The 67,133-nt window shown below is 56.4% G+C and overlaps 4 protein-coding genes across 8 annotated transcripts; 3 read left to right on the top strand and 1 right to left on the bottom strand.

Moving 5' to 3' along the window:
• Positions 1 to 8,965: 8,965 nt before the first annotated feature.
• Il12rb1 (interleukin 12 receptor subunit beta 1) lies at positions 8,966 to 20,789 on the bottom strand. The gene is given in 24 exon segments (XM_042055026.1): positions 8,966 to 9,442; positions 9,444 to 9,586; positions 10,216 to 10,238; positions 10,241 to 10,296; positions 10,624 to 10,720; positions 11,160 to 11,294; positions 11,818 to 11,836; positions 11,838 to 11,974; positions 12,745 to 12,879; positions 13,445 to 13,582; positions 13,585 to 13,611; positions 14,544 to 14,601; positions 14,603 to 14,692; positions 14,694 to 14,783; positions 15,303 to 15,370; positions 15,838 to 15,931; positions 15,933 to 15,956; positions 15,958 to 15,981; positions 16,177 to 16,239; positions 16,241 to 16,258; positions 16,918 to 17,054; positions 18,508 to 18,707; positions 18,977 to 19,453; positions 20,594 to 20,789. Coding segments are annotated over 23 exon segments (2,244 nt in total). The 5' UTR covers positions 19,243 to 19,453; positions 20,594 to 20,789; the 3' UTR covers positions 8,966 to 9,240.
• A 10,519-nt stretch (positions 20,790 to 31,308) lies between these two features.
• On the top strand, positions 31,309 to 49,526 carry Mast3 (microtubule associated serine/threonine kinase 3). 4 transcript variants are annotated; one of them, XM_038325645.2, is made up of 27 exons: positions 31,309 to 31,936; positions 32,034 to 32,123; positions 39,274 to 39,362; positions 39,439 to 39,508; positions 40,051 to 40,129; positions 40,323 to 40,480; positions 40,552 to 40,627; positions 40,912 to 41,121; positions 41,263 to 41,364; positions 41,446 to 41,578; positions 41,836 to 41,894; positions 42,612 to 42,697; positions 42,771 to 42,979; positions 43,235 to 43,373; positions 44,044 to 44,176; positions 44,285 to 44,450; positions 44,908 to 45,009; positions 45,163 to 45,285; positions 45,576 to 45,685; positions 45,862 to 45,998; positions 46,315 to 46,541; positions 46,719 to 46,937; positions 47,084 to 47,310; positions 47,537 to 47,659; positions 47,799 to 47,935; positions 48,013 to 48,194; positions 48,653 to 49,526. In XM_038325645.2, the coding sequence occupies exons 1-27, from the start codon at positions 31,890 to 31,892 to the stop codon at positions 49,174 to 49,176; spliced, it is 3,957 nt and encodes a 1,318-aa protein (XP_038181573.1). In that variant the 5' UTR covers positions 31,309 to 31,889; the 3' UTR covers positions 49,177 to 49,526. The 4 variants fall into 4 exon arrangements, with proteins under 4 accessions (XP_038181573.1, XP_038181574.1, XP_038181576.1 ...); XM_038325646.1 differs by having other exon boundaries at positions 31,310 to 31,936; positions 39,442 to 39,508; XM_038325648.1 differs by lacking the exons at positions 31,309 to 31,936; positions 32,034 to 32,123 and adding an exon at positions 36,994 to 37,210 and having other exon boundaries at positions 39,442 to 39,508.
• A 2,683-nt stretch (positions 49,527 to 52,209) lies between these two features.
• Pik3r2 (phosphoinositide-3-kinase regulatory subunit 2) lies at positions 52,210 to 60,215 on the top strand. 2 transcript variants are annotated; one of them, XM_038326502.2, is made up of 15 exons: positions 52,210 to 52,290; positions 53,579 to 54,261; positions 56,327 to 56,419; positions 56,540 to 56,590; positions 56,678 to 56,809; positions 56,905 to 57,103; positions 57,330 to 57,415; positions 57,499 to 57,607; positions 57,683 to 57,781; positions 57,858 to 58,164; positions 58,407 to 58,549; positions 58,675 to 58,851; positions 59,033 to 59,104; positions 59,212 to 59,382; positions 59,541 to 60,215. In XM_038326502.2, exons 2-15 carry the CDS (start codon positions 53,940 to 53,942, stop codon positions 59,743 to 59,745), a joined length of 2,166 nt encoding a protein of 721 aa, XP_038182430.1. In that variant the 5' UTR covers positions 52,210 to 52,290; positions 53,579 to 53,939; the 3' UTR covers positions 59,746 to 60,215. The 2 variants fall into 2 exon arrangements, with proteins under 2 accessions (XP_038182430.1, XP_041910894.1); XM_042054960.1 differs by lacking the exon at positions 52,210 to 52,290 and having other exon boundaries at positions 52,468 to 54,261.
• A 1,841-nt stretch (positions 60,216 to 62,056) lies between these two features.
• Positions 62,057 to 66,218, top strand: Ifi30 (IFI30 lysosomal thiol reductase). Its single transcript, XM_038326503.2, has 7 exons — positions 62,057 to 62,222; positions 63,450 to 63,632; positions 63,730 to 63,804; positions 63,892 to 63,984; positions 64,613 to 64,765; positions 65,629 to 65,682; positions 65,951 to 66,218. The coding sequence occupies exons 1-7, from the start codon at positions 62,100 to 62,102 to the stop codon at positions 66,014 to 66,016; spliced, it is 747 nt and encodes a 248-aa protein (XP_038182431.1). The 5' UTR covers positions 62,057 to 62,099; the 3' UTR covers positions 66,017 to 66,218.
• Positions 66,219 to 67,133: the final 915 nt, after the last annotated feature.

Raw genomic sequence — 67,133 nt, 5'->3', positions numbered from 1 at the left:
GGTGGGCAAGAGAGGACCCCAAGCTCTGCACACAACGCCCTGTGGGGTCCGCCCCCTCCCAGTTAGCCAGCCCCTCCCTCTTCCAGGCTCCCCTTGATCACAGTCAGGCAGAGCCATGGATTGGCTTTTGGCGACCCCACCGGGCCAATTAGACTGGGGGCTCAGCAGCGGTAATCAGGGCATCGAAGCCCATTTGCCGCAGTGACTAAGATGATAGGGCAGAATCTCAGGGACACCTGGATGGGGACAGAGTCCCCACCATACAGAGCCAAGGTGGAGCATGGGAGGAGCTATTCCGGAGGATCCTAGAAAGAGAAGACACTGGAGTTGGGGTTTGTGTGGATGAAGAGGAGTTTGCCGGGAAAGACTGTTCCAAGCACAGGCCTGCCTGTGTGGTCACCTGGCAGACATCAGTCAAAGATGCTGGAGACAGTCACGGTGGTGAGAGGGGCTGAAGGAAGGCGGTCCTCGGAGGCCCCAGGGATGGAGCTGCAGGCCCTGAAAAGCTGGTGTTTCCTCAGCTGTGAACCTTTGGCCCAGGGTGACAGGAGTCAGTTCTGGAACACTGTCCTCCCCAGAACAAGCAGGTGGACCGCTGGGCACTGTGACAGTGGCCGGGGCTGGCCCGGGGGGGGGGGGGGGAAGGGGTAGGCAGGTTCAGGACTGCCTCAGGAATGCCAGAGTCCCCTCCCAAGCACAAGCTGCTCCCTGCAGGGGCCGCGCAGGGCACAACGCTGTCCTAGGCCTGTGCATCTCCCTGTGGCCCTGCTGGTTTCTGGTGAGACAGCAGACCCCAGATCCAGGTTGGTCACATCCAGGGCATTCCTCTTTTTTTCTTTTCTTTTCTTATTTTTTATTTTATTTTTTAAAAATTATTTATTTATGCATTTATTTTTGATTTTTGAGACAAGGTTTCTCCTAGTGTAGCCCTGGCTGTCCTGGAACCCACTCTGTAGACCAGGCTGGCTTCAAACTCACAGAGATCCGCCTGCCTCTGCCTCCCGAGTGATGGGATTAAAGGCACATGCCGCCATTGCCTGGCAGGATGCCTCATTCTTGCTGGCAACTCTTCAAAACCCCACCTATACACTTGACTATGCTGGGATTGTCTTCCTCCCTGCCTTTCCTCATCCCCACCTCTGTCCAGCCTGACTCTGAGCCCCAGTCTCAGGGTGTTCGTGTCTTGTATAGATTGTATGGTTCTGTTCCTCCATCCCGCCAGCCAGCACAACAGAGAAAGGACGGATAACAGGACCACATTTTTCGAAGGTGCCCACCTGGCTGGGTATGGTACACACTCACAGGCCGGCTACACTGGCCGGCTACACAGGCTTCCACGTAATTCTCTACTTTTGTTTACTTGTTGAGGCAGTGAATTTGCCTAGGGCTCGAGGTCATTCTCCTGCCTCAGCCCATGGACAGCTGGGTGCTGGGGCCAATGTGGGAACTTGCTGGTCTGCCTGAGAGACATTAAAAGTGTCCGAATTCAGAGCTCCTGCCATCACCATGGCAGGAGCCTTGCCTGACAGGAGCCCTATCCCACCTTGGGGACAATGTTTACCAAGTATCAAGTGACAGTGGCAGGGGAGATCGTGATGAAGACTGGGCCACAGGAGTCCAGCAGAGTGACGGTGCCAGCAGATGCCAGTGCTGGTGGTGCTCTGCCATCTGGCTGTGCCACCAAGGGCAGTTCCTGGGCCTCTCTGGGCCTTGGCTTTCTCACTGAAATGTAAAACTCCACAAAATGCAGGTTTCCAGCCAGCTCCATTTCAGATGAACTTGAGACTTTCTTTTTATTCCTTTTTTTCCTACTTGAGACAGAGTTTCACTGTGTAACTGAGGCTGACCTGGAACTCCCAGTCCTCCTGCCTTGTTGGATGAAGGTCTGAGCTTGCAGAGAATGGGCCCTGGGGTGACCTGGCTGGGGCATTGCGGGCTCTGCAATCCCAGGACATGTGCATGCTCCGAGTGCTTCCCATCAAGGGGCAGGAAGGGGCAGGTGAAATGGCTCAGCAGCCAAGCCTGATGACCTGAGTTCGATCCCCCATGATGGAAGGAGGGAACTGGATCCCACAAGCTCTCCTCTGACCTGCACAGGAACACCAAGGCATGTACAGTCCCCACCCCACACAACAAATAAATATCTTAGATAATAAAATAATTTTAGGGACATTCAAAAGCAGTCTAAACACACACGCACCACCTAGTCAAGTCCTGCCAAAGGGACACCCTGGGCATGGACGGGCGTGGACCCTCACAGAGGCCACAGCCTCCCCCAGCAGGGAGCACACGCAAAGGCCCTGGGGTTGCAGAGGCCGTGATCCCTTGGGGGCTGTGTCCCAGTCTCAGTGGTACTCAGGGGCAGAGACCCGGATCCATCCACTGAGCCAAAAGTGAATAAAGAAGGAAAACCTCATGGTTTGGAAACTCAGGCTGGAAGTCACAGTTGCAGGCCGCTTCTTCCCCATAGCAACCGGTTCCTGTGGGGCGGGGCCCTCTATAGAGTTCCCTGGCAACCAGACTCTTCTGGAAACTATGGAGGGTGAGTGCCCAGAAGTGCCTCTATTTCCTTACCAGTACTTCTCTGGCCTATGTTGGGGTAGGTGAGGAGGTTGGGGAGCAACACACTTGCTCTCTCTTTTGTTTGTTTAGGGTTTTGTTACTTTTTTGTTTTGAGACAGTGTCTCATGTAGACCAGGCTGGTCTCGAACTCACAGAGATCTGCCTGCCTCTGCCTCCCGAGTGCTGGGATTAAAGGTGTGCGCCACCACCGCCCAGTTTAAACACTTCTTAATATTTCAAATAGTCAAGTTCCTTCTTCCTCTTCTCTCTCTCTCTCTCTCTCTCTCTCTCTCTCTCTCTCTCTCTCTCTCTCTCTCTCTCTCGAGCACCCAGAAGACCCCAGGGCTCCTCACAGCCTGCAATGACGCCTTCTGGAGCACAGCTATGCCGCACAGGCTCTGGCCTACTTGTGGTAGGGAGCAGGCCTACCGTGTCCGCTGTGCGAAGCTCGCCTGCAGCCTGCACAGGCCTCCAGGCCACATAGTGCCCATGCTGACCCCACTGTGATCCTGGTGTCTCTGTGACAGACTTGGGATTTCCCTGGGTCCTCAAGGTCACACTGAACCTTTTGGAGTCACGGAACATTCCAGACATGTCTAGCTGCCAGAAACACACTCTGATCCAGCAACCAGGCCCCCAAACCAAAGCAACCAGGCCACAGCCCTGACCCACGCCCCAGTTATCCTCCCATCCCCACAGGCCGGGGCCACATATCTAGTCTGAGATGCAACCCTGCCGAACCTATCACCATATCCCTCGCTCTGCACCCCAGGACTGGGACCTGGTCTCAGTTAGTGGAACACCCGTCATCACAGCACTGGGGAGGTAGAGACAGGAAGATCGAGAGTTCAAGGTCATCTTCAGCTACACTGAGAGTTCCAGACAAGCCTGGGTTACATGAGACAGACAGAACTGGGGAACTGATGTAGGGTTTGAAGGTCCGCTGTGGGAGAGCCAAGTTCATATCCTAACACTGGTGTCAAGCTGGAGAAGATGGATGCTCACCCCTCTCCAGCTGGGTGTTCATCCTGGCTGAATTGCTAGATCCTGCTTCAAAAAACCAGGGGTGGATGTTTGAGAGACACAGTGTAGACCGCCGCCCTCCACAGAAGCTGTGCCCAGTCAGCACCTGGCATGGGCCTCAGTTTCCCCATGTGACACCCTGCCACAGGCCCCCAAGATATGCATGATCCGGGCATGGCTCTGCTCATCCCACTGTCTCTGCTCCCTTTCCTAGCTGGCAGCTCTGATCACCGTGTCACCCCCAGTCCCTGGGTCCCTCCCAGGCGGCCATAGTGAAGGATGCTGGACTTCCCCAGAAGAAACAGACTGGATCTCTTCAGAGCACCCCCACAGCCTGGCCTGGGTTTGCTCTGCTCCAAGACTGTTCTAGAACATTGTCAGTCCCGGAAGCTGACCTGGGGTGACTGTACTGGGACAGGGGCTATCCTGCTGTCCTGATGGCGCTCAGCGTTCCCATATCTCAACAAGAGAGACCACAGACAAGGACTCTCTGGTGCCTCAGGTCAGGGTAAAATAGACTCAGGCAGCAAGAAAACACGTTATTTCCAGCTTCAGGCTTATCTGTCACAGGCTGAAGAATAGCAGCTGTGCTTGGGTCTGAGCACCTGGGGGGCTGAGGTAGGAGGATTGCCGGGAGTTAGAAGTCAACCTGAGTTACCTAGTGAGACTCTGTTGAAGTAGTGTATGATAATAATATCATTATTTAATCCCATTAATAAATTATTACTTAATCCCAGTACACTCCCTCCAACAGGGAGCAGAGGATGGCACAGGGCCTAGAGCTTCTGTTCTGGGGGACAGACTGAGGTGCAAGACTGGCCCTACTGGACCCTGGGAGCAATTCCACAGCCAGTGATTGGTGGTTACATCAGAGATTACCACAGGGAGAGGTGCACTGGCCGACCTGCACAGCTCAGGGGTTCTGCCTAAGGTGGAGAAGTTCTATCCTGGCAGGGAGGGGCACCAGCACCAGTGTGACTTCGGCCAGGTGTGAAGGCACAGGACTCCATAGAGACCGGAGGATGGTGAATTTGAGACCAGCCCGGGCTATTAGAGAGAGACTGTCTCAAAAAAGCTGAAGAAAAGGTAAGATTAATGGCGTACAGATTTGAATGAGGATAGCAAGAGGCAGTGTAGTGAGAAAAGTCCAGCTATGCAAGCGTCGGGACCTGAGTTCAAACACCCAGTGTACCCTCATAAGCTGCTGCAAGCCGGCTGACGACGACACACAGAAGAATCCGAATTCCAGGCCAGCCTGTTTCTACATAGGAGTTCCAGGACAGCCAGGGCTACACAGAGAAACCAGTCTCGAAAAACACAACAACAAATCAATAAAAACTGGCTGTAACCTCAGCACAGACACAGGAGGGTCAGTACCGGGAAAGACGTTGTCCCAAGGACCAAGACAGGGCTGGTGAGGTGGCTAAGAAGGTAAGGTGCTGCTGCCAGTCCTGACCACGAGAGTTCCAATCCCAACCCCACACAGTGGAAGGGAGAGAACTGGTGCCTGAAAGTCGCCCTCTGACCTCTGCCCCTCAAGTAGATTATAGTAAAAATGCATGAAACCCCGGGCGGTGGCAGCACTCGGGAGGCAGAGGATCTCTGAGTTTGAGGACAGTTTGGTCTACATAGTGAGTTTCAGAACAGGCTCTAAAACTATGAGAAACCCTTTCTCTAAAAAACAAACAAGCAGGGGCGGTGGTGGCACACGCCTTTAATCCCAGCACTTGGGAGGCAAGAGGCAGGCAGATCTCTGTGAGTTCAAGGCCAGCCTGGTTCTACAAGAGCTAGTCCCAGGACAGATTCCAAAGCTACAGAGAAACCCTGTCTCGAAAACAAACAGCACAAAAAGGAGAAGGAGAACGAGGAAGAGGAGGAGTAAGGAAGGAAGGGGAAGGAAGGGAAGGAAGGAAGGAAAGTAAGGAAGGAAGAAGGAAGGTTGGGGGCCACAGAGGAATACACCAGACGCTGACCTGGCCACCTTTTTCCCCACCTCCAGCTTCCACAGGCTCCAGTGCAAGCACGCACATGGTAACATACATAATTTTAAAAAATAACAGGACTTTTTTGTTTCATCACAGGTTGCCTTGAAGAACGTGGAAATGAAGAAGCAAAGTAACACCTATACTGTGGCTGAGGGTATTCTGGTTTATAAGTCTGTGTGCCCACTTGGTGCAATGCACAAAGAGGCAGAAGAGAGGGTGCTGCAACCCCGGATCTGGAGTCACAGATGATTGGGAGCCACAGGTGGGGTGCTGGGAGCTGATCTGATCCCCTGCAGCCATGGCTGCTCTAACCACTGGTGCCCCAGGAATGAAATCTGCGTGTGCGCGCATACACACACACACACACACACACTGAGGGATCCAGGGTTAGATTTTGTCATCTGGGAAAAGGGAACTCAGCTGAGGATTCACCACCACCAGACTGGCCAGCAGGGGCTTCTGCTGAGGCAGGAGTTTGGGTCTAGAGTTTGGGTCCAGCCTGGGCTATACATAGTGGGATTCAGGTCAGCCTGGGCTATATGGGACAATATTGTGCAGGCAGTTCCCAGCTGAGCACCCGGAATGAGGGCTCATGCTTGGTCCCAGACTCCTCCCTCCCTGTCGCAGTGCCATGGCCCTCTTTCCTCCAGTACACTGTGGCAGAGCCAACCTCCCTTGGCCGCCCCAGGCCGTGTGATCTGGTGTGTCATCTGCAAACCGATACCAGCCTGCAGCCACTTGTGAAACCAGCTGCCATGGTTTCTGCCAATGAGAGTCCCCAGGCAGGCTGCGCAGGGGAGTGGCAGATGGGTGGATTAGCAGGAATGGCTCTGCTCTGTGCCTCAGTTTCCTCACCTGTTAAGTCTCCAAAGTGGTCATAATTCACAGAAGTTCCCCCATCCTTAGGGAGGCAGGAATCAAATACTCTGGGCTCTCAAGACCCTGGCAGGGCACGCTACTGCTGAGGAGGGGGACCTGCCCTGTGGCCACGCCTATGGTCTCCCCAACACAGGCACAAACTCCTACCCCAGGGCTTTTGCATGGAGATGTCCTCATTCACCTCCACTCATCCTGCCTGGCCTCAAAGCCTCCTCCTCCGGGAATTCCTCTTCCCCTCCTGACCCTTACAGCCCCCATCCTCTGATTCAGCTGTAGGACATGGAAGCCCCAACTTCAGTCTGTCCTTCAGGAGTGCACTACTTAAACCCTGAAGATGCCACTGCAGACAGATTTCAGACTCCCTACATTGGAGGCATGTAAGTGAGAAAGTTACTGGAATTAACTCCGGAGGGGGCCAGGAGACACATGGATGTCCCAGGTACTCAGGCAGGGGTTGGTCACAGGAAGCGCTGTCAGGCACAGCTGGAGAAGGCACCAGAGGTCTGCCTGAGACCTCCTTCTGAGATGTTTGTTGATTGACTGTATAACCTGCTCCCCATGGCCCAGCTGGAAAGCACCTCTGGGGAGGGAAGCCACTCCAGCTTTCTCAGGAAGGGTCCAGGGCTGGGTCAGGCCAGGGTGGGGACGGCAGCCAGAGCAGATTGCAGCCAGCCAGTCGGGCTGAGCAGTGGCCTCCATGGAAACCCTCCTCCCCCATGCCCTGTTTTCAATTTCATTGCCTGGGCCACCAGGCATAGTGCTGGGGACAGTGGCTCCCAGAGGCTGAAGTTTCCCTGACGCCCTGCCATGGCTGCTGTGGGGGCAGAAAGAGACTCCCGCAGTGGCTCAGAGACCAAGAAAGTCATGTAGAGTCAGTTCGGCATCTGAGTCCCTGCCTAGAATCCCCCAGTGAGGGGCCGGGTGCGTGGCTCTGGGTCAGAGGGTGAAACAAGATCCTGGCTTCCATCTACAGCAAGGCAAGAAAGGTGAAGTGAAGAGGAACAGAGGGAAAGCAGTCTGCTCCCATCACCTCAGGGCTGCGCAGCCAGACGATGCTTGGGGCTGTGCAGGGAAACATGGGGAAAGATACCTTGGCATTTGGTATTACTCAGAAGTGCTGTTTGCACACCAAGTGAATGTGCACTAAATGTCAACGAATTGTGCACTTTAAATGAGCAAGTGTGTGGGGTGTAAACGCAGTGGTGACATAAACAGCTATAGAGCCACACCGGCTGCCTGGCACAGTGGGGGACCCTGGGGCTGCTCTGTGGTCTGGTCACTGCCCGAGGGACATGTTCCCCAGAGCCTGTGACAATCCACCCATCCCAGCCAGAGGGCAGAGGCGGAGGCTCCTGGACACAGACAGCAGGGAGGCGCCTGGGGAGGAACTGAGGCAGCTCATGTCCCTGCTTTTGACAGGCTCCACACCTGCCATGGACAGACGGAAACCGCCAAGAGCGCTGAAGGAGGGCGCACACCAGTCACCCGGCACTCTGGAGGCTGAGGACGGTGACCTGCCTGGGCCCCTGGCCACAGACCTTTAGCCAGTCTCCCCACACCGTTGAGGGCCTCCTCAGGTCCTGTGCACGCCTGCTCCGCTCCGGTGCCACTCACGGCCCCAGCATGGCCTCCTCTGGGACCCCTCACCCTGCACCCTCTCAGCCCCCATCATGGTTCCAGTTTGTTGATGGCTGCATCTGTGTTTGCCTGCACCATCCTGTGAGACATCTCATGCCACACAGACTGTGGCCTGGTTCACACCCAGCGTTCTGATACGTTTAGGACTGGTGAGGGTTGATCCCAAGGCAACCTGCGTCAAAGTCTCTCTCCCTGAGCCACGCCCCCAGCCACCTCTCTGCGGGGAAGGGGACTCCTAGGCTGTCACTCTCTCCTGGCTTGTTGTCCTTCCTGTTAGTGGTAGGACACAGTGTATCTTCTATCAAATGGGGAGCTAGATGGAAAGTTTGGTCACCATGCGGGCCGGGTGCAGGTGACTGACTCCCCCCCCCAGGTCTGGTCTGACTGCTCCTGCCCCCCAGGCTGACTCCATTTGTGTAGGAAAAGTCTCCCAAGCGCAGCCGTGTCCTCTGACCAGCTCAGCCTCCGGGTGCCTGGAGGAACCCGACACACCCCAGCACTGGAGAGGCTGGAGTCCAGATGATTGGGAGCTTGGGCTAGCCTGAGCTACAGGAACCACGGTGCGGCTGGACCCCGGCTAGAGCTGGCCCTGCGGGGGCGGTTACTCCTGTAAAAGGCCAGGTTTCCGGGTTCTCAACTCCCTGCAGACGCCGCGGCTGCTCCCTGGCGGGTCACGTGCTCAGTTAAGACGCGTGTTTTTATCTCGCGGCTGCGCCAGACAGGAGCGGACCCGGGGTGCACCCGGGGGGTGCGCGGCTCCTGATCTGGACATCGAGGCCTCACACCGCCTCGTCCCTCCCACCCAGGTCCAACTCACTGTCCCTCCACTCGGGGTCTCATGTATCTCAGGCTGCCCCGGAGTGCACAGGATGGCCAGCTTCAGCTGTCAGTCACTGGGAAGGCCCATTTATTAAGTGCTCAGTACTTCACGGGAAACTGAGTCTGAATGTGTAGCTTCCTCCGCAGAGTCTAGGCCCTGCGGCCCACTGCTCTTACAGTGCTGTGCCCGCAGTCACCTCGCTTATGATGCTCTAATATCCAGACTCCTGTCTAGTGCTCGTGGGGTTAGGCCAGCCCAGGACGCAGGACCAGGTCCTCTCAATCTGAAGGACCCGAAGCAGAGACCAGTGATAGGGCCCCAGCCTTGCCCCCATCAGTCCCCTTGACCCACAGGTCGGCCGGAGTGTCCTGGCTCATCAGTCCTCTGAGTCCACCAAAGATCGCCAAATGTGGCGGCTCCCTGGGTCACACCCCCCAGGAGCAGCGGGAGTCTCTCGTGGGCCAGGCCGCCGTGGGGACAGTGCTGGTCCAGGCCCCTGGCCTCCGGGCGTCCGGGCATCTGTCTCTCCCGTCCTCCAACGACTGCGCGGTGTGCAGGGCGGGCGCAGGGGCAGCCTGCTACCCCGTCCCGTCCCCCGCGTCCGGGGCCACCTCCACCACCACGTCTCTCGCGGGCACAGCACCTCCGGGAAGTCCTCAGGGCTGCGCCACTGCCAAGCCTTAAAGGAAGGACAGAGCCAGGGCTGTGGGCGGAGCCATGACTGAGTGAGGGGTCAGAACAGCGTGAGGGTGTGTGGGCGGGACCAGTGCCTCTGCGGAGCTACATAGTCGGGTGCAGCTAGGACTGGAGTGGAGCCCAACAGTCGGGAGAGCCATGCACTGGGTGTCGGCACCCTGTTCTCAGGAGTCCCCCTCTTCCTCAGCACCACGAGACCATGCATCTCTTGGACTGGCCAGAGCACTCTAGACACGCGCTCCACTAAGCCTGTGACATCAGGTGTGACCAATCAGATCTGACCATGAGACTTGGGCGGCAGCTAACGGGGAGTCCAGAGACCCCTGAACCAGTCAGGGGTGAGGCCCTCAGGAGGCTAGCTATTCCCAGGGAGCAGGATCCCGTGTTCCTGGATCCAGCCATGCCTGAAGCACACAGCCTGGCGTTTGCTTTTCAGTTCCCCCGTCCGTCGAAGCCACTTAGTTCTGCTTCTATGATATGACTTCTAGAAGACTCCGCTGCCTGTCTGGCTTTCCAGCCCGCCCTGGGGTGGTTTGGGTGAGCTGTGCTGGACCACATTCACTGTCCACAGTACACACCAAACAACATTCGAAGCTGAAAAGGAACATTTACCTGCTTGCCCTGGCTTTCAGGAACTCCACAGCCGTGCTGGCACAGGTGTGGGGCATCGGTGGGCACAGTGCCAGGCCACCCCTGGGAACAAAGGGGTGGCAGATCAGAGGGGCCTCTGAGTCTTCCTTTTTCCCCCCGTTATGCTGTAAAGGGTGTGGTGTGACCGAGTCCCCGTTTGTCTATAAGACCAGGACACACACTCGGGAGGCAGAGGCAGGCGGATCTCTGTGAGTTCGAGGCCAGCCTGGTCTACAAGAGCTAGTTCCAGGACAGGCTCTAGAAACTACAGGGAAACCCTGTCTCGAAAAACCAAAAAAAAAAAAAAAAAAAAAAAGACCAGGACACATACACACTTTGGACTCAACACTGCCCTAATGTTTGGGTCGGGAGGAGGAAGGTGAGACTTACCTGTTCAAGCCAACGTATCCGAGGCCGCCGAGAAGGAGGACGCCAACAAAGCTCCCCAGGGACGCGAAAATGATGGATAAACGGGAAATCTGCACCTCTATGGGAGGGAGGGACAACTTGAGCTGAGGGAGGTGAGCCCTTCCTTCTTTCCCAACCCGAAGGACAGGAGCTGCCTGACTAGGGAAGACACATTTTGACCCAGGTGCAGCAACCCAAGAAGTCAAGAGGGCAGAGGGCAGTTACCCTGTCGCTGTGATCAGAGGCAGGTAAGGAGAGCTTTTCTGAAGGAGGGGGAACTTTAACAGCTTGGTTTTGAAGGATGAATAGGAGTTTGACAAGTGTGTGACGAGGGGGTGGGGATCAAATATTGCAGGCAGGTGAGGTAGGCCGAAGAAGAGGAATTCCCACTAGTCCTTTTTGTGGAGGCCCATGGAAAGCTGCAGGGGGAATCTTGGCCACCGCCGGGCTGTGGAGGTCATTACAGGAAGAGCACCAAAGTGCATCCTGGGTAAGCAGCTGGCTGCGGTCCCACTCACCGAAGCTGAAGTGCTGGGGGCGGCTCCAGGCGCCTCGGAGCCGCGCAGTGTCGGCTCGCACCTGGACTTTGTACACCACGCCACTGCGCAGTCCCTGGAGTGTCACTTTGGTCTTTGTGGGTGGAACGAGCCATTCTGCTGGAGGGAGGCAACGTGGGTTAGAGCTCCTTTCATGATACTCGGTGCAGCCCTGCATCCTCTGCAGCCATCAGGCACGGCCGTGGGTGCACGGACACAAATGCGGGCAACACACGTGCACATAAAATCATCAGCCGATAACCAAAGATTTTAAGAGGTAGCAGAAACAGTCAAGGGTTCCACCTTAGTTCCTGAGGAAGCTGAGACAGGATTGCTGTAAATTTGAGGCTAGCCTGGACTACAGAGTGAGGCTCAAAAAAATCAAAAGGCAAGGCAGGCTGGGTGAATCCCTCTGTGAAGGCAGCCTGAAGAGAGTTCGACCTCAGGGCCAACCTGCAAGCTCTCTTCTGGCCCACGCGTGCTCCGGACACGTTATCATACACAGTAAACGAACCCGTAAACACGTAGTTAAAACGTGTAAAAAAATAAAAGCGGTGGTTTAAGTGAGAATTGGCCCTAACAGGCTCACAAGTTTAAGGGAGAACTAAGGGTTGTGACCTGCCGACGTGCCCCACCGCACCTGACGCCCACTCGCCGTCCCTCAGCCTCGCAGCGCACGATGTATCGCGTCAGGATCCCCGGACAGGCGCTCAGCCGCGACGGCGCCCACTCCACGAACACCGAGTCCCCGCTGTGGTTCCTCACCGACAAGTGGCGCGGGGTCCCTGCTGCCGAGGCTGTGCAAAACCTTTTAGCAGTGGGACTGCCCAAGGGAAGGCCCCCGCCCACCGCGGTGACCGCTGCCAGGCTCCGCCCACTGCCATGGCGCCGCCACCTTCCTAACAACCCCATTGGGTTATACATATAGCCTTGGCCACACCCACGGACGTGACTCCAACCATAATATTAGCATTTTGCCTGCTCACATTCTGGGCAACGCCCATAATCCTGTTCCTGCTCATAGCCCAGATTCTGCCCACAGCCTGGCCCCGCCCACAGCCCTGATTCCACCCACAACCCTGGCCCCGCCCACACACCTGATTTGGCCCATAGCCTGGCCCCGCCCACAGACCTGAGTCTGCCCACAGCCTGGCTCCGCCCACAGCCCTGATTCTGCCCACAGACCTGGCCCCGCCCACAGTCCTGAGTCCACCCACAACCTGGCCCCGCCCACAGCCCTTGGACCCGCCCACAGACGTGAGTCTGCTCACAGCCTGGCCCCGCCTACAGCCCTGATTCCACCCACAGTCTGGCTCCGCCCACAGCCCTGATTCGGCCCATAGCCTGGCTCCGCCCACAGCCCTGATTCTGCTCATAGCCTGGCTCCGCCTACAGAGCTGATTCTTCCCACAGCCTGGCTCTGCCCACAGGCCTGAGTCGGCCCACAGCTTGGCTCCGCCCATAGACGTGATTCTGCATACAGCACTTGACCTGCACTTGACCTGTCCACAGGTCACCTGACACTCCAAGGTCACAAGGACACAAAGCACAGGTCATAGCTACTTACCGTTACCCGCAAAGAAGTAACTGGACAGGATCGTGGACCACAACACTGGGTTCTTTGGATTCTTGGAGCCGAAGACAGTGAGGCGGTAACATCGCCCCTGGCCCAGGGCAGGCTCTGAGCTCCAGCTGTGGGTCACTGGAAGGACCAGCAGAACGAGGCCACTGAATACGCTGTGCTTTTAACCCTCGGTCTTTGTGCTGGCTGTGCTGTCTTCTGGGACTCAGATCCCTTATGCCTTTCTCCTGGATCTTTCATCTCACTACTCCAGTCTCTACACCCGTGGACAGGAGCTCAGCTCTGCAGCCTCAGCTGGGCCTCTCTGAGAGCCCCGAAAGTGTGCCCCCTCCTGCTAGGGCTCCAGCCAACTCAGACAAACTGCCAGGACCATCTGGCTTCTTCTCCAGACCTCTTTAACATCGCAACAAGCAACTGTGAATTGCCACTTTCCCTGGCAGAATGTTTAAATCACCACCCCCCACCATATGTGAGACTCATTATGCCCAGGGCGTGACCTGCCCAGGGAGGAGTCTGGGAACCCAGCCAAGGTTGGGGATGCCAGGCCTCAGGGTTCTGGCCCGTGCCACTCAGAGTAAGTGAGGTACCTCTCTGGGCTTCAGACGCCCTGTCTGCACAGACCCCGCAGGTTGGAGCTAGCCATGTGTTATCACGGAGGATATTTATCTGAGAGTGACATACCCACCCTGGCGGGGTCCCCCGTCTTCTGGTGGTGCAATCAGGGTACAGTGGGTGTGGTTCCCGTCCCGGCCCCGTTCCTGCCGCTCCACGCAGTAGGTGGTGTCTGGAGCCTGGGCGACCCAGTACATGGATGTTATGTTTCTTCCACGCTGATATTCAGGTTTCTCATCTCTGGAAGGAACCCCAAGTGGTCACCAGCATGTCAGTGACAATCACAGACCCACACTCAGCCTCCACCTCTGAGGAGATCAACTGGCACCTATTGAGGGTCACTGTATATCAGGCTGATAGTTTGTTTGGTTGGTTTTCGAGGCAGGTTTCTCTGTGTAGCCCAGCTGTCCAGTTTCTCTGTAGACCAGGGTGACCCTCACACTCACAGAGATCCACCTGCCTCTGCCTCCTGAGTGCTGGAGTGACAGTTACAGCCAGTGTGCCCAACTGGTCTCCCGTTTAGTAGATAAAAATATTTTAGGGGCTGGCAAGATGGCAAAGTAGGTAAAGGCGATTGCTGCAAGGTCTGGCAGACTGAGTTAGATCCCTGGAACCCATGGAAGGTTGTCCTCTGCACTCCACACACACACCCTAGCATGTGTGCACACATGAGACAGTGAAATTTCTCATGAGAGGTAATTCAGTAAGATATACACACAGCGGGCATGCAGCACAATCTGTCATCCCAGCCCTGCAGAGGCTGCGGGAGGAACCTGAGCTCCAGGCCAGCCTCAAAAAGCTCGCGGTAACACCGTCCATTCTCCCACTGATGAGACGGCAGCTGGCAGCTGGTCTAAGGCAGAGCTTGTCAATTAGAATTTTAAAAACTTGTCTGTCATGTATGTGCACTTCCACAGAGACCAGAGGAGTACGTCAGATCCCTGAGGCTGGAGCTGGAGGCTCTGTCGCCCCTTTGAGCAGTTTAAAGGCCTACATTAGACATACATCTCAAAGACCGAATGACCAAATTTTAATGTGCCTTCACTTGGACAGCATCTTAATCTCATTCTTTTGTGTGTGAAAAATGCACCTGGGCCCACACATCCTTGGTGCGCAGGATGGAACCCACACACCCTCCCTCGTGTTCCCCCCGCCCCTGGGGCCCTGAGCACCTGCAAGGTCTTGGGCAGGAATGTGCCACTTCTGGTTGGAGCTGCGGCCGAAGCGAGTCTTGGTTGACCACGGCCAGCTCGTAGGCAGCCCCAGAAAGGCTCAGCGTCTTGCCCAGGGACACAGTCTTTGAGGGCTGATGCTGGCAACACACAGGACAACATGTTCACATCCACCAAGTACGTCACGTGAGCACCGCGCTTGACACTCAGGCAGCCCTCAGGGACAGCAGGCTGTGGCGACTGCAGAACAGGAGATGGGCATGAGGACCCAGGACAAAAAACAAAAAAAAAACCGCTCTCCCCCCTGCTCACACACACCCAAGCTGGCTGAGGATGACCTCCTGGTGCAGAACAGGAGATGGGCATGAGGACCCAGGACAACCGCTCTCCCCCTGCTCACACACACCCAAGCTGGCTGAGGAGACCTCCTGGTGCAGAACAGGAGATGGGCATGAGGACCCAGGACACTGCTCTCCCCTGCTCACACACACAAGCTGGCTGAGGATGACCTCCTGGTGCAGAACAGGAGATGGGGCATGAGGACCCAGGACACTGCTCTCCCTGCTCACACACACCCAAGCTGGCTGAGGATGACCTCCTGGGACCCCCTCTTCTGTGCCGAGTGACAGGTGCTGGCCACCATACCCTGCCACCTTCAGAGTTGACCCACCACCTATGGCTTCTGCCACTCCCACCTTTCTCTGTGTCTCTTTCTCCTCCACGCCCACCTTCTGCCCCTGCCCAGGCTGGCCCAGTCACCTGTTTTTGCATGGTCAGCCGCCGTCTTCCACCTTGCCCCAGTGGCTCCAACAGGAACTTGACCTCAGCTGGGGTAAGGGTTCTGTTAGGAGAGAGGAGACAGTCCCAGAAACTGGAAGAAGTGAGTGGCTGAGATAGCCCTGTATGCAGAAAACTAGGAAAGACAAGGCAAGTGGTTGGAGCCGCTCCCTCCCCAGCTTCCCTCTGAGCACACAGTGTGTTGTGCTTGCACCACACCTCCGGTCACAGGCCTGCTGCCTGCAGCTAGAGACCGCACAGACTGAGGAAGAGCGCTGAGGCAGGGCACTGTTCCAGAGGCCTGAGCAGGCATCTCCCGTGGCCTTACTTCTAATGCCTTCAGCCTGATGTCTGGAACTTGCTGGCACAATCCTTTATTCCTTTTGAGAGAGGGTCTGGCTATGGTGCCCAGGTTGACCTCAAAACTACAGTCCTCCTGCCTCATCTTTCCTGGTGTTGGGATGACTGACATGACCATCACACACAGCTCTGTGGAGCCTTTCCTAGTGCTTGTAGCCCAGGGCCCTCTCACCTGGCGGAACACACACAGAGTTGCTCCAACTGCTCCAGGGACCCCCAGGAGCCCCCAAGGAGAGCTGCCACCTACGGCCGCCGGATCTGGAACTCCTGGGCTTGCGTTCTCCGAAGGGCAAAGACAGGACTCTGGGTAGAGAGAGGGCATGAATCACGGTGTCAGTGTGCTGGGGCTGACCAACACTGTGTGGCTCTGGCTGTGGGTCTCTCTTCAGCCACTTTCTGCTCCTTCGCTGGAGCCCCGCCCCATCCCTCCACCATGACCCGAGTTCTTTTCCACCTCACTCTGTGGATTGCCACAGCCCTGCATGCACTAGGGGACTCATTCATGCTCATCAGAACTACTGCCCTGAATGTCCCCAATCATACCTAAGCCAGAGGTCATTCTGGGGTCCACAGCCACCCTAAAAAAGAAAGAGATTGTGTGTGTGGTTGGTTTAAACTTCATGTGCCCAGAAATGAGTGCTTGAAGTTTTTCTGTTTTGCTATTGGAGCCTGGATCTCACTGTGCAGCCTGAGAGCCCTCCCTCCATCACCTCCCAGTACTGAGGTGAAAGGTGGAGTTGCTCAGCTCTCCTGACCCATTTCCGGTTTGTATGAGGGGAAACTGAGGCCTGGTAGGATCATAGAAGTGGGGGGAGGCATGGGGCTGTAGTGGCTGAGAAGTGAGCTGGGGAGGGAGAGAGGGAGGGAGCAAAGGGGGAAATGAGTCTGAGGAAGCAAGAGGTGGTCATACTGCTCTGTGAAGCCGGGGTGGGTGGGGCTGAAAGGGTCTAGCCCTCAGGCAGGGTGACAACCACGAGGGAGCAAGAGGCTGGACTGCAGGGACCCCGCAGCAAAGGCAACCCGAGCTTCTCAAAGAAGCAGGATGCCTGCCGACAGGATCCTAGGGGAGGGTAAGGGGTGCCACTAGGCGGGGAGGGGGCTCAAGCAGGGAGGTCACCATCATATCTGAGGACTGAGGAACAAGAGGAAGGCAGAACCCCCAGCTCTGAGGATGAAGACACCAACTGGGAGACATTATTGGTGCTAAGGTGACCTTTCACCTGAGAAAAAAACTCACCAATGTCCAATTTGTTGTGGGGGTCCGGCGCCTGAACTCCACCTCAGCAGGGACTTCATCGGAAACATTCCAATCCAGGCGTAACTGCCCATCTGAACGCGACACTTTGACGTTTCCCAGGGGATGGTCGAACTTGACTGGGGGAGGAGGGTCGTGCCTGTGATTTGAGTGACTGAGAGACCCCTGCAGACCCAGCTAAGGCCAGCATTCTGTACCCAGTACCGCCCGCGGGTCACTCTGATGAAATGAGAGACCCTTGCAGACCCCGCTAAGGTCGGCATTCTGTACCTAGGGTTGTGTGTGGTACAGACGTTTTGGCTCAGCTCTTTTTTTTTCAGTCCAGGGTCTCTTGTAGCTGAGGATGGCCTCTCAAGAGCAGGCATGACAAGCGTGCACCCCCACGACTGGTACTTGTGGTGCTGGGGTAAAATCTTAGGGCTCCATGTATGCTAATCATGACTACTTGCTGACTTATGTCCCCAGTCCAATGATTTAAAAAAATAGATTGTTTGTTTGTTTGTTTTTTCAAGACAGGATTTCTCTAACAATTCTGGCTGTCCTGGAACTCTGTAGACCAGGCTGACCTCGAACTCATAAAGATTCACCTGCCTCTGCCTCTTACGTGCTGGAATGAAAGGCGTGTGCCATCACTGCATGGCTGAAAAATTAACTGTATTAAAAGGCTGGAGAGATGACTCAGGGGTTCCAAACACCTGAGAGGACCCACATGGCAGCTCAAAACTGTAACTCCAGCTCCAGAGTGTCCAGCGCCCTCTTCTGACCTTGCTTGGCACCAGATATGCAGGCAAAACATATATACACGTAAAATGAAAGTAAATAAAACTTAAAGAACAAAATGCTGGGGGCATGATAAGAGGTGGAGCGGGCTGGAGAGATGGCTCAGAGGTTAAGAGCACTGGCTGCTTGCTCTTCCAGAGGTCCTGAGTTCAATTCCCAGCAACCACATGGTGGCTCACAACCATCTTACTGAGATCTGGCGCCCTCATCTGGTGTGCGGGCACACATCGAGGCAGAATGTTATATACATAATAAATAAATCTTTAAAAAAAAAAAAAAGAAAAAAAAGAGGTGGAGCCCCTGCCTAGAATCCCAGTGAGGGGCTGGGGGCGTGGCTCCAGGTAGAGTATGCTGAAAATACTAGTCCCATCCTCAGCCTTATCCACCCCCCCCAAAAGAAACATCTTGCTGAGGTATGTTCCCACAGACAAGTGAACTTTTTGCTGCCCTGGTTAATTTCCTGCATCTGGGAGTTCACTCTGCCAGTCTCAGTGGAAGGATGCGCAGCCCCCCCCCCCAGCCCACCCACATCCGCGTCCCTGAAGCTAGCCACAACCCACATCCTCACACATGCACACCCAGAACAGGACTCGTCAAATACACGCTGAGTCATGAAAACACACAGCTTCCCAGAAGGGGCTTGTAGGCCTGTGGCGAGCAGAGGCTCAGGCCACGCCAGAAGAAACCTAGGAGTCCTGTGACTAGGGTATTCCCCAGCAGCCAGACTGCCTCGTCACAGGCCAGTGTCCTACACCTGGGGTTACAGAGGGACAGGTAAGACAGAGAGCTCACTCCAGTGGGACAGGCACAGAGATATCTCCTCAGACTTCATGGTCCAGTTGTTGAGTCGAGACTCCACCCAAAACGTGACGTTAGAAAGCACAGGGACGCCAGCCTGCTCTGAGAACTGCACAGTCCTGGACTTGCCTGCAGGAAAGTAACAGCAGCGCCCACCGCCAAAGCTGCAGAAGGAGGGTTAGTGATGAGTCAGGGGAGCGGGTAGGTGGGGCAAGGGAATGGGCGGGAGAGAATCATAAAGGTGAGTTTGAGAATGAAGACTACAAAATAAATTGGGCACTGTTTTAATCCCAGCACGTGGGAGGCAGAGGCAGGCGGGTCTCTGTGAGTTCGAGGCCAGCTTGGTCTACAGAGCGAGTTCCAGGACAGCCAGGGCTACACAGAAAAAACCCTGTTTCGAAAGACCAGATCTCGGCCATAGTGGATTTGCGGAACAAGTTAGGCTGTGGGGATGGGTCCTCACCAGCACCTCAGGAAGTGAGTGACATTGTTCTCAGTGCCATCATACTGCCAGGAGCATTCATACTCTGCCCCGGAAACCCTGTAACAGCTCAAGTTCCTGGGTCCGGACAAGGAGCCTGGGAGAGATGGTGGGAGTGTGAGAGGCAGACTGCTAGCGGAAGTGTCCCGAGGTTTCTGCCAGCCCTCATGCTTGCCCTTCTCCGCCCTTCCGGCAGTTTTCCGGACATTACAGTTGTAGCGCCAACTCCACCTCAGGACTTTGCACATGCTGGATTGACTGAGCCCCCCTATTCAGGTAGATTAGATTTTCAGCATGGGCACTGGCTCCCCACCTTCCCAGGGAACTGCCTGGACAGTAGGATGGGGACAAGATGAGGCAGATCCTGCTGTGGCTCTCTGCTTGGGAGGGGCTGTGCCAGACCTGAGTCTCCATCTGGGTAAGGCGGTGGCCTCTCAAAGCAGCAGTCTCTGCAGGAGACTGAAAGGCAAGAGAAAAGGACAGTAGTGTCACAGTGCAGTGGGACACGTGAGCCCGGGGAAGGCACAGGGGTGGGCGTCAGCCTGCCTACTCTCTTTCCTGTCTGCATGTCTTTTTGCCATCAACACATGCAAGACTGCTCACTCGCCGACCCCCAGCACCACCCCACCCCTTCACCCCTACTCCCTACTCTCCCACCCATCCACCCATGCTCCAGGCCATCTGTCTGTCCTAGCCTCAGCCTTCCTCCCTCACTACCCAAAATTCTAAGTTCTCTCACATCCCTGCAGCTCCAGGGGGCACAGCAATAGGCACAGAGCAGAGTGAGTACTTCTCGGCAGGGGAGGCTGGGGGTCCCTGGTGAGTGTACTTGTCTGCTGGCAGTCAGGGCTACTAGGAGATGCTGATGTCCCATGAGCAGAGCCCCTGTGCTACTTGGGGCACCAGTGTCTGCCCTGCGTGAGCGTGCAGGACACCGCAGGCAAGGGTGAGCCCAACTCTGTGAGACTTCTGGATTCTGAGGTGACAGGTACGCCCCTCATCCTTTCTGTTCTCTCTGGTGACCCCAATCCTGCAGCCTGGAGCCATCTTTCTTGGCCTTGCTGTCTCCTCTCTGCCACCACCAATCAGCTATCTCTGTGAGGTGGCCCTCTCTAGAAATCTGGGATTCCTGGCTCTTGCTGTGAGTCACAGCTCATGGTGTGCCCTGAAGGCCAGCAACCCTGCTGCTGTGAAGTCCTGCCCGTCAGACTGAGATGTAGTGCCGACAAGCTGCAGATTCATGGTCTGCAGAGGACGGCAGAGGCACAGAGAGGCATATAATTGGCTCAGAGTCCCACAGCAGCCATGGCAGAGGTGTCCGTGAACCTGTTTGTGCAGATTCTATGTGTGCTGTGAGCTATGAGCGGAACACGCGACCTTTCATGTGCCTTCCTTGGGCTTCTTCAACTTAAAGAGATGGGAAATGAGAATGGGCCAGGCCCCTCAGCGGAGGAGAAGAAGCAAACCAATGAGGCCCCTGTAACCATGGCCACAGAGATGGAAGAGATGTGGCACTCACCGGGGACCTGAGACCTAGAGCCTGCAGCCCCCACAGACCCTTCCTTACCCCTACCCAGGAGATGTGAGGTAAGCACTCACCGCCCAGCTGGAAAAACAGGAGGAAGATTAAGATGTGCTGGCTGGTCCTTGGCAGCCCCATCAGGTCCGTGAGTACCCAGGCACTTTTGCACCGCCTACGAGGCCCAGCCACGCTGTCCCCAACCCAGAACACACTGACACTGAGAAGGGAAAGAAAATGAAAAGAGGAGAGAAAAGAAAAGAAAGAAAAACTCACTGTCTCCCCCACCAGTCAAAATGGAAGTGAAAGCAAGGAAGTCAGTCACCCCAACCCCCAACCCCCACATTACAACCCACACCAAGCAAGATAGGTTAGTCTGGCAATTTTTTTGTGTGTTTTGTTTGTTTTCTTTTGTTTTTGTTTTTGTTTTTTTGTTTTTTTTAGACAGGGTCTCAAGTAGCTCAGGGTGGGCTTAAGCTTACTATGTACTCGAGGCCAGCCTTGAACTCCGGATCCTCCTGCCATCCTCCCCAGTACTGGGATGACAGGCGTCACAGCCACACTTGGTTTATGGGGTGCTGGGCATGGAGCCCAGGCCTTCCTGCACGCTAGGCAAAGGCCTAGAAACTGAACCCCAGCCTGTAGGTTATATTTTAAAGTCCTTTTCCTAGAGCCTGAAAAGTTGTGACATGGGCTTGGCCATGTATTTGAGGGTAGCCTTACTATATAGACCGTCTCAAAAGAAAGAAAGAATTTTAAGTGGTATGATTTTTCTCTAAAGATGTTTCCAGAACCAGGCATATGGCACACACCTTTAACTCCAGCACTCGTGAGGCAGAGATAGGTGGATCTCTATAAGCTTGAGGACAGCCTGGTCTACAGTGAGTAGTGAGTTCCACGACAGCTAGGTTTCCACAGAGAAACCCTGTCTTGAATTAAAAGTTTCCCGATTTCAGATCTTAGACAAGGCAGACAGATGATAATCTTTTGGGGAAATTGAGGCCCATGTGTATGAGCTCATGGTGCTTTGGGAGGGGCCCCTTGTGGGAGGAGTCATGTCACTGCCCAGCTGGCCTGGCCTGGCCTGGCCCAGGGTCAGGCTTCCTGAAGGCTATGAGGTCAGTGCCTCCAGGACAAAGAGGCTGTGTTCTGGCCCTGGCATGGGACACTGGGACTCTGTGACCCCATGCAGACTGACTTCAATGGCACCGAATGGGAGGGGTGCAGGGAGCCTGGGGGAGGGGCAGAGTCAGAGAGATGGAGCAGAGAGGCAGGGAAGGGTTGGTGCAGTGACACACTTGGGAAGCTGAGGCAGGAGGATTGCCATGAGTTCTAGGCCAGCCAGACAGGGAGGGAAGTTCATGGAAGACTGTAACTTAGTTGCTACTCTTCTGGTGTTCTCTGTAGAGCCCTTGCTCTCAGAAAGGCCTCCATGGCTTGCTCCACTTATAGATGGAGAAACTGAGTCCAGAGGCCCCAGCTAGAAGCAAAGAAATGGATTCAAGGAGCCCCACTGGGGATAGACTTGGCTCTTTTGGTCCTTCTCATCTCTGCCAGTGTTGCCTTCACACACACACACACACACACACACACACACACACACGCATGCGCACACACACACACGCACACACATGCACACATACCTGCCTCCGTTTCCCCAAAGAGCTGCATATAAAGACCAGGTTGGGCAAGCAGCAGTTAGATGCCAATGGTGAATGCTTGATGTGGCATACCCATCCTCAGCCCTTGTCACAGCTCTTCAAGTGACAGGCTGAGGGGCTTGCTGGTTGGGAAGGAATAGGGAGCCATGGAGGGTGTTAGAAGTGGGGGAGCCAAGACATGCCAGAGTGCTGGTTCTTCTCTTATTGGGGTCACAGTATGAGACCTAATGTGTCTCCCTCCTCCCCTTTCTGGCTCCTCCCAGCCACCCACGGAGGCCCAGGGGTGTCCCACTTTCAGAAACGTTACACATTTGGGGGCGGGGAGCAGGAAGGAATAGGTCATAAGGGCCCCGGAAACCATATCAGAAAAAAACCACTGAATGTCCCCACGGCCTCCAGTGAAGAGGGAGTAACATCACTTTCCTGTGCCCAAGAGAGCCTGAAGCTCTGAGGCGGCCGCCAGGTGTTGGAAGATAAAGAGGCATTTGCAAGGAGAAAATCTTGTTCATTTAACAAGCACACATGCATAGTCAACGAATAAGAACAAATTTTAAATATTTTCTTCATTTTTATTTAATGTGTGTGGTGTTTGCCTGCGTATATCCACCAGAAGAGGCCATAGAATCCACTGGAACTGGAGTTACAGACAGTTGTGAGCCACCACGAGGGTGCTGGGACCTGGCTCCTTCGAGAGGGCAGCCAGGGCTCTTACCCACAAGGTTCTCTCTGCGGCCCCGATAAAACATTTACAAAGTCGCTCAGCTACAGTGTTCCAAGGCACTTATGTCTTTATGTTTAGGTTTTTGAGACAGAGTCTCATGTACTTCCGGCTGACGTTGAACACCTGACCCTGCTGCCTGTCCACACGGCAGTAGAGTTGCCCCTAAAACACACGAGCTTTGGTCCACCGAGCTGCCCCACTCCCTAACTTGCCTAACTATTCAGTGCTTGTGATTGGGTAGAATTTGCACATGAGTTTTTCAGCCAAACTCCAGGCTGCCTGTCATGGGCACCTACCCCGTGGACTTAGTCACTGTTGACATTTGTTTGGCGGGCAGGTGCTTTGTGCAACTAGCCCTGGAACTGCGGCCATGTGGCCCTGGGAAGTCCTGTCTCGCAGGTATAGAAAACATTCAAGAGGAGGAAAACATGCAAAAAAAAAAAAAAAAAAAAAAGCATTCCTTGCTCTGAAACATTCATCGCCGCTACCTCAGGATAGCTAGCTGTAAGAAGGCAGTCAGGGGGTAAGCCAGTCACAGCGCTGGAATATTACTCAGCCAAAAAAAGGAAGGCACACCTGACCACACTCCGAGGTGGGTGGAGTTTGAAAAGCGTGAAACTGAGTGACAGCCAGCAGACTCAAAGACCCCGCCCACAGAAAATGGTCAGCGCAGTCAAATCCACGAACTAGAGGGGTGCCAGGTGCTGGAGAGCCTGTTGGTAGGGATGAGGATTTGGAGGGAATACTTTAGGGTTGGGTAGTGGTAACGAATATACTAAAAAGCCTTTTTTGTTTTGTTTTGAGACAAGGTCTCATGCAGCCCAGGCTTGCCTGCCTGCAACTCTCTGTGTAGTCGAGGATGACCTAAGTTCCTGATCCTCTGTTTCCTTCTCCTGTGCTGGGACGATTGGTGAGCGTCAGAACGACCGTCTCCAGACAGCTTTAAAAACCCGTACAGTTGAGGAGAGATCCGTGGTAGAGAGCCATGTGTGAGGTGCACAGTTCCATGCCTAGCAATGCTGGCTGCACACTGACCAGGGGTGCAAGGAGCAGTGGGTTCAAGCCCAGCACCAAGTAAATTTGGTCGCGGCGGCACCTGTCATCCCAGAACACTGGAGGTGGGAGAAGGGGGAATCAGAAGTTCAGAGTCACCTGCAGCTACATAGGAAACTGTAAAGCCAGCCTACACTAGACCCTGTCCAAAAAAAAAATTCTAAAAATAAATAGGTTAAAAAACATTTTTCTTAAAGATGGAGTCTTGGGGAATTGCTTTTGTTTCAAGGTGAGCTCCCCGCCCGAAGGTCCCGCTACGTGGCTTCAGCTTCACGTCTAGGAGCCTCGCTTGGGGAGCTGCTGAAGAACGTTTCTCGAAGTTGCGAAACGCTCTGGAGCCGAGGGGCGGAGCCACCCAGGAGTCAGCTGACCGACAGAACCAATGGCGTTCGGGGGCGGGCCCGGAGGACTGGGGCGGGGCCGGGGGCGGGGCCTCCCGCAGGGACACTCCGCGATGGATGAGCCGAGCCTCCTGCGGCGCCGCGGGCTCCAGGTGAGTCTTGGCGGGCAGGCGCGCCGGCAGTACCTTCGGGGCGGGGAAACTGAGGCTGGGAGTGAGGAAGGCCGGGGAGCGTCAGGTTGCGTCCTTTGCCCACCTGCTGCCCAGAGCGTTTCAGGCGTGATGGGAAGGGAGGGGTCTCCGTTAGACAGATGGGGAAACTGAGGATGGGCCTCTGGCGTGGGGAGAAGGAGCTTCAGGGTCCCCGCACCACAGCCGCCGGAGGGCGCCGAGCTCCCGGGTGTGCAGTTTCTGAGGTGGACTGAGCCCAGCCGCCGGCCAGTGTCGCCACTAGCAGCCAGTCCCCTGCCTCCGGTCCTTTTCACAGATGAGGAAACTGAGACCCTTGCTAGGGAAGCCACCCCCACGAGGCTGCCCGACTGGGATTCAATCTCTCCAGGGTCACAGTTCTGTGTGACGACGAAGGACCTGCAGGGTGTGTGAGTGTGATGGCTTCTCCGAGCCCGGTTCCCGTTTTACCGCATTTGCGCCACCGGGAAGTAAGAACGAATGCAAGTCCAGGGCCTTCAGGTTATGAGACTGTGGGAGACGACACCTCTGGCCTCGCCAGGCCTCAGTTTGCCCATCTGTAACATCTGCAAAACTCACAAAGGTTTGCCTCGTTGGTTCTGAGGCTGGGACCGCACGCCTAAGTGGTCAACAGGTTTGCGGTGGGGAACCGTACACCACCGAGTACCCTTCATCTATTGAGCGCCTGCTGTGTGCGAAGCCTCTGTTGCATTAGACCTGAGGCAGGCGCAGGCTGCCCTGGCCGCGGGAGGCCGGGCACCGCACACGGCAGGGGAGTTTGGGGAATTGAAGATTAAGTAAAGCTGCTCAGAGGGGGGCAGTGGGGAGGGTCCCCGGGAGCGAGCCTAGCTGCCCAGACCCGGGCGGGAAGGCGGGAGTGGGGGCGGGGTTGATGCGCGGCGAGTGTCGCCCGGGCCCCAGTTAGATGCGAGCCCGCCCTCGGCCTCTTAAAATAGAGACGCCGCCTCCGGGTGAGCAAATGGGGGCGCGGCTGACGTCAACAAGCAGGACCTGTTCCACTTGGGGGGGATAAATTTTTCCAGACGATAGGTCCCAGGTTACACACGGGGAAACTGAGGCCCATAGAAGTATAGCGGTTCTCAGGGTCAGGAGGCCATGGTTGGGTTTCAGGGAGTGGAGGGGTGTGCAGAAGGGAGCACGAGAGGAGCGATGCGGCAGGTGCGAAGGCTCAGGGCCGCAGGGCCTGGAGAGGCGTGCTCTGAAGTTGGGCTGCCAGGTGTGGTGGGGCACACCTTTAATCCCAGCCTTGGGGGCGGGGCTAAGGCGGTAGGGCCCGGAAGTTCAAGGACAGCCTAGGTTCCACAAGAGCCTGTCTTGAAAAACCCAAACAGCAAAATGATCCCGAAAGGCCCATTTCTCAGTTAGAGCTGGGTTCGAAGGATAGGGCTGAGCGGGGCCAGCGAGAAGACTCCAAGGGTAAAGGCGCTTGCGACCAAGCCTGACGACCGGAGTTCAACCTCCGGAACGGTCTTCCACATTTGTCCTCTGCCGTCCACACATTCGCTGAGGCACACCGGTACAAACAGTAAATAAGCACACGTGTAAGTGTAAAAACGGACAAGCAGCTGGGCGGTGGTGGCGCAGGCCTTTAATCCCAATGGGACAATGGGGAGCCGTGACAGGTCCTGGAGTGGGGATGGCCTGCTAACAGGAGACAGGAAGGCTTAGCAGACACTGGAATAAAGGCCAGAGTAGGATAGTGTCAATAATACTATTCTAGAACCTCAAGTTCCAGCCCGGGCGGTGGTGGCGCACGTCTTTAATCCCAGCGCTCAGGAGGCCGAAGCAGGCAGATCTCTGTGAGTTCGAGGCCAGCATGGTCTACAAGAGCTAGTTCCAGGACAGGCTCCAAAGCAACAGAGAAACCCTGTCTCGAAAAAAAAAAAAAAAAGAATCAGTTCTAGTCTAGTCTGTGCTACAAGGAGGTACCCTCTGTAAATTGACATCTATAAGAAAACAGATGTGGTTTCAGGCCTTTTTCTTTAAGGTTCCCCAAGCCGAACCTTTGGAGTCTTCTCTGACTCCTTTAACTGGCTAGTGCCTCAGCCAATCAACAGGGCAGGCTGCCTGTGTTTGGAAGCCCCTCTGATAGCAAGGCTGGCCCTGAACTCCTAATGGTCTTGACTCCACCTCCCAAGTGCTCACCACTAGGCGGGTTGATGGCGCTGGGGTAGCTGGAAGGCAGGCAATGCTCTCTTCTGTCATAGGATAGCCCATATGGGGGTGCCTGCTTCCCCGAGCAAGGTTTACTTACGCCTGAGTCGGATCTTTGTTAATGATAATGGCATATGCCTATCATCCCAGGAGTTGGGAAACTGAGGCAGGAGGATAGCCTCGAGTTCTAAGGCCTGCCGGGGCTCCAGAGCCAAATCCCTGTAAGGTGGACTCTGGGGTCCCAGTGGGCCCCAAACCCTAGTGTTTCTACGCAGCTCACATTGGCCAGTTTTCTCAGTTATAAAATGGGTGGCCCTAAACTCCCTGTAGACTACTTACCTTGGCTCCTGCGCTCCATGACCAGCTCTGGTTCCTACGAACTGTGTGATCTGTAGGCCAGGACTGAAACGTGGGGACAGCACTCTGATCCACGAGGAACCCCTAATCACAGATTTAAAGGACACACTCAGTTGGGGCTCAGTTGGTAGAGTGCTTGCCCAGTGCACCTTAAGCCCTTGGCTCCACCCCCAGCACTGCTTAAACCACGAGGAGTACAGGCCATCCTAGCATTCAGGAGGTGGAGACAGGAGGATCAGGAGTTCGAGGCCATCCTGGCTACAAGAGAGGGATTCTGTCTCAACAACAAAACAGTGAGAGCCATGGCGACACCTGCCTGTGATTTCAGCTGTCTGGAGGCTGAGGCAGGAGGATGGCGAGTTTCAGGCCATCAGCCTGCGCTGCAGAGAGAGGCCCCAAGAAAAATAAACAACAGCCAGTAGCGGGGCGTCCGTGTGGGTGTTGCTGCGGGAGCAGATGGCGAGAGGGCCGTGAAAGCAGATGGCGCGGGGACGTGTGGGCCCACTTCCGGGGAGCTTTCCGGAGCCTGGCAGCACCCCGCGCCCCGCCTGGAGTACTTTTGTGTGTTGGGGACGCGTTTATACTACTCGTCGTCGCTGACGATGCCAGCGCGCGGTTCTGTGAGACCTGCTGTTTTCTAAATGAGTTGACTGGGGCACAGAGAGGTTGGGCAGTTGATGGACGCCACACAGCAGCATCCCCAGATATGAAGAAAACGGCCATTATTGGGGGGGTACCAGGCTGGAGCTCTGAGTTTGAATTCTTTTTCTGGCTTGGTAGTGGGGGAGCTGGTGTAAGACACACACTTTCTTGAGTGGACGAGACAGAGAGGAGACCATAAACCCTAGAACAGCAGAGGCCCATCCCTTCTACCTGCCAATCCCCCGCCGCCCTGTGGTCCAGCGCCTGGCAGTTTCCGCCCCTCTCCAATTGGCTGTGGGGATGGATGATGTCACTGGTTGCCATGAGAAACGCCCGCCTAGGAACGTGGGTAGCCTAGAGCCCACCATTGTAAAAATAGTCCGTGTCCCCAAAGTGACCGCCCCAGTGAGTTTGTCTGTTGAGTTGGGGGCATCTGGAGAGCCCATTTTCCAGCTATCCCACCCTGTCTCCGTACCTCAGTTTCCCAACCTGTACAGTAGATGCTTGGTAAATGAGACAGGACATGAGCAGTTTCTGCTTGGGCGGGGCTGGATTAAACAGTGACAGGAGTCACAGCAGCCAACAGTAATGTCCCCTGGTTGCTGGTGCAGCCTTCCTGACGCTAAACCCTCATTCCAACTGGGGAAACCAAGGCATCGTATCTCTAAAGCATCGCAAGGTCTGCACGGCAATCAGGGAAAACCTCTCTGACGCAGTTGGTGGTGCAAGCCTGTCCTTTCAGCGGTTGAGAAGCTGAGGCAAGAGAATCACCGTGAATTCCAAGCCACCCTGGGCTACATACAGAGAGTATTTTGAAAACAAAGCCAGGGTCAGCTACATGGCTCAGCCAGTCAAGCCACCTGCCGCGACGTCTGGCAGCCTGGCTTCTTCTCTGGGATCCACACTGGAAAAGAAAAACCCATTCTTGCAAGTTGTCACAAATGTGCCATGACACACATACTCACTCAGATTTTCCATGTGCTCGTGCTCCAGTGGACCCCAAGGCCAGGGTTCTCTTGCCTTCTGTGTAGTACAGACAGCCAATTTTTTATTTGTTTTTCAGAAACAGGGTTTCTCTGTGTGAGCTTGACTGTCCTGGAACTCACTCTGTAGACCAGGCTGGCCTCAGATCCACCTGCCTCTGCCTCCTGAGTGCTGGGATTAAAGGTGTGCGCCACCACCGCCTGGCTATCTTTTTTTAAAAACTGTTTATCTTTATTCTCTATGCATTGGTGTTTGGCCTGCATGCGTGTCTGTGCAATGACGGCAGATCTCCTGGCTGCCATGTGGGTGCTGGGGATTGAACTCAGGTGGTCAGGTGGGCAAGTGCCCTTACCCACTGAGTCATCCTGCTGGCCCATCTATATTTTAAATAGTCCCCTCCCCCGCCCCTGCTGGCAGGACCAGGATTGGGAGCCAGGTGAGCAGTACTCAGGTGAGAGTAAGGCCTAAATTGCTCACAGCGTGGCAGGCCGCCTTTGGTGTGGGCGGGGCGTGTGGCATGAGCAGGTCTGGACATGGCTGACGTTGGTGTGTAGTGGGTGGGAGACTTCCTGGGTTGACCTCACTTTCTGTGTCTCATTTCAGAAGGAGCTGAGTCTTCCACGCCGGGGGCGCGGGTGAGTAATTTATTCAATGATTAGAATAACTACAACATTGTCTTTTCTTTTGCCATTTTCATGTGTTGTGCGCTCGTGCATGCACGAGTGTTTGCGTGTGTGTGTGTGCTCATAAAACAAAAACCAAACAAACAAAAAAAATGGTCTTCCACACTGATTGTTTAAGGCAAGGTCTCTCAATCAAATCCAGAGCTCAGCAGTGTGCTCTGGAGAGTTGCCAGCTCCACTTTCCCAGGCTGGGGTCACTGGTGGGTTCTAGGGATCTGAACTCTGTTCCTCACCGTGAACAACCATCCCTCCAACTACTGGGCCTCCCCAGCCTCTTCCTCCTTTCTTATAAAAGATTCCCTCTCAGCGTGGGATCCAGCCTAAGCACAGCTTCATGGCTGAGACAGGAAGATTGACAGAGGTTTCATGCCAGCCTGAGCCACATGAGACCCTGCCTTATGTATGTATGTATGTATATATATATATATATATATATATATATATATACACACACACACACACACACACACACACACACACACACACACCATTCTCTACAGGGTTTAAGTTCACTGTCTCAGATTCTAAGGTCATCGGCTCTCCAGATTGCTCAATGGGTAAGGCATTTGTTATAGTGCTCTGAACCCAAAGCAATCCCACAAGTTGTCTTTGGACCTCCAAATGTGTGCAGAGACAGGATCCCTTTCACTAAATAAATAAATGTAGAAAAAGCAAAAGGGGATTGGAGAGATGGCTCAGTGGTTAGGTGCTTTGGTTGCTCTTCCAGAGGACTTGGGTTCAGTTCCCAGCAACCACAAGGCAGCTCACAACTGTCTGTAACACCAGTGCCAGGGGATCTGACACCTTCACACCAATGCACATAAAATAGATTTAAATAAATCATTTAAAAGAAAGAGATTTGATTCTTAGCACTGCGGGAAAAGTTATGAAATATCACCTCTAGCCCAAGTACATTGGAATGGGCTTGTGTACCCCAGTGAGACTCGCTTCCTTTCGGCGCCCACCAACAGAATCTGTGGGGCTGGCATCATCATCTGGGGAGATCCGAAACGCAAAAAACATTTTGTTCTGTGTGTCCTGGGTTTACAGATGGGGTGGGGCTTACCTCCTGTTCACTGAGAGCAAACAGCTCTGGACACCCCACCTTTGCAGGCTGCGTGTGCCTCATTTGGGGTCAAAGAAGCTCCATGTGGTTTTTTTGTTGTTGTTGTTGTTGTTGTTGTGCTGGGCACCCTCTCTGTTGGGAAGAAGACTGTTCAGTCCTCTGGTTTCGGGTTCTTAATGGGAACACAAACCATGAAATGTGTGTGCTCAGGGAAATTAAACAGAAAGAGACAGGTGGTGGGCCTTCACTTGGAGGAGGTCAGGCTTGATCTTGGAGAGGACGAGCGGTGAGGTGGGAATTACTGTGGGGACAATAGCCTTCCAGAGGGAGCGGCGTGGGCAAAGATACTGGAGTGGTACCTGGCAGTGGAGGGGGAGCTGGCTGAGGTAGAGGAGGAGACTTGAGTTCTGAACGAGGCCTCAATGACCCCAAGTCATACGCACTATGGCTGTGCTGGGGCGGGGTCGGACCTTGCCCTGAGTGCGCTTTGAGGGACCGGGGGAGGGGGGTGGGAGGAGCGCAGTGAACGGATCTCGAGGGTGAAGTGAGGGCCAGAGTCCTCGGGAAACTGCCAGCCCTACACCACCCGTGCTATGTCTCTACCGAGGGCTGTCAGGGACCAGGTCTGTGGGAGAGTGGCGATGGGAAGCGACAAGCCAAAGCGATTCGGGTGAGGGGGGTCGCGGTCCGCCGGGCCCAGGTCGCCTTCCCTTCCGACCCATGGCTGGGCGGACTGAATGTCCCAGGACCTGGCCAAGGAGGTTAGGACTGTAGACCCCAACCATCCCCCCTACCCCACCCCCGCAATAGAGTGCTGGTCCCGCTGGTTCCTTTACGCACGCATGCCCTCGGTCTTCTGGTGCTCAGCCCTGCCCCACCATGAGAGGCTCTGCCTCTGTCCCCACCCCTAACTCAGTTCTTTGGTGTCCCGCCTCCAAGAGCCCGTCCAGCGGCCACGCCCACCAGAGGCCCCACCTCGAGTCCTGCTAATTGCTTCAATGTGCCCCGCCCATCGAACACATCGTGAGCCCCCCTCCCGCTCCACCGGCCACAAGTCATACCCAGCTATGCGACACTAGGCCCCGCCCTCTTTAGAATACGCGATTCTCCACGGAAGGCCCACTCTACACCCCATAGCTCCACCCCGCACCCCTTAGCCTTGCCTACACAACAGATGTCCCGCCCCACTCCCATACCGCGGCCCCCAGAAGCCGGGGTCGACTCAGCACCCATAGCCCCTCCCACAACCCTGCCTCCAAACCATAGGCCCGCCCACAGCTGTAGCCCCGCCCTTCCCAGCTCCGTGGCCTTTAGTCCGGCCGGTCAACTTCTCCGTCCCGCCAATGGTCCCACCCCTCAGCCCACCTGCTGTCCCGCCCCGGCCCCGCCCCTCGACCAGTGGCCCCCGCCCCCGACAGCAGCCGGTGCGAGCGTCCCTCAATCCGTAGTCCCCGCGCGTTTGCTCGCGCCCGGTGCCACCGGGCGTCGGTTCGCGCGGTGCCGCCATGAAGTCCCGCAGGGAGAAATTGCTGATCCCGGCGCTGACGCTCGAGTGAGTACCGAGGCCCGAGCCCCGCGGTGCGGCCCCCGGGAGCCCGCGGGGGTCACACCGGGTCGCCGCGGGGTCACCGCCCGCCTCTGTCTTGCAGTCTGTCGCCGAGCAGCCAGAGCCCATGCTTGCTGAGCCCCGGCAGCCCGTGCAGCCCGTGCAGCCCGTCGCTGGGCCTGCAACCCTGGAGGTGAGTGGCGCCGCCCCGCTCGCGCGCCCTCCGCTCGGGCCTTCACACCCCTGACTCCCCGAGGCCTCAGCGTCAGCCCCTTCCCGACCCCGGACCCCGCGGGAGCGCCCAGCTTCAGGCTGGCGCTGGGCAGGTGTCCAAGGCGGTGCCAGAACTTGAGCCCAACAACTTCCCGAGACAGGTGCTGGATTCCCAGAGCCCTGCCAGGTTGTGACCTCGGGACCCGCCGGAAACGCCTCCCTCTAGTCGCAGACCAACCCAAATAGGCCGCACTAGACCGAAAAGAAACAGTTCACCGACTGGGGGCCGACTCTGCCCTGACCATGCTTCCCAGCTGAGGAAACCATAAGCGGGGCCAGCTTGGCCACCATACCCTACCCTCTGTGACTGCTGGGCTTCAGAGGCTTACCCTCTGAACGTCAAGAGCCTTAACTTCCCGGGGAGTCATTACATCTTACTATGAACGAGCACATCCTGTAAAATTTGAATGGGGAATACACATAACACTAAATTCCAAATGAATGGGGTCACCTTCATTTACTCGGCAAACACCGTCTAGGCACCGGCCAGCACGTCCGGTAAAAAGCCGGTAGGTGTGAACTAGAATGACATCTCCCTCAGAGGCTTCTCAGTTGGCCAGAGGAGGCGGCCGGGGAATGGATGACTAATGAGGACTGAGCTGTGTTCAGGCGCTGACCCCCGGGGAGGTCATGTTGACAGGGTTAGGTGAAAGTTAGCCCCAGGCGGCTAGGACCGGGTGGGGTGGAGAATAAAGCCGTGGGGGTCTAAAACTTCTTGAGGAAGCTAGTGCCTGGAGCTGGTCGTGTTTGCCCAAGGGAGGCAGGGACTGCTGTCACCACACTTACTGAGGCGTAGGTGGAGGAGGCCCAGGGGCATTCTGGGAGGCAGTGTGAGACCAGAGCATCTCTGAGCCCTTGGATCCAAACCAGGGGAGGGCACACCAGAGGGAGGGCCCTGGGCTGGGGACACCTGCGACAGAACAGGTTTTACCTGGAGGAACTGGAAGAGGCTCTATGGGGACCAGGTAGCCACAAGTCACCACCAGAGGGCAGCAGAACCACTTCGCCGGAAGTCACACAGGGCCTCAGCTTCCCTCCCCGTACTGGACCGGGATGAATCTGATTTGTCTGGCAACCATTCCTACCTCAGTATGAGCCCTTCCGATCCAGGCACGAGAGGAAGAAGGTCCTCCAGTGTCCCCACGATCCCTAAGGTCCCAGGTCTTTTGCACTTGCCACCGCCTGTTCAGAGCTCTGCCCTTTTAGGTTTGAAGGCCTCCATCGAGTCTGAAATGGAGACATTTCACCCATTCTTCCATAACCAACTCCCTAAACTGGACCCCATCAGGGCTGGTTTCCATGGTTTTTTGTTTTTTGATTTTTTTAGATGCAAAGCAAAGGCTCCACCCCTGAACCACGTCCCCAGCCCCTCACTGTGGGATCCTAGGCAGGGGCTCCACTCTTGAGGCACACCCCTGGTCCTTGGTTTTTGAGACAGAGGGTTTGATTTGTTTGTTGTTGTTTGGTTTGTTTGTTTTTTTGTTTGTTTGTTGAGACTTTTAACTCAATACTGGGCTTCGCTGTGTAGCTCTGGCTGGCCTTGAACTCACAGAGACCCTCCTACCTCTGCCTTCCAAGTGCTGGCTGGAATTAAAGGCCTGTGCAGCCACCACCTGGTGAGAGGCGGTTTTTGTTTTTGTTTGTGGGTTTTTTGTTTGTTTGTTTGTTTGTTTGCTTTTGTACAGTTTAGGTTGTAGGCCAGCCTGACCTCAAACTTTCCATGATCCTCCTGCCTAAGCCTCACTAGTGTTAGTGGGAGGGGTAAACCCTGCTGCGTGCCCATCTTCCTGTGTGATTACTGGGTGTTCATTTCCTTCAGAACTTTGAGAGCCTCACAGGCTTGGCCTGAATCTTTCTGCTCACACTATGTGCTCAGGGCAGGTATACAGCAGACGTTTATTTGATGCTCTGGTAAAATGAACAGGAAGCAGGTGGAGGGCTCAGAGGCCATCTCAAGTTGGCTCTCTAGGACACAGGTCCTTACAGGCCTAGCACAGATGGAACATAAACTTACCTGTGGAGCACAGGACATGGTACTGGGGGACAGGGGCCACACCCTGTGGCATAGGGAAAGAGGCAACAGAATGGCTTGGTCAGAGTAAGACACACCTAGGCCTTTGCTATTTAAGCTGTGGCAGCAGCAGAGACGCAATGCCAAGGTCACAGAGCTGGTCACCGGTGGCATTAGACCCCCATCCAAGAGCATTGCTGGGAAAGCCCTAGGGAGTTGTGGGGTGAGTGTGAGCAGGGAGCTGTGGGATGAGTGTGAGCAGAGCATCCTGTATATCATCCCTAGGGAGTTTTGGGGCGAGTGTGAGCAGAGCATCCTGTGTATCATCCCTAGGGAGCTGTGGGGTGAGTGTGAGCAGAGCATCCTGTGTATCATCCCTAGGGAGCTGTGGGGTGAGTGTTAGGGGGGAGGCTGTGGGATGAGTGTGAGCAGGAGGCTGTGGAGTGAGTGTGAGCAGGGAGCTGTGGGGTGAGTGTGAGCAGGGCATCCTGTGCACCAACCTCTCCCTCCAGACAGGCACTCCGCATTAGCATAGCAAAGTTCTCCAGAGTGAGAAACAGTCCAGGGGGAGCGTGGATGGGCGGGGTTTACGAACTAAGGTCAGGGGGATAGCTGTGTATGGTGTGTGTGTGTGTGTGTGTGTGTGTGTGTGTGTGTGTGTGTGAGAGAGAGAGAGAGAGAGAGAGAGAGAGAGAGAGTATCCCAGCACACAAGGGTAAGCACAAGGGTAAGGCTCTTCCTGGACTGGAGGCCTATGAGACCCAGGCCTCTGTCCCCATTTGGGTCTTCAGAGTCAGGAGGCTCTGAGTATTTTGTAGGGGATCTATACCTGATACCCAGAGTCACAATAGCCATTGTAATCCTCTTTATCACACCTGGCCCCTGCAGGGCCTATCCCTGGGACTCAAAGCACATGTGTGCTGTAGCTAACCCATTTCTCTCAGGGCTACCATGATGTGGTTCTCAGCGTCTGTTCCTGGAAGGAGTCCTCAACCTCCATCCCAACAGACATGGGGGGGGGTCTCAAGCACCATCCATGGCTCCCTAATGCAGCCTGTGTGGTTAGCTCTGTGAGCATAGCCCCCATCTATGATGCCCTTTCCCAAGTCACCATGTGCCTGCCTGCCTGTCTATAACATAATCTAGGGAGGCCATCAGCTCTAGTCTTTGCTCTCACGTTCTGTGACTACAGGTGTGTGCCACCAATCCCAAGTGTGATAAAGTGCTGAGAATGGGCCCAGGTCTTCCTTCATGCTAGACCTCTCTCCTACATCCCTTCTTTGTTTGAAATTATTCCAGTCCTTGCTGTCGTGGAACTAGCTCTTGTAGATCAGGCTGGCCTCAAACTCACTGAAATCCTTTGTCTCCCGAGTGCTGGGATTAAAGGCGCGCACCACCGCCACCTGACTTGTTTTTCTCTTTTTTTTCCTTTTTTTTTTTTTTTTTTTTTTGGTTTTTCGAGACAGGGTTTCTCTGCAGCTTTTTTTTTTAGAGCCTGTCCTGGAACTAGCTCTTGTAGACCAGGCTGGCCTCGAACTCACAGAGATCCGCCTGCCTCTGCCTCCCGAGTGCTGGGATTAAAGGCGTGCGCCACCACCGCCCGGCCCTATTCTGAATTTCTTCATCTGTTTCCTGTTTATTCTCTCTCCCATCTGAAACCAAAGACCACCACCCCCATGTTACCCCTAGGTGTCCCAGAGGCAAGCCAATGTAGGTGTTCGATAAATGTTTATGAATGAGTGGATATGGGTTTGTGCTCTAGTCAGCAAGGGTGGGGGACGCCTGATGTGGCAATGTCTGGGGGCGACTTGAGAAGAGGGATGGACTGGGGACACCTTAGGCTCTTGTGCCTCCGTTTCTTCTTGTCCCAGATATGGGGTCTGGGCTTCAAATCCCACAAGGCTGGGATACAAAATGTCTAATGGTTCAGGGAGCCGAGTGCTATCAGAATGAACGCCACTGACTAATTAGGACCTAGGGGAGAAGGACGTATTCCTTTGGTAACTCAGTGTATGCTACTTACCTTTGCTAATGGCTTTCATGGCCATGCACGCAGAGTCTGTTGGCACCACGCCACGTTCACCGCAGGGGTTTTACAGATGGGAAGGAAAGGGGCAGTGCTGGGCTGACGCCCCAGGGACAGGGACAGACCCGTCGCATCAGCACCAGTACCGCCGGCGGCCCACCCCGCTACCCGGGCCCTAGTTACGCCCTGCCTCTTCTGGTAAATGCCAAAACAACGCCCGGGTGATTGCAAGGGGCCTAACGACGCCCCGCCCTCACTGCACAGAGCCCTAGCAACGGTCAGGTAACCCCGCCCCTTCTGCTCAGAACCCTAGCAACATTCTGCTCATGCTGCTGAGGTCCCACACTCATCCTAGAGCCCCTTACCCCCCTCCCCCACCTAGAGCCATAGCAACGGCCTGCCGGTGTTGCTGAGGTCCATAGTAACGCCCGCCCTTGCTACGCAGAGCCCTAGCAACAGGCAGGTAAACACGCCCCCTCTGTTCAGACTATAGGCAAAGTCCTGCCGGTGATGCTGGGGTTCATAGCAACGTCCACGTTCGCACAGAACCCTAGCAACGCCCCGGCCATCCGTTAAGGCCCTCGCGTTGCCGGGCGCCACAAGCGGGTTCTAACTACGCTCCCTCCCAGCGTTTCCGGTAGAGCTATAGGAGCGAAGGTTCTCTAGAGGAGGGCCCTGGCAACGCCCCGCCCCGCCGCCATTCTCCATAGCGACACCACGCCCCTCCTGCTCCGCCCCTTGGCTGGGCGGGGCTCCCAGCAGCGCTTCCTCCTTGCGGGCCGCGCGCGCTCCTGGTAGCCCGCGGCTGCCGGGCCGCTCCGCGGGGCTCAGGCCGAATCCGGCCGATCCGGCAGAGGCCCCGGCGGGCGGGGGACGGCAGCATGTCGGACCCTAGCTACTGGACGGCGGTGGCGGCTCCCGGACACCGCAGCCGCTTGGCCAAGGGTGCGTTGCTACAGCGTTCCAAAAGGTAGGGGCAGCTCGGAGTGTTGGGTCCAGCTGGGACTCCCGGGATTTGAACCCGAACTCGGGGCCGCGCAAAGCGAGGAATTTGAGAAAAATGAAGCGGTCTGTACTGAGCGCTCAGCGGAAACGGCGCAGATGCAAATACTCATGGCCCAGGCTGACGAGTGGGTGGCGGGTCTGCAGCCAAGGCATGCCTGTCTTCTCCTCTGCCCAGGTCCTCCTCCTTAGGTACAGGTCAAGTGAGAGGTGATTCCTCATCCAGACCCAGGCACAATTGCAGCTTAGCTATCACCATGCTGTGTGACCCCAGGGAGTCACCCAGCATCTCTGTACTTGGATTTCTCTGTGTTTAGGTTTGTGTAGATAGGCAAAGTCTGGGTTGCAAGGACCCTAAGTATTGAATCCAAGCTTCGGTTGTTCCCAGAGATACCGGCCTATTAGAACCGGCATACAAGGAGCTGTGTAAACAGTCCTATAACGTTGCTCAGCTGGGATGATCCCAGGATCCCAGGTTGTTTTCAAGGCATGGCCGTAAGCATGAGGGAGAGGAGCCAACCACTCTCATTGGTCTCTTTGCAGGACGTGGGGGCAGCTGGAGGCAGAGAGGGTGTGGCTGCCTGTGTGTCGTGTGCAGAAGGACCTGTGGGTTCCGCTTCTGCACCCACACCTCAGCCTAGGGGGCAATTCCTACCACTTTTGATATCCGCGGCCCTGCTTCCCTGTGTTCGGAGCAGGCACAGTTGGTGGGTCCCCCAACTTAGGGCCGATTACTACTGCTGAGTTCCACACCTGTGGCTTAGCTAAGTCTAGGGGTGGGGCCTCCTGCAGTAGGCTCTGAGAGTCTCTGTCCCTCTAAGGCTGTTTTCACAGGGTGTAATGGCTCTGTGAACCTTCTGGGTGTCCTGATGGGGAAACAGGCTCCCACATCAGCATCCAAGCTGGGCCCAACTCCCTGCCACACTCCTACTGCTCAACCTTCAAGCTGTGCCCCTCATCACCCAAAACCCTCTCTGCCTCAAGGCCCCGCCTGTTGCTCCCTCTCTGACACTTCTGCAGAGCTGCGTTGGTGGAGGGCTGTGTGGGCTGCTCTCCTTGTCGTCTGTCAGAGCCGCTGTTGCTGGGTGACTGTGGGGGGCTGGGAGGAGGGCAGGAACCTAGTGTCTCCAGCTCTGCAGAGGTGGAGGCGAGGCTCAGGGCCCAGAGGCCTGGGCTGGGGGTCAGGACGGGTGGCCCAAATGGACATGGCATCAGAGGAGAAGTTAAAACACGGACAATCAGCCTGAGAGTCACAATGCTGATGCTGGCTTTTGTGTTGTTTGTATGTAGCCCACGCTGGCCTGTAATGCAGAGAGAATTTGGGAGTAAGGGAGTGTGCCACCAAGTCAGGAAGTAGTTAGTTCTTTGGGACCTTGGGAAGGTGGGAACAGCAGCTTTAGGGACAGAGGGGTACCTGCTTCCCACAGCCATGGCTCAGGAGCATGCCCTGTCTCCCCCGCCTGACTCAGTGCCTGGCAGGGGTCATGGTGTAAGGTGCATGGCCAAGCTGGGAAGTCTGTCAGTGTGTCCTGGTCATGTGCCAGTGTCCCCATGAAACTGGATGGGCTTCCCACCATGTCATCAGTGGACCAAGGATGGAAGGAGATCGGAACAGGCTGTGCCCCGTGTGTCGTCCCAGGATGTCAGTCATTGGGTCACCCTCTGAGTCCCAAGGCCAGCCTTTGCTGAGTGAGACTCTGACTCAAAAATAAGAAGAGACGTTTGAGCTGGGCAAGTTGGCGCACACCTTTAATCCCAACACTCAAGGAGGTAGAGGCTGGCGGATCTCTGTGAGCTCAAGGCCAGCCTGGTCTACAGAGCACATTCAAGGACAGCCAGGGCTGTCTCATTTTGAAAAACAAAAAGGGATGTTTGCTTAGGGATGACCCCAGTGGGTCTTAGAACCCCCTGCTAAAAACCCTTAAAGGGACCTACGCAGGAGTGGTAGTGGCTGGTCTCACCTGGCTGCACAGCTGGTGCATTGGTCCCTGCGCCCTCAAGGTTACCCTCTAACCTGTCATCCCTCCACAGCTGCCGCAGTGGCAACCGAAAGAGCCTAGTTGTGGGGACACCCTCACCCACTGTCTCCAGGCCGCTGTCACCGCTGTCTGTCCCAACGGGTGAGTGGGGAGATCCAGGCAGGTGGCTGGGTCCTGCGTCCTAGCTCCACCCTGACTCAGTCCCCGCTCCCACCAGCAGGTAACAGCCCCTTGGACAGTCCTCGGAATTGGGCCACAGCAGCTGTCAGCTTCCCCTTTGCCCGGAGGTGAGTGCCTGGCCTCCTCACAGAACTTTACCCTCACAGGGCCAGACCTGCCCCTCGTTGATGTCTCCCCCCTCTTTTGACCCCTTCCTGCCTGGTTCTAGTCTCTCCCTGTGGCTTCTGCCCTGGCAGACACATGGCCCTCCATAGCCACCTCTCTCATGGTGACAGGTAATTCACAGTCCTGTGACGGACAGGGGGCTGCAGCCTACTCAGAAATCGCTAACTCGCTGCCAGCCTCGCTGTTCACTAACCAAGAGCTGACATGTGTGCCCAGGGCCTTCAATTTGACCAACAAGTGTTGAGCGAGCACCCTATGTCTGGGGGCTGAAGCCTTTTTTTGGCGTGCCTTTGGGTTGTTGGGGGGTGTATCCTGACAACCAAAGCCTAGGTGGCACCTGCATCAGAAAGGGAGGGCTTCCTGGAGGACACCCCTGGGCCTGGCTGCCTGCTGGCTCCTTGGTCCAAAAAATGGGAATCCGCCAGCCCAGCCTGATGCAAATACCTGCCAGGCTGTCTTTCCATCTGCCCCTGTCCCTCTCCAGGGCTGATGGCAGAAGATGGTCGCTTGCTTCTCTCCCATCCTCCGGCTATGGAACCAACACTCCCAGCTCCACCGTGTCGGTACTGACAGCTGCTCTGGGCAGGTGGATGGGGGTAGACTGGGGCGGACACACGCCCTTTTGTGGCGTGGCGTGGGGGGACTCCCAGTCTAGGCCGGGAAGGCTTGCAGTGGGCCGGAGCCTTAAGCGGTCCTTGGCAGGGGGCGATCCTGGGGTGCTGAGTTCAGCTGTGACCCTGACCTTCTTTATACCAGTCAAGCTCGTCTTCCCGGGAGCGTCTCCACCAGCTTCCCTTCCAGCCCACAGCAGACGAGCTGCGCTTCCTGTCCAAGCACTTCCGCAGCTCAGAGAGCGTGGTGGAAGAGGATGGAGGCCGCTCCCCGCGCCTGCGCCCACGCTCACGTAGCCTCAGGTAGGCTTGGGCTAGGGCCCCTCCACCTGTCAGGCCCCTTGGTGTCCCTCACCCCCGTGTCATGCTTTCAGCCCTGGACGCACATCTGGAACCTTTGACAATGAAATTGTGATGATGAACCACGTGTACCGGGAGCGCTTCCCCAAGGTGTGCTGCAGGCCTCTCTGCCCCAGCTGCCACCCTCTGCCAACGGGGTCCACTAGCCAGGCCAGGCCCGCCCCCTATCACTCATCAGAGCCCCGCCCAACACCGACAAGACCATGCCCCTCCTGTCAGTCACCCCAGCCCTGCTCACCCACTGACTGACCTATCTCACTGCTATCCTCCACCAGCCCCACACCCTGACTACGGCCCCGCCCCCATTTGGTCCGCTTGTCCTTTACCCCCCCCCCCCGACCCTGCTCCTGCCATTAACCCCCACCCTTCCGCAGGCCACTGCGCAGATGGAGGGTCGGCTACAGGACTTCCTGGCGGCATTTGCTCCTGGAAACCGCCTGGCTCTGGCAGACGGTGTCCTGGGCTTCATCCACCACCAGATTGTGGAGCTGGCACGGGACTGCCTAGCCAAGTCGGGCGAGGCCCTGGTCACCTCCCGCTATTTCCTGGAGATGCAGGACAAGCTGGAGCGGCTGCTGCAGGATGTGTGTTGGGGCGGGGCCCGGCAGGTGGTAACGCCTTTGGGGGGCGGGGTTTGCAGAATCCCAGAAGCTCTCTATCGGAATGTGGGTTCGCCCCGCCCACTTGTGGGCGGGGCCTCATTAGGTGTCCCCGCCCGCCCGCAGGCTCATGAGCGGTCGGACAGCACAGAGGTGGGCTTCATCGTGCAGCTCGTCCGCAAGCTGCTCATCATCATCTCCAGGCCAGCACGGCTGCTCGAGTGCCTGGTGAGCCACCACAGGAGTCCTGGGGCTCGGGGACCCCTGAGAGTGTGGTGGTGGGGGATGCTCACGGCCTCTCCTGTGCAGGAGTTCGACCCCGAGGAGTTCTACCATCTGTTGGAGGCCGCAGAGGGCCAGGCCCGCGAGGACCAGGGTGTGAAGACTGATCTGCCACGCTACATCATCCGCCAGCTGGGCCTGGCCAAGGACCCTCTGGAAGGTACGGGGGGAGGGGGGGAAGGTCCCTGTGGCTCCACTCTGCTTCCCCAAGACACTGACCCTGTCACCATGGGGTAATGCGCACTGAGACTAACTAGGGCCTGCTGACTGCCAATTCCTGGAGCAGGAACATACTGGGGGCTCCTCTAATTTAGGAACATCTGGAGCACTAAGGGCCCAATCTTTTCTAGAAGATTCTATAGCCCTTGCTTTTGGGCTACATAGCGAAATTCTATTTAAATTACCTTTTTTTGACAGAGATTCAGCCCCTGAATGACCTTAATGAAGACCAGTCCCCGGCTCCTGGATACCCTGAGGTGAGTTACAAGCTGAGGTAGTCATGTTTTTACCTTTTCCTTAGTGGCTGGAAGAGGGGGTGCGTTTCAAGTGTATGTTTAATAAATAGGTGTGGCCGGGCGGTGGTGGCGCACGCCTTTAATTCCAGCACTCGGGAGGCAGAGGCAGGCGGATCTCTGTGAGTTCGAGGCCAGCCTGGTCTACAAGTGCTAGGTCCAGGACAGGCTCTAAAAAAGCTGCAGAGAAACCCTGTCTTGAAAAACCAAAAAAAAAAAAAAAAGAAAAAGAAAAAAAAATAAATAGGTGTGGTCTTAGGGGTGTGGCTGTGGTGGGACTGCCCCTGTCATAGAGGTTTCCCACACATGGGCTAAGCTGGGAAGGGCACTGAAAAGGTGGGTCTTGAAACATGTGTATGAGTTTGCCAGGAAGCAGGATCTGTTTAAGAAAAAAAAAAAAGTAGCCGGGTGGTGGTGGCACATGCCTTCAATCCCAGCACTTGGGAGGTAGAGGCAGGCAGATCTCTGTTTACAGAGTGAGTACCAGGACAGGCTCTAAAACTACAGAGAAACCCTGTCACAAAAAAAAGAGAAGAAAAAAAAAGAAAGAAAGAAAAGAAAAAAAAAACTAAAAAACTTGCACACTGGTTTGACAAGTTTGGACAGAGAGGAAGTAGCAGCGGTCAGTGAGACTTGGGGACAGATTTGCAGTGGGCGACCCTGAGCTCACCCCTTGTGTAGAGCTGTGGCCTGGGTGGTCCATCCCGGAGGAAGCCGTGTGAGAGCGACTTTGAGACCGTCAAGCTCATCAGCAATGGAGCCTATGGGTGAGTCCTGGGTCGGCTGGTGCGGCGTGTGCCTTGGTGCCATAGCTGCTCAACTTCCCCCTCCTGTGCACAGGGCCGTCTACCTGGTGCGCCACCGGGACACGCGGCAGCGCTTCGCCATCAAGAAGATCAACAAGCAGAATCTGATCCTGCGCAACCAGATCCAGCAGGTGTTTGTGGAGCGTGACATCCTCACCTTCGCTGAGAACCCCTTCGTGGTCGGCATGTTCTGCTCCTTTGAGACTCGCCGCCACCTCTGCATGGTCATGGAGTATGTGGAAGGTGCGGCCCCTGTGCACAACTGCTGGGATCCAGAGAGGAATGAGTGTGGTTCCGGGGGGGGGGGGGGGGCTCAGGATGGCGGCAAGGCAGGGAGGGGAGCAAAGCAGGTAAGAGCTGGGCAGGAAAGAGCAGGCAGTTAGGCACCAGCTGTGTGCGGTGGGCCATATTAGAGCTCAACCGAGCCTGGAGACCCCGCCCCATGATGACTTAAGCAGCCTGGGCGGGTCCCAAGCCTGACCCGAGTCCCTGGTGCAGGCGGTGACTGCGCCACACTCCTGAAGAACATGGGCCCACTGCCTGTGGACATGGCGCGCATGTACTTCGCGGAGACGGTGCTGGCGCTGGAGTATCTGCACAACTACGGTATAGTGCATCGCGACCTCAAGCCGGACAAGTGAGTGTCCCAGGGCGGGACTGGGTGCTACTAGGGCGGAGCACGGGGCAGGGCTCTGAGCTGGGTTGGGGCTTAGGGCGGGGCTCTGAGTTGGGCTGTTTCATTAAGGGTGAGTTGGGGCCTCAGGGGCTGCTTAACTAAACCTTAGCTTCAAAGAGACCCTGCTGGTAGAAAGGCAGGGTAGATGCGCACATTGAGCACCCGTCCTGTGCGGAGGTCAGGGTCACTCACTGCCTTCTGTATGTGAAGCAGGAATCGCTGGTGTCTTGGCTGTTTGCTCAGTGCAGCTGTGAGCAGAAGTGTTTAGATCCTGGTGTTTGCACCTCTTGTCTATCTCGGTGCTTGTTCTGTGTAGCTGACACAGTAGTTACAGACATGCAGAGGAACCACATGAAGGAAGAGCCGTGTACGCAGAAAATGATCCTCCAGGGGTTGTGGTTCTAAGCAGGAGATGCATTTACAGGGGGCATAAAATAAAGGTCACGATGGGACATGGTGGCACACAGCTGACATCCTAGTACTTAGGAGACTGTAGAGGGGGTTCAGGAGTTAAGGCTAGCCTGAGCTACCTCGTGAGAACCAGTCTCAAAAGAAAACTGAAACAGTGTACAGTGGGGACTCCGCCAGTCCTGGCGAGCATCCCGCCTGAGCAGACTGGCCCTGCCCACAGCCTGCTCATCACCTCCCTTGGCCACATCAAGCTGACGGACTTTGGCCTGTCCAAGATCGGCCTCATGAGCATGGCCACCAACCTGTACGAAGGTCACATCGAGAAGGATGCCCGAGAGTTTGTGGACAAACAGGTGCGACCCGACCCAACCCAGGGGCAAGACTAAAAATAAAAAATAAAAAAAAAAAAACCTATCTCCCCAAACTCCCCCAGACTGGCCCCACTTCCCCATTCCATACAGGTGTGTGGAACGCCTGAATACATTGCACCGGAGGTGATCTTCCGCCAGGGATATGGGAAGCCAGTGGACTGGTGGGCTATGGGTGTCATCCTGTATGAGTTCCTGGTGGGCTGTGTGCCGTTCTTCGGGGACACGCCTGAGGAGCTGTTTGGACAGGTGGTCAGTGGTACGTCTTTTTTTTTTTTTTGACAGGGTTTCTCTGTGTAACAGCCTTGGCTGTCCTGGAACTAGCTCTTGCAGATCAGGTTAGCCTCAAACTCACAGAGATCTGCCTGCCTCTGCCTCCCGAGTGCTGGGATTAAAGGCGTGCGCCACCACCCTGTCAGCAGTACATCTTAAACGAAGGCTCTGGGGCTGGAGAGGTGGCTCAGAGGTTAAGATCACTGGTTGCTCTTCCAGGAGTTCTGAGTTCAATTCCCAGCAGCCACATGGTGACTCACACCACCTGTGATGAGGTCTGGTGGCATACATGGAGGCTGAATGTTGTATACACAATAAATCTTTTTTTTTAAAAAAAGGCTCTCATACTGGGAGGGGAACTGACCACAGTACTAACAGCACTTGGAGGGACTTGTTAGAAGGTTCTAGAAAGGGCATCCTGTGATTCCTCCCACCTTTCTCAGATGAGATCATGTGGCCAGAGGGAGATGAGGCACTACCCGCCGATGCCCAGGATCTCATCACGAGGCTTCTGCGCCAGAGCCCCATGGATAGGCTGGGCACTGGTGAGCCATTGACAGTGGGGGCGGGGCTGCTCACCAGGACAGAGCACATGGGACTAACCAGAGGCCTGTGTAAGACTCTGAAGGAAGTAACTGGGTCTGTGAGAGGGAGACAGGGAGTGGGGGTCGCACAGGCCTGAGCCTACATGTCTACAGGGGGCACCCATGAGGTGAAGCAGCATCCTTTCTTCCTGGCCCTGGACTGGGCAGGGCTTCTGAGACACAAGGCAGAGTTTGTCCCACAACTTGAAGCTGAGGATGACACTAGCTACTTTGACAGTAAGTAGCTTGGGGATGCAGACCAATGCCTCACACCCCTTCCACCCTGTCTTTGCCCCTCCCCTATCCTGTCTGTCTCCTCTTGAATGCAGCTCAGTGTTGACATGCCACATTTTAGATGCATGGAGTCCTAGCTGTGGACACATAGCTTTTGGGGACACAGTAGGATCTGCTCTGAGGTTGGAGGTCCTTGTGCCGGCTGGACCTTCTTCCTGACTAAGCATTACAGCACAGCCCTGGGCCGCTCAGGGTGTCCCCGGCTGCCCCAGCTTCTCCCTTCACTCCCACAGCGCGCTCTGAACGCTACCGCCACTTGGGTTCTGAGGACGATGAGACCAATGACGAGGAGTCTTCCACGGAGATCCCCCAGTTTTCCTCCTGTTCCCACCGCTTCAGCAAGGTGGGGCTGGGCAGCAGAAACCCATGTTTCTGAGTCTGTCTTGTTTGGTTGGTGTTCTGAGACAGGCTCACTCTGCTGCCTACCCTCCTGCCACAGCCTCCCCAGTGCTGGAGTGACGGGTATGTGCTGCCAGTTCCCCTATTATTGCCACTAAAAAAACCCAAAACACCTCACAGGTTTACAGCAGTTCCGAGTTCCTGGCTGTGCAGCCTAACCCCACCTTAGCCGAAAGGAGTTTCAGCGAGGACCAGGAGGAAGGGTGGGAGCGGAGCATTGAAGGGGAGAGCGGCCGCCGGCTGAGCATTGACCTCCGGTAGGTGGACTGAGGAGCTAGGAAGAATCAGATCACAAAGTCTGACATCATGGGAGCTTCCTGTTGGCCCTGTAGAAGAGAATGACATATAGGCCTATGCCTTAGTACATCACACTGCTGTGTTTCATGGCGCAGCTTAGCCTTGGCTCCCATGGCCCCTGCTACCCAGGGTGCACTTGGCTAGCAAATGCATTCATCCTTTGCGTTTCAGACTTAACAGAGGCAGTGTTGGCTAGAGGGTAGGATTGGAAACTGGGTTTTTAGGGTTGAGTAGGGTTGAGTGTGGCTGAGTGGCATGGGCTTCTCCTTTAAACAGACTGCGGTCCTGGACTTGCGCCTCCTCCTCTCTATCCGACCGGGGTCCCAGCCCATCTCTCCTAAGCACCATCAGCCTGGACACGATGCCCAAATTTGCCTTCTCGTCTGAAGATGAGGGAGCAAGTGCAGGGCTTGCTGACCCTAAGAAGCCTGTCTTCATTCTTGGGGAGTCTGACCCCCCACCCCCCACCACCCCAGTGACACCCAAGCCCTGCAATCTTTCCGGTAGGTGGACCTCAGGAAAGTTTCCAGACTGGGGGCTATTTGACATGGATTTTGAAACAGGAATAGAAACCATGCTTTTATAGTAAGACAGGCCCAGCATTGCCAGAAGCTGCCGTCTAGCTTCATACAGTTGGGGTGAGATGAAGAGGGTCAGGCTTACCCCTTTTGTCCCCTTAGCTGATACAGCTGTCCTCAGCCATGCCCGCCTTCGAAGTAACAGCACCGGCGCCCGGCACTCGACTCCTCGGCCCCTTGATGCTGGCAGAGGCCGCCGCCTTGGAGGCTCAAGAGACGCTGGGCCTGAGAAGCCCCGGGCCTCCCCTGCCTCCGGCGGGGGTGGGGGCCGAGTGCCCAAGTCGGCCTCTGTATCTGCCCTGTCCCTCATTGTCACTGCAGGTAATGTGTCCGACCCTCTCCGCCACCGGGCTGGGGTGGGGAGGTTCTGGAACTGGGCTCGTACACTGGCTCCAGGTTGGGGGCGTGTGACCCCTGTGGGAAAAGGATAGAGCCCCACGCGCAGTGTCCCTGCTGCCCCCCAACAGACGATGGAAGCGGGGGTCCCCTCATGAGCCCCCTGTCGCCACGCTCGCTGTCCTCCAACCCCTCCTCCCGAGACTCCTCACCCAGCCGGGACCCGTCACCCGTGTGTGGCAGCCTACGGCCCCCCATCGTCATCCACAGCTCAGGCAAGAAGTACGGCTTCAGTCTGCGCGCCATTCGCGTCTACATGGGCGACAGCGATGTGTACACGGTGCACCATGTGGTATGGGTAAGTGTGCATCCTACTGACTTGGCTTGATTCTTGACAAACCCCTCCAGAACCCCACTGTGGGTCCCAGCCGTGGGAACCAGCGTGCTCTCTGTCCCTGAGTGAATCCCGCCCTACTCTATAACTAGGGGAAACTGAGGCCTTGGCTTACTAGCACTAGGCTCGGGTTCCACAGGGCCCTGCAGGTGCAGCTTGGGGTGCCTGACTCCTTGTACTGTGTCTGCAGAGCGTGGAGGAGGGCAGCCCTGCGCAGGAGGCGGGGCTGCGAGCCGGTGACCTCATCACGCACATCAACGGGGAGTCGGTCCTGGGCCTAGTGCACATGGATGTGGTGGAGCTGCTGCTGAAGGTGCGACCCATGGGTCCCTCGCCCGCGTGTGACCACTTCGCACCTGGGCAGCAGTGCCACACCCCACAGGGCTTTTGCAGCCGCAGCTGCCTGTCCCGGGAGGTTCTCGCTGTCTGGTGACCGGTGTCCCCTCCCGCAGAGCGGTAACAAGATTTCCCTACGTACCACCGCCCTGGAGAACACCTCCATCAAGGTGGGGCCTGCGCGGAAGAACGTGACCAAGGGCCGCATGGCCCGCAGGAGCAAGCGCAGCCGCCGACGCGAGACCCAGGATCGGTGAGCCGGGCGGGCAGTGGGGCTCCAGCTTCCTTGGCCTCCCCAGCCTCCCTCACTGTCACCATGCATGTCCCCAGGCGGAAGTCTCTGTTTAAGAAGATCTCCAAGCCGTCTTCTGTGCTCCACACCAGCCGTAGCTTCTCCTCAGGCCTCCACCACTCCCTGTCCTCCAGCGAGAGCCTCCCTGGATCACCCACGCACAGCCTGTCCCCCAGCCCCACCACGCCCTGCCGCAGCCCTGCGCCGGACGCCCCCACAGGTGGGTGCGCTTACAGCCAGGGTGGCTGTTTATAAGGCAGGTGTAACAGCCGCCTGGGAGCTGGTGTCTTTCATCCCAGATGAAGAGTTCCAGGCCATTCTGGTCTACATAGCAAATCCCAGCCTAGCTCCGGCTTCATGAGACACGGCATCGGAATATGAATTATATGCATATATGTAATAGGAATTAGCAGGGGGCCCAGGTGTGTGCTTGAGCTGAGGGGGCGGCATAGCGGCCTCTGCTGATGGTCCACAATAGTTAAGGTCAGACACAGCTTTAAGGAAGGGCCAGGGTTAGGGTTAAGAGGAGACAGAAGGCTTCTAGGAGGAGGGGGTAAATGAGCCCTGACTTTGATGGATGAGTAGATGGTAACAGTGGAGGTTATGGGTTCCCATTAGTTTGGTTAGTCCAGGCTCCACCACCAGGAGGGGACACTGACCAGTTCCTGTTGCCCACAGACACAACATCCCCACCCAGTGTATCCCCAAGTTCCAGCAGCCCTGCCTCTCCTGCCACTGGCCACACCCGTCCCAGCTCACTACATGGCCTAGCGGCCAAGCTCGGGCCACCTCGTCAAAAGAGTGGCCGGCGCAAATCCACCAGCAGTATCCCACCATCCCCACTGGCCTGCCCGCCAGTGGCCACGCCCCCACCACGCTCGCCATCGCCACTACCGGGGCACATCCCCATACCTGCACGGTCCCCTAGGCTCCGCAGGGGTCAGTCGGCCGACAAGCTGGGCCTAGGCACCAGTGAACGGCTGGATGGGGATGGAGGCCGGCGTGGCCGCGGGGCCGAGGCCGAGCTGGTTGTCATGAGGAGGCTGCACCTCTCTGAGCGCCGGGACTCCTTCAAAAAGCAGGAGGCCGTGCAGGAGGTGAGCTTTGATGAGGAGCCAGGACCAGCTCGGACGGTGCCCAAGATCGCTGTTCAGGGTGCAGAGGCTACTCCTGGAACCCCAGGGCCAGCTGTGAAAGACTGACCACCACCCTGCCGCCGTTCCTCACGGAGCTGTCATTCCCACAAACACCTGCATGGGGTGCGGCCATCAGCCAGGGACACATGCCAGGAGGGTGCCCCCCACCCAGGAAGAGCTGGGGTGGGGGAGCCCGTGACTTGTAAATAGCAAGCCCTCCTACTAATTTATTACTTTTTATAAGCAATAGCCAAGCTGGCTGCCCTGGCGGAGGCGGCTGTCTTGGCCTCTGCCTGCTGTGCAGCCTGCAGAGCCTGTTCTGTGGGCCAAGACGGAGCACTCTGGGCAACCGTGTGTTTTCTAGTTTGTCCAAGTATCGGTGTATGTTGTGTGCGTGCCCTTCCCAGACCCACTTGACAGCATGCTTGTGACCCCAGAGCTAGGGTGGCTGAAAGGGGCCAGCCAGGTCCGTGTGGTCTGCATTCTTCGTGTGGGCAGCCAGCCTCAGACTGTCAGGCTACATCTGCCTCAGCTCCTGCTACATCTGCCTCAGCTCCTGCATGCTTCAGCTTAGAGCAAGTGTGGGAACGGGCTGAGGTGAAGCGGCCTATGCACGCTACAGGAAGTAACTGGCAACCTAAGGGCGCCATCGAGCCGGGAGAGAAGTGTCCCTGCAGGGCTGGAATAGCACTTGCCTAGCATGTGAGGACCATGGCTGACCCACCACCACAAAACCCTGTCCATGTGGGCAGTCCCATCATGGTGAGCTGGACCATGTCATCTCCCTGCCAGTCAGGCCTGAGCTGACTGCAGCTTTGCTGTGTGGTTCTGGGGGAATGTCTTTCCCATTCTGTGCCTGGGCTGCTGTGTTTACAAGACTAACCCCCCAGCTCTGTGTGATCCAAGCAGCTGAGGTCTCAGAGGTTTGTCCCACAATGGCCGAGTGAGATTCCTGGCCCTGCTGTCAGCTTGGTCATGGGGGAGCCCAGGTTATCCCCCATGATGCTGTGCAATCCATCAGGCAACCAGTAGGTTGCCAGTGATGCAGCTCTGCCCACTTTGAGGGGCCAGGGGGATTTCTAGGCACTCAAACCTGCTCTGCACCCTCCCTGCCTCCCAGACAGCATTGCCTGCTGAAGGGGAGCCCAAGGCTGTGCATGACTAGCCCTCCATCCATCCTGGAGCTGGCATTGAATAAAAGCCCACGATGACATCGAGCCCTTGTGTGTGTTTTTGTGAGTAAGTGGGCAGGGGATGGGGAAAGTGTTGGCTCAGAATCTGAGGTGGTTTTGCAGGAGTCTGCTTAAGCACCTAATCCAAGCCAAGCTGCATCCCAGCCATCTAGGAGACTGGGTTCTGGACCAGCCAGAGCAATAGGACAAAAAATCCCATCTCTAAGATAAAACTAAAGAAAATAAAGTGTTTCCAGGCATGACAATATGGACCTGTAAAACACAGGTGATGGAAGCATGCAGGTCAGGGCTCATAACAAGACTGCTTCGGAGGGTAAGAGAGCTGACGCGATAAGACAGCTGGGTGGTTAAAAGCACAGGGCTTGCTCTTCCAGAGGACACGGTTTGATTACCACCACCCACATGGTAGCTCACAGCTAGCCATCTAAGTCCAGTTCCGGGGTATCTGATGTCCTCTTCTTACTTCCACTGGCACCAGGTACTCGTGGTGCACAGACACACATGCAAGCAAAACGCCCAGGCACAGGATAAAAATGGGAACAAAAGAAAAAGAAAACAAAGCTGGGCAGTGGTGGCGCACACCTTTAACCCCAGCACTCGGGAGGCAGAGGCAGGCGGATCTCTAAGTTGGAGGCCAGCCTGGTCTACAGAGCGAGTTTCAGGACAGCCAGAGTTACAGAGATAAGCACTGTCTCGAAAAACAAAAAAGTTAAAACAAAAAACAAAAAACCAGCGTGGTAGCATTCGCCTCTGATTCTAGCATAGTCTACACAGTGAGACCATTTCCAAAAAATGTAATTTAATTGTTCAATTAGCAAGTAAGTTTATCTGTGTATATTTGCTCCTAAAAGTATATTTAATTTATATGTGCACCATTTGCCTGCAAATCCCAGTCCCAGAAACACCAGAAGAGGGCGTCGGGTCCTCCAATTACAAGCGGCTGGTATTTACACGGGTGTAAGGAACTGAGACCGGGCACTCTGAAAGAGCAGCGAGCACCCTTAACCGCTGAAACCTCGCTGCAACCCCCTGCCTCTATTTTCTACCCTAGTCTTTGGGCTGAACTAGAAAAGTAGTCCCTCCGAAATAAGGCGAACAAGCTCGGCTACTTCCGGTCCTCCTACAAATAATCGCTCTTAGCCAAGCCAACTGCCAGCGCCTGTCGCTATTTCCGGAAACAACCGTGCTTCCGGGCTTTGGGCCACCGCGTTCCTGCGTGTGTTGGGCTGCAGACACGGGCTGTTTCCGGACGCCGAGGGTTGCCATGAGAGCGCCTTCGCCTTTCACGCCTTCCATCGTCTGCCTAACTCGTCCGGTAGACCCGGACTGCTTCGGCAACTTCCGGAAGCCGTCGGTATCCCCCCCCCCCCCGTGTCAACTCCCTAGACTTGTAGTTGAGGCCGTTCGGTTCTTTCCAGATACGCTCCGCGGTGTTGCAGCTTTACAACTTTGTCAAAAACAAACCCGCTGTCATAGTTCGGCTCTTCGGAACGGCTCAGGGGTCTCAGGACTGAGTCCGGCCCTCCGGCTTCGGAGCGAGCGCTCGCAGTCCCTGCCGGGCTGCGCCTGGCTGTTCTCGGACGCGCTTTGATCTTTCCGACCCTCTTGCTTTTGAGTGTTTCCGTATCCCCTCGACAGCCTCCCTACTAGCCCAGCAGCCCCTCGAACGCTCTCCCGACTCGGTCGCTCTCGGCCGTTTCCGGCCACCCTCGGCTGTCTAGTGGCAAACAGCAGGCGACCATTCCCGCGGGAGTACGTTCGGCTGTTTCCGGAAGCGTACCCGCGTTCCTCGGTCTTCGGGCTCCACCTCGGTAAGGGGTGGGGGAAGGACCGCCCTCCCGGCCCGAATGCGCTCGGCTATTTCCGCCCGGGGGGCGGGCCCGGCGACTTGGAACCGCGGCGACGGCGGCTGACGCAGGGATCCCGCGGCTGCGGCGGCGGCGGCGGCGGCGTCGGCGGCGGTGGTAGCGGCGGCGGCCGTGACTGGGTGAGTAGATGGCGGCGGCGGGAACACGAGGAGTGTGGGGGACGCGTGGAACCGGGTTCCGAACTGAAAGTGGAGCGGTGTAGTCTGCAGTACAGAGACGGTGTCTCCAGGCCGGGAGGTCCCCGCCCGCAGTGGGGCGGGGGGGGGGGACTTCGGGTCACGACCCGGGGTCCGGCCACTTCCGGTGTCCGGGGGGCTTCGGGGTGCACGAGGATCTAGCCGCTCTTGTTCGTGAGCACGCAGAGTATGCGTACACCCTGGGCCCCACCTTTTGCATTAGGGGTTCCGCGGTACACTCCCCCCCCTCCGCGTGTGCAGACGTGCACGGCGCGGGGGCGGACGGGAGGCTCCCTTAGGAGAGGCCTCTCCGACCCTCAGTTTCCCTACCTATATAGCATGCAGGCTACAAGGGGCCCATGAAGCCCTGAACCCCCGCTAGGACACCTACACTGGTCCCCAAGATTTGGGGATGATGCCCAGACCCTTCACTTGGCACGAAAGGTGCCTGTTGGATGGTGCTTTTCTGAAAGCCACTGTGCGTCCTAGACAGGCGGCTTCCACCATCAGGCCTTTGCAGGGATTAGTTTGTCCACGGACTGCGTTGTCCCTCAGCCCCCCAGGAGAATGCACAGAGGACCGAACTGCAGGCTGGAATGGGGATCCATTCTAGGACAACTGGGGCGCATTACCACCCTGCAGCCCACCATGGTGGTGTCCAGCTCCTGTCCCCCTTCTACTGTGGCAGGCAGTAAGGTGCCCATGGTTCTTGACACCTCCCCTCTCTTGCATCACTAGAGGGCCCCAGACTAAGGCAAGCTGGGACTCCCTTGCACCCTGTTATCCCTCCCCTGCAAGGAACTGGGGCTTCTGTTTCCTTGGACACCCACCCAGACCTCAGTTCTGCTAGGCCATGTCTGCTGCTCTACTGGCTCAACCCCTTCTTGGGGTCCCCCAGATTTCCTCATTAGCCCCCAGGGCACCATTCCTACACTGAGTCTAAGAGGCCACGTGGGTCAATACCTTTATCCCTACCTTTATCTTGAGCTTGGCTACATGTGTGGTTTAACCTTAGCTACCTTCAGACCAATGGAGTCTTCCAGAGAGCTCCAAACCTGTTTCCCCATCCCTAGCGGGGCCAGAGAAGTACTCGGCTCCCAGCAACCCTGAAGGACGCCTGTTAGTGTACCCTGTACATATGGCGAAACTGGTACTCGGAGTGGAGCAGGGCCAGCCCAAGGTCGCTGGGGCTTTCTGGCAGGGCTTACTCCGCCTCGTCCATGTCCTCTAGGCTGGCATCCCTGGCTGAGCATGGTAGCAGCCTGTGGTCTGGGTTTCCTCATCTGGTGTCAGACATACCCTGAAGAGCTAGCAAGCTTGGGCACCCACGGCTCAGCTCATGACAGCGTGATCTGCCTACTCCAGCCTGGCCATCTCATGGGGGACACAAGCTGAGTGATTTGAGAAAACACCAGAGACAGCCTTGCACAGGTGACTAAATGGTGGACTCTGTGACACGTGGTGAGGCATGAGCGGCCCCGAGGCCGCCGGTGACTTCTGAAGTAGAGGTCTGTGAGCCTACCACACCGGCTGCCCCAGCCCATGGGGCCTCCGGGGGCCACGTGACTGTCCAGACCCCACCAGGCCCAGCTATGGCAGGCGCTGAGGGCTTCCAGTACAGGGCTGTGTACCCATTCCGCCGGGAGCGGCCCGAGGACCTGGAGCTATTGCCTGGAGACCTACTGGTGGTGAGCCGGGGGGCCCTGCAAGCCCTGGGCGTGGCAGATGGAGGGGAGCGCTGCCCACACAATGTGGGCTGGATGCCTGGCTTCAATGAGCGTACCCGGCAGCGAGGGGACTTCCCTGGAACGTATGTGGAGTTCCTAGGACCCGTCGCTCTGGCTCGACCAGGACCTCGCCCACGAGGCCCCCGTCCATTGCCTGCCAGGCCCTTGGATGGGCCCTCCGAGTCAGGTGAGCAGACACCTTGGAACGGGAGTCTGTCCTTTGGCCCTGCAGCCTGGTCTACAGGTCTCCTCTGGTGAGCTGGGGGAAGCCGTGCGGTTATTTGCAGAGAACCTCCATTAGGACACTGCTGTCTGAGTTCAGCCCTGGAGACAGGTCCTGGTCAGGTTTCTTGTTCAGGAAGTGAGAATATGTCACCCTGGTGAGAAGGTGGTGAGTTGTTGAGGGTGGGGCCCCCGGGGCAGTGTGCACACCTAGTGCAAAGGCCCTGTGGCAGGTTCAGGGAGCGAAGAAGGGGCGTGAGAAGGGTGGGCGGGCAGGTATTCTGAAGGAGCAGGAGCCTCTTGAAGCTGCAGTGACCTCCATAGGCGCCTCTAACCCTGCTTTTGCTCAGCCTCAAAAGCAGCCATACTCCCAGAGAAGTTCGGTCAGGGTGTGGAACACAGTGGGAGACAAGGACCCCACAAGCCTGTTGAAGACACTCAGGCACAGACATGATTGCACATGCCAGGAATCCTAGCATTGGGGAGACTGAGGCAGGAGGATCACGGAGCGTTCTAGGGCTACTTGTCGAGATCTTGTGTCCAATGCAAATAGTGTTTGGTTGGAGCCCTCACTTGGGGTGGATCTGCAGCGCAGCTGAGGCCTGGGAGGTTGGCTCGGGCCATGCAGCATCTGGTGTCCCCAGAGCCCAGGCCTGGCCCTGAGAGCCAGCCGCAGGGCCCCAGCCCATCTGGGCTCGCAGCCAGAGCCTGTGGCTGCCCCAGTAACAGCCGCCTCCCTCCCCAGCTGGCCAAGGTCCAGCCACCTCACATGCCCCACCTCACCCTCAAACCTTCAGGGCTGAGGTTGGCTCTCTGCAGCCTCAGTTTCCCTCCCAGCAAAGACCCTGAAGAACCACCTGGAAATGGTCAGCCAGCTCCCTCAGCGGTCCTCTGCATCTCCCGAAGGGTAAGGCCTTTACCCACGGGGCCTCCCTGTTTGGCATTGGGGTCTAGAACTGCCGCGCCCCTCCTCCCCTGCACCGCAGGCGGGGTGCTGCCCACCTCCTCTCCAGACTCCTGCCGCTGCTTTGGGGAGTTTGTTCTTTCTTTCATTTTCCATAGAGCTGGGCCGCTCCTCTCAGAAAGGCCCCGCAGGCCCTGGCTTGCCTCTGCTGCGTGCCAGGGCGTCCCTGCTGAGAGCCAGAGCCAACTGAGATGGTAGGGGCAGGTAGAGCCTTGCCGAGGTGGGACACCTGTACACAAAAGGCCCTGCAGGGAACCAGGCTCCTGGGAGGGGGCTGGGCTGGGAGGCCCAGCTTGGTTGAGGTGGGAGAAAGTAGGAAGCCAGGTGTCGGGCGCCTGCCATTCCATTACTGGGGAGACCCAGGCAAGAGAATTGCTGCGGGTTTGAGGCCCATGTGGGCTACGTAGTAAGACCCTCCTCTAAAGCAGGAGAAAGAGTCAGACTGCTGGTCCATGCCCCCATGTCCAGCACTCCAGGAGGCAGAGCTGGGCCTATCTCTGTGGGTTCCAGGCCATCGTGTCTCAAAAATAAAACCTAAAACAAAAAAGTTACTACCGTTTGGCTGTTTCAAAGTTTAAACCCAGAGAGGGTTAGCCCTGCGCTCAGGGTTACACAGTGGGTCATAATAGAGTTTCAGTGGCTGTCACAACCCACCGTGAAACCACATGGGTCCAACCATAGAAGCTTTTAGAGACCAGGCATTTAAAGTGGCAGAAAAGGCTGGTCTGGCTTCTCTGTTCCAGCCTAGTACAGAAACTGGCTCTACCACAACCTTTTTGGTTTTGGAGAAAGGTTCTGTGTAGCCCAGACTGGCTAGGAACTGGCCATCCCGCCTTCGACACCTGAGTGCTGGGTGTCTACTCCCACGCCTTGCTTTCGTCTGTTTTTTTTTTGGGGGGGGGTACCGTTCCTGGTCTTATAATTCCTTGTGGTAACTTGTGAGGTCATTTCCCACTAATGGAGCCCTCCTCGTAGCCCCAGGTTCCCAAGCCTCCACCACCTGCAGCCACCCACACTGAGGCTAACAGGTGTGGCGGGCATGGACTCATGTCCTGACCCCTTCCAGGTGTCACACTGGCAGACCTGGCGGAGCAGTTCTCCCCCCCTGAGCCTGCTCCACCCATTCTGGTCAAGCTGATAGAGTCCGTTGAGCAAGCAGGTGAGGTCCAGGCCAACTGTGGCCCCAGCATTGCCATCCAGGGCCATCCTGGTCTCTGCATGGGAAGGGGTGGTGCCCAGTGGGGAGATGGTCTGGGTCTCATGGGTCCCCTTCCCTTAGGGCTGGACAGTGAGTGCTACAGTAGACCGGAGCTGCCTGCACCTCGGACAGGTGAGAACTTGTGCTCGCTTTCCTCTGCTGACGGGAAGGGCGGGCATATGCCCAGGCTGGACCGTGACGCCTTGCCCTTGCCTGCAGACTGGTCCCTGAGTGACGTGGAGCAGTGGGACCGCACCACCTTGTGTGATGCTGTGAAGGGCTTCCTGCTGGCACTGCCTACAGCTGTCGTGACTCCTGAGGCTGCAGCAGAGGCACACCGGGCACTGCGGGGTACAGCCAACCAGGGAGGGATGTGGGGACCGGTGGTGGGTAGGTGGGTAGTCACTGGCCTGGCTGACCATTCCTGGCTGGCTCTCTGCCTGCAGAGGCTGCAGGGCCCGTGGGGCCAGTGCTGGAACCCCCAACACTACCGCTGCACCAGGCACTCACGCTGCGGTTCCTGCTGCAGCACCTGGGCCGTGTGGCCCGCAGAGCTCCTGCCCAGGCCACAGCCGTCCGCTCGCTTGCTAGCGCCTTTGGGCCACTGTTACTGCGCACACCTCCGCCAGGGAGTGATATTGATGGGTGAGTGGGCTTGGTGGGAGTGGTCAGAGCTGTGTGGGTGTGACACCAAGAAGAGCCCCATTGTTGGGACAGTGGCTGCAGAACCTGGGGCTAGAGTGAGGGAGCTGCGAGCAACGTCCCACACTGCCAGCTGCTACCCTCTGCATCTGCCGTCCCATGATTGTGCACACGTGGGAGCGTGTGGCACAGCTGTAACTCCAGGCCTTGATGCCCCACTTGTCCCTAGGAGTGAGCTTGGGCCTGACTTCCCAGGGCTGCTGTTGGGGAGGCTGCTGCAGGAACACGTGGATGAGCAGGATGTTGCCCCCCCAGGTGACAGTGCTCTCACCCCCACCTCTGTTCCCGATTCCATATGTACTTGGTGCGTAACGCATGCATGTTTCCCTGTCCCCCAGCACTGCCACCCAAACCCTCTAAGGCAAAGCCGGCCCCCACAGCCCTGGCCAATGGAGGAAACCCACTGTCACTTCAGGATGCAGAGTGGTACTGGGGAGACATCTCCAGGTAGTTTTGCTGCGGTGGTGGAAGAGGGGGGTGGACAGTATGGGTCAGTGGCTCCATGCCCATGTCCCCCCCCAGGGAAGAGGTGAATGAGAGGCTCCGGGACACACCCGATGGCACCTTCTTGGTCCGGGATGCATCCAGCAAGATCCAAGGAGAGTACACGCTCACCCTCAGGTGGGGCCGGGGCCCAGGCAGTGGGGGCCCAGGGGTTTGGGGCCTCTTGTGATGCTGACCCCGCCCCCGCATGCAGGAAAGGCGGGAACAACAAGCTGATCAAAGTCTTCCACCGGGATGGTCACTACGGCTTCTCGGAGCCCCTCACCTTCTGCTCCGTGGTAGAGCTCATCTCTCACTACCGCCACGAGTCGCTGGCCCAGTATAACGCCAAGCTGGACACGCGCCTGCTCTACCCTGTGTCCAAGTACCAGCAGGACCAGGTGGTGAAGGAGGACAGCGTCGAGGCCGTGGGTGCGCAGCTCAAAGTCTACCACCAGCAGTACCAGGACAAGAGCCGCGAGTACGACCAGCTGTACGAGGAGTACACACGGACCTCCCAGGTACCTGGCTCTATACGCTGCTGCCCCATGCTGGACGGTGCTCAGTTATCAGAAAAGGACATGAAGGAAGGATGGGTCTGGAGAAGAGTGTGGAGGCTGAGTAGGAAGGAGGTCTTCAGGTAGCCAGCACTAGGATACTGCTGCTCGCTGTGAGAGAGACAGTTGGAGCAAGATCCTCCTCCACTACTACTGAGGGCCTTTCAGGGAGCTCTGGGAGTTACTGAGGCCGACCCCATCTGCAGGAGCTGCAGATGAAGCGTACAGCCATAGAGGCCTTCAATGAGACCATCAAGATCTTCGAAGAACAGGGCCAGACGCAGGAAAAGTGCAGCAAGGAGTATTTGGAGCGCTTCCGGCGAGAGGGCAATGAGAAGGAGATGCAGAGGTGCGTGGGTCTGCCCGTCCCGGGGACACGGTGCCTGGGGAGAGGAGGGTCGATGAAGGAGGTTGGTGATGTGTGGAAATGGGCTTTGGAGGAAGTGTAGGAGTTTGCCACACCCCTCCCCTCAGGATCTTGCTGAACTCAGAGCGACTCAAGTCTCGCATTGCGGAGATCCATGAGAGTCGCACGAAGCTGGAACAGGACCTGCGAGCGCAGGCCTCGGACAACCGAGAGATCGACAAGCGCATGAACAGCCTCAAACCCGATCTCATGCAGCTACGCAAGATCCGGGACCAGTACCTTGTGTGAGTGGCACCGTGCTCCCATTCCTGCAAGCGCTGCCCCGTGCCCACCATTGCTGTCCCCTCCCCTCCTGTGCTGGGGAAGCCACGGGTTCCTGACGCCCCCTACGGCAGCCAGAGGTACTGCAGTGAGAATCCACTCTAGGGCACCTCAGTTTCCCTTCACACACCTCTGCCCTGCCAGGTGGCTCACCCAGAAAGGTGCCCGACAGAGGAAGATCAACGAGTGGCTGGGAATCAAGAACGAGACTGAGGAGTGAGTGATGCCCTGCAAGGGGCAAGGAGGACTTCATCAAGGGGAAGGCATGTGTGCTGGGCAGTGGTGGGTGAGTGACCAGGGCGCCTTCCCTGCTTCACCCACAGCCAGTATTCACTGATGGAGGATGAGGACACCCTCCCCCACCATGAGGAGCGCACGTGGTACGTGGGCAAGATCAACCGCACACAGGCCGAGGAGATGCTGAGTGGCAAAAGGGACGGGACCTTCCTCATCCGGGAGAGCAGCCAGCGCGGCTGTTACGCATGCTCCGTGGTGTGAGTGCCTGGCTGGGGTCCGGGTGGGGTGTTCCTTGAGAGTGCATTGAGCACCGGTGTGCGGCCGGGCCCTGCCTACCCAGCCAGGAGGGGGTGGAGGCAGATGGGGCTGGAGAGCCAGCATAACCTCCCCTCCAAGCTGCTGTCTGGGCCCGCAGGGTGGACGGCGATACCAAGCACTGCGTCATCTACCGCACGGCCACAGGCTTCGGCTTTGCGGAACCCTACAACCTGTACGCGTCTCTAAAGGAGCTGGTGCTGCACTACCAGCACGCGTCGCTTGTGCAGCACAACGACGCGCTCACAGTCACCCTTGCTCACCCGGTGCGCGCACCCGGGCCTGGCCCGCCCATGGCCCGCTGAGAAACCCCCACTCGCCTGCCCTGTCTTCGCCCTGTCCCTCCCAGCCGCACTGCCGTGTTTACAGAGGCTGCGGGGCCTCCACGTGGGTGCCCCGAGATTTTCAAGCCATATCCCCGGGGCCAGGGCAGGAAGGAACTGCGCTGGGCTGTTTCCAGGAATTTAGCCTGGACACTCGGGGCCGGGCGGGACCCGCCCCGCAGACCCCAACTTCCCCTCTAAAGGTCGAAGCGAAACCAGCGGCAGGGGATTACCCCACAGCTGCAGAGTTCCCCTTCCAGAAGGCAGAATTAGAACTCGGCTGCCTGGCCCTGCCCAGGCCCCCGCGCTGTTCTCCAACTGTGCAATCTCCTCCTCTTTGGGACAAGGACCCTGGGTGTTACTGCCCTTGGACCCCATATCTGCCCAGGGCTGACAGGGAACGGGTTTTGTACGGTACGTTTATTGATACGAATATGAAACATTGTACCTGTCGGCTGAGTGTCTTTGTGGACTGGAATGCTCGACTTCTGTAGTGAGCCACTCACGCTGTTCGCACCTGCCGTTCTGATTCCCAGACACTAAGCTTAGTGTGCCCTTTTCTCCATTCCACCCCCTCAACACCAGAGAGGTCAAGGCCTCATCCATGTTCACACAGCACAGCACTGCATCTCAGAGCCCCAGCTCCAGGCTGCAGGCCTCACCCACAGCTCTGACAGTGCTCAGGCAAGCAGAAGCTAGCTGTGCCAGTCACACCCACACAATCCACTTTGACTTCTTTGTCGGGAAGAGAGGTGTCAACCTCTCGGGCCATCCGCAAGGGTGTCTCATGTCCCTCGTCTCCCTGAGTGATGAGGTGAGGCCATGCTCTGGACCTCTGTGCACCTGTTGAACAAGTCCCTAGGGCCTGCCTGCAGTCATTAGCAAAAATAAAACCCTAATAATAGCCCTCCCCTGGGGCGGAATGCATTAAGACTAAGCCCAGGAGTACTTTGCTGAGTGCTCCCCCACCGCACAACCTGCCCCAGACTGTGTCCAGGAGCACCTTTGGGCTCAGCTAGGACAAATGAACCGAGAGAACCTGTCTCTGACCCAGTCCTCTGTGAGTCCCTTTATCTCATAATTCCAGATATTGTCCAGACAACATCCTGGGCAGTTTAAGAACTCCACCTTGTGATGCCAGATCCAGGGAAGCTGAGGCAGGAGACACACAAGCTTACATTAATAGGAAACAAATGTTACTGTGGTAGGGGTGTAGCTCAGGGGTGGAGCCCCTGCCTAGGATCCCCAGTGAGGGGCTGGGGGCGTGTCTCGGGGGTGGAGCCCCTGCCTAGAATCCCCAGTGTGGGGCTGGGGGTACGTTTGGGATGGAGTCTATGCCCAAACAATGTGAGGTTCTGGAAGGCCCGGTCTTGGTTAGAGCAGGTTCCCTCAGCCTGTAGCAGTTCAGCTGTGGAACTCAGGTCGCCTCAGCAGCCCGCTGCCTCCTGCACAGAAAACTACGGTCTCCCCAGAACTGGAGCAGACCCTGTCATGAGTCCCCGGCCTCAGCCTGGAGCTTCAGTTACTACCTTCCCGGGAATATTTCCTGCTGCTGTGTTCTGTGGCCTGTCACTGCTCCAGAGTCCCCCGTGTCCAGTTTTCATCTTGACTTGCTGCAGAGGTTCCAGTCCCAACCTAGGTTACCTCAGCCCTTCCTGGTGGCTCTGTCATCAGCCATGAGTCTGTCACTCATGACCCATTTTACAGAATGGGAACTGCGGCTGATGGAAAGAGGCGGCATCCAGGCACATCCCGCACCTCCCTCCCTGTGAGGCACTCCAGTGCCAGGGGGCTTTGCCCACACAGTTGCTGGAAGAAAGTACCCCACTTGTGTCCCCCACCCCAAGCCGGAGCCCAGGACCATAGAGATGGGAAGTTGCCCTGCCTGAGCTGGCTTCTGTGATGAGGTCTAGCCGGAGTCAGTGGAGGTAGGAGGATGTGCTGAGGCTGATTTGCCCCGGCCTGGGGTGGTGGGGGCAGGAATTAGTGATGAGGGTGTCACTCCCCCACCTCCGCAAAACTAGAGGGTGGGAAACGAGGACTCTGCCTCCTGTCTCAGCCAGTCAGTGTCTGGAGACTCCCCCTTCTGTCCCTGCTCCAAAGCCTCATGTGACGTGACAGTACCTTCTGGCCGCGGGAGGAGGGAACGCTGGACAAGGCCGAGTGGCCTCGTGATTTGGGGCGCAACTCTGGGCTGGGGTGGAGCCTGCAGGAAAGGAGGCCCTGGGGTAAAAGGAGCCTGGGGGTGTGGTCTCAGGGGCGGGGCCTCTGCTTGCTTAAAGTCTCCCGCCTCCAAGGCCCAGCCAGCAGTCCTCTCAGCCTTTTCGTCCTCGGCCATGCCTCGGTCTCTGCTCCTGCCATTGCTACCCCTTCTGCTGCTGCTGCTTCCGCTTGAGATCCCCAGAGCAGCCAGGGCATCTCCGCGGCAAGGGTCCTCCGAGGTTGCGGCCACATGTAAGGTAGGGACCGCGACGCGCAGGAGGGGACAGGGTCAGGCGTCCACGCAGGCAACTTCTCGGCACTCCGTGAACTCATTCGGGGAACTCCAAGGTCGTGGCCAGGGACATCTCCCAACCTCTCATCTGGGAATTGGCCGTGTCCAAGTCGTTTTGCTTCCACATCGCAGGTCTGAGACACGCAGCTATCACCTTCCCTCCTCTCCCGAGCATTTATCAACCACGTATAGTATACATCTGAGCCAAGAGCTGAGGAGTAGGCGGGCGTGGGCGGAGGGGGGGGGGAGAGGTGGCTTCTGCTCCAGACCTGTTGAACCACTGGTCCGTCCTCCACCCTCACGCAATTCTTGTCGCTTACTGTGTACGTTCCAACCGAGGAAGGGAGGGCTGGCATGCTTCTGACACGGAACAAACACATGCCCCTCACGCCCAGTGCCTTGCTCAGACTCCTGCCCTCCCCGGGAACAGGAAGTCTGCTCGCATTAGCTCCCTCCTGTGTCTAGTCAGGCGGACAGGGTGAAGTTTCCCTGGGTCACAGGAGAGGAAGAATGAATAGAGTCTGCGTGGGTGAAAAGCTTCGGCTCAGCTCTGGTGCGCAAAGTTAGAGAGAGAGAGAGAGAAAGAGAGAGAGAGAGAGAGAGAGAGAGAGAGAGAGAGAGAGAGAGAGAGAGAGAGAGAGAGAGAGCCGTGCTTTGGCTTCAGAGTGTATGCCACTAAACAGTACTGAGAGCAATAACTACAAATATGCATGTCTTATTTTTCTTTTACTTTCTTTTTCTTATGTTGTTCTGATTTGTTTTTGCTTTTCGGAGGGCCAGTGTAGCCTGACCATCCTGGAACTCATTATGTAGACCAGGCTGGTCTCGAACGCCTGCCTCTGCCTCCCTAGTGTTGTGACTGAAGGTATGCACCACCATGCACAGCTACAAATATGCAAGTCTTAGCGCTTACCTAATGTAGTCAGGATGGTGCATTTACTGAGCGCCTACTGTTTGTGAGTTTGCGAGTTTGCCAGTTTCCGTTTTGCAGATAAGCTGTGATTGCGGAATGCCATGTAGACTTCAGCAAGACTCAGAAGGTCCGGGGCGTGGCCCAGATGTAGACCGCACGCCTTGCATGCATAAAACAGCCCTGGGTCTGGTCCCCAGTGTTACAAGGCTGAACAAATCATAAGCGTCTCAGGCGAGGGGCCCCGAGGCGGCACCTCACTGGACGCCTCTCTCCTTCCAGGCCCAAGATCTGTGCTTGCTCGGGCCACGCCCATTGCCCCCCGCACCGCCAGTCAATGTCAGCCTCTATTATGAGTCCCTTTGCGGAGCTTGTCGGTACTTCCTGGTCCGCGATCTGTTCCCGACCTGGTTGATGGTTATGGAAATCATCAACATCACCCTGGTGCCCTACGGGAACGCGCAGGTGCACGGGAAGCGGGAAACAAAGGCAAAAGGGGTGCGGGGGTGGGGTGGAGACGCCTGAGCACCTGAGCTCACCAAGATCGGTCGGTACCTTGCAGGAAAAAAATGTCAGCGGCACGTGGGAATTCACGTGCCAGCACGGGGAGCTGGAGTGCAGGCTGAACAAGGTGGAGGTGAGCTGCAGCTCAGTGCGCGGGGGAACGGGTGTGTGTTTGGGGAAGTGGCCACATTGCACCGACCACCTTTGCCCGCCTCTCCAGGCCTGCCTGCTGGACAAACTGGCAAAGGAGGCTGCGTTCCTAACCATCGTCTGTGTGGAGGAGTTGGAGGACATGGAGAAGAAACTTGAGCCGGTGAGCTGTGGAGGGAGGCGAACTGCAAGTGGGGAGAAGGAGAGCAGCGAGGCTGCTGTGGGCTGCAGGGGGCCGGGGCGGGAGGCAGAGAGTCACAGGGCCTCCACCTGGTCCCGGGAGCTTCCAGCTCCGAAAGGAAAAACCTTAGGTCTGTGAACAGAGTCTTCACTGTGAACAGAACCCGGGACCTTCACTGTGCAGAAGCAGTGATCATGACAGGAGATAAGCCAGGTGCTCCAACTTTCCAGGGCATTATGGGAAATAACCCCAAAAAGGGTGATTCAGGACCAATGGTCCCCAGACATCCCAGCCTCCTGGAGCCTCGAGCCCTGCTCACCTGGAAGGACTGGAGGGTGAGATACTGGGAAGGAGTAGGAAGGGTGTCCCAACAGAAGGAACAGCTTGTGCAAAGACTCTGAGGTAACGAGACAACAGAGGGTAGAGGCTGCAGAGCAGGTGTCCTGGGGGTGGGAACAGTACGGGCCTCAGTTTCAGGAACCCCACCCATGCCTGCCAAAGCTGGAGCAATCATCTCTGAGCAGTGAGGAAGCAACTTGTTTGGGGCCACTCAGGACAGTTGGCGAGATAACAGGGGTAACTGAGCAAAGCCTACCCCTCCCCTCCCCAGTGCCTGCAGGTGTATGCTCCAGAGGTGTCAGCAGACAGCATCATGGAGTGTGCCACCGGGGAGCGCGGCACGCAGCTCATGCACGCCAACGCCCAGCTCACCAAGGCCCTGCAGCCGCCCCATGAGTACGTGCCCTGGGTCCTGGTCAATGAGGTAAGAGTCTCCACTGCGCAGTCAGTAAAGTGTCCTGAGGGATTGAGGCTCTGAACCCCGGCACAAGGGATCCCTGGGGGCTCCCGCTCTTCCAGAGGAACGGAGTGCTGTTCCCACCATCATCATCCCTCACACATACAGACATCCTCATTGAAAATAACTGAGGTTTTTTTTTGTTTGTTTGTTTGTTTGTTTTGTTTTGTCTGGTTGGTTGGTTGGTTGGTTTGGTTTTTCGAGACAGGGTTTCTCTGCAGCTTTAAAGCCTGGAACTAGCTCTTGTAGACCAGGCTGGTCTCGAACTCACAGAGATCCACCTGCCTCTGCCTCCTGAGTACTGGGATTAGAGGCGTGCGCCACCACCGCCCGGCTCAAGTGAGATTATTTTTAAAAACCAAGATGGAGCGTGACTGGAAGACACTGCATGAGGGGCTGGAGAGATGGTTCAGTGATTAAGAGCACTGGCTGCTCTTGCAGAGGATCCTGGTTTTATTCCCAGCAACCATATCTGTAACTCCAATTCCAGTGGATCTAACGCCCTCTTTTGACCTCCATGCGTATAGCACAAGCATGACATACAGACACGCTGGCAAAACACCCACGCACGTGAAATAAAATGAATAAATCAGAAAGAAATGGTTTAATTAGAAAAAGAAAAAAAAAAGAAAAAGAAAACATATATTGAGCTCTGGCCTCTGCTCACATAAGAGTTTTTATGCCTGATACCAGGTACCTTGCCTCGTTCGGCACAACTGAGCTTGTCCTGGAACTATCAGTGATCCTCCTGCCTCAGCGCTCTAGTGCTGCATTCCCAGGCTCATGTATCCCCCTCAGCTGTGCTTAACCATGTCTTCTGTGGCTTGCAGAAACCTTTGAAGGACCCCAGTCAGCTCCTGAGCTCTGTCTGTCAGTTGTACCAGGTGAGTATGTCACAAATCAATGGGGTTCAACTGAGGGAACAGAGTCTCCCAGGAGAGGGGGTGGAGTTTCCCTGGAGGGGGTGGTCTCCCCGGGGTGGGGATGGAGTCTCCAGTAGGGGTGGAGTTTCCATGGAGGGGTGGAGTCTTCCCAGGATGGGGGTGGAGTCTCTCCAGATAGGGGCTGGGGTTTCCCTGGAGGAGGTGGGGTTTCCCTGGAGGGGGTGGAGTCTCCACAAACCTGACTCCTAGCCTTTCATTCCCCTTCTAGGGAGTGGAGAAGCCCGATGTCTGCTCCTCCGTGGCTGACCCCCCCAGGAAGGTTTGCGACAAGTGAAGGGGGTTGTGGAAAGAAAAACGAGAGCCCAGCGGCACAGCCTGCGCAAATCCTCAGCCCTCAGAGATACCACTCACTCACCCACGAGAAAACGTAGACATGTCCCACCAAACAGACTCAAAACTCTCCACGTAGTCAAAAATCTTGCCTTGTTTCCAAATGGTGCTAAATTTAAATTCAATGAATAAATAATTTAGATTGATTCATTTGTCCTGGAGTTTAAATTTGGAGTATTTTGTTGTTTGTTTGTTTTTTGAGACAGGGTGAAGAGTCCAAAAATAAAAATATAGAAATGTAGATTCCAGAAGTAAGAATGTAGAAATAAAGAAATAAGGTTGTGAGCCTAGGAGAACGAGCGCAGGCTGTCAGCAGCTTAAGGATTAACTATTAACAGTGGGTTACTCTGCTTTACAACCCATAGCTCTGTCTGCAAGGCTGAAGCAGCCCTCTGCGAACTGAGGGTCAGCTTTTAGATATCCTGCCCCTCCCACCAGCAACTGATGTGAGCTGAGTTAATCTTTAAATGATGGGGTGTATGTGACTTTAGGGTTTTTGGTTGTGCATTGTCCCATATACCCTTCCCTGCTACAGAAAACTGGCAGTATCAGGGGAAGGCAGAGCTTTGGTAAACACCACCAGGAGCACTGGGGAAGAACGTTTTAAATACAAACACTAGTGTAAAAACTCTGTTAATGGAAACGGTAAAGAAGCACAATTTGTATCTGAGTTTTACCTCGGAATTGTAAAAATTCTTTTGTTCATGCCTAATGCTTGGTTCTTGCTATGAATAGGGAAATTCGGAAACACCCATCTCTGGCTGTGGTCTCAGCTAGCTGATGAGCTTTTGTGCCCCATGGAGATTTATTTTTTTAATTTTTAATTTTTTTTCCTGGAATAAAGGTTGCTTCTGGTTTGATAGACTTCAGCGGTCTATCCTCCATCTTTGTGAGACCCCAGTGGATCCAGAAAGGGTTTCTCTGTGTAACAGCTCTAGTTCCGGAACTCACTTTGTAGAGCAAGCTGGCCCCGAACTCTCAGAGATCCACCTGCCTCTGCCTCCTGGGTGCTGGGATTAAAGGCGTGCGCCGTCAGTGCCACTTTGTGTTTCTGTTTTTAA

The sequence above is a fragment of the Arvicola amphibius genome, chromosome 4 (assembly GCF_903992535.2).
Source record: "Arvicola amphibius chromosome 4, mArvAmp1.2, whole genome shotgun sequence".
Classification (NCBI taxonomy): domain Eukaryota; kingdom Metazoa; phylum Chordata; class Mammalia; order Rodentia; family Cricetidae; genus Arvicola; species Arvicola amphibius.
The sequence above is the reverse complement of the archived record's forward strand: the minus strand, read 5'-3'. Positions and strand labels throughout refer to the sequence as shown.

Bases quoted from the DNA above. Each gene is read 5' to 3' on its own strand.
- Ifi30 (XM_038326503.2), top strand. From the start codon at position 62,100: ATGCCTCGGTCTCTGCTCCTGCCATTGCTACCCCTTCTGCTGCTGCTG. The intron at 63,805-63,891 runs GTGAGCTGCAGC...CCGCCTCTCCAG, and splicing joins GCAGGCTGAACAAGGTGGAG to GCCTGCCTGCTGGACAAACT. The intron at 64,766-65,628 runs GTAAGAGTCTCC...TGTGGCTTGCAG, and splicing joins CCTGGGTCCTGGTCAATGAG to AAACCTTTGAAGGACCCCAG.
- Mast3 (XM_038325645.2), top strand. From the start codon at position 31,890: ATGAAGTCCCGCAGGGAGAAATTGCTGATCCCGGCGCTGACGCTCGA. The intron at 32,124-39,273 runs GTGAGTGGCGCC...ATCCCTCCACAG, and splicing joins CTGGGCCTGCAACCCTGGAG to CTGCCGCAGTGGCAACCGAA. The intron at 48,195-48,652 runs GTGGGTGCGCTT...TGTTGCCCACAG, and splicing joins TGCGCCGGACGCCCCCACAG to ACACAACATCCCCACCCAGT.
- Pik3r2 (XM_038326502.2), top strand. From the start codon at position 53,940: ATGGCAGGCGCTGAGGGCTTCCAGTACAGGGCTGTGTACCCATTCCGC. The intron at 57,782-57,857 runs GTGGGGCCGGGG...CCCCGCATGCAG, and splicing joins GAGTACACGCTCACCCTCAG to GAAAGGCGGGAACAACAAGC. The intron at 58,550-58,674 runs GTGCGTGGGTCT...CCCTCCCCTCAG, and splicing joins AATGAGAAGGAGATGCAGAG to GATCTTGCTGAACTCAGAGC.